The sequence below is a fragment of the Strongylocentrotus purpuratus genome, unplaced genomic scaffold (genome assembly GCF_000002235.5).
Source record: "Strongylocentrotus purpuratus isolate Spur 01 unplaced genomic scaffold, Spur_5.0 spur5_scaffold_12, whole genome shotgun sequence".
Taxonomy (NCBI): Eukaryota; Metazoa; Echinodermata; class Echinoidea; order Camarodonta; family Strongylocentrotidae; genus Strongylocentrotus; species Strongylocentrotus purpuratus.
In genome coordinates this window covers 14,598,080-14,670,168 of record NW_022145597.1, presented here as the reverse complement: position 1 = coordinate 14,670,168, position 72,089 = coordinate 14,598,080, and the positions used below count along the sequence as shown (strand labels likewise).

Genomic DNA, 72,089 nt, shown 5'->3' with positions numbered 1-72,089 from the left:
GATGCAGGGTGGAGAAAGGGGAGAGGGGGAAAAGAGACGTAGTACACAGAGAGAGGGACAGAGAGAAGAGAGAGAGAAGTGACAGGGGAGAGAGGAGAGAGAGAGGGAGTGAAAAGATGGGTGCAAAGAGACAGGGGGAGAGAGGAGACAGGGGACAGAGAGAGAGAGAGAGAGAAAGAGAGAGAGAGAGAGGAAGAGAACATGGGGAGAGGAGACAGTGAGGTAGAAAAAACAGAACAAGAAGGGAAGAGAGCAATTAGAATGATAGGGATAACAAAAGAGGGAGATGAAGAGAGGGAGAGAGAAAGGTATATTGAGAGTTAGAGAAAATTATACAGACAGACACACAAATAGAGCGGGAGAGAACAGAATATATACCGGTAATGAGAAGTCAAAAGATGCAGACAAAGACACAATTATAGGACAAAAAGAAAAGCCAGAGAGAATGAGAAGAGAAGATGAGACATAAAATCATGAGGAGTTTCATTTCAATATTACTGGAATACATTGTACGTACGTTGTTTAAACAAAATATTTAAAAAAAGTTTCAACCCCCTCCAATTTTCCATTTGAATAAACGATGAAACTAAGAGCAAGTTATCGACTTTAAAGCTATTTTTAATCCCCAGATGCAATAATGAACTATTTGTAGGAGGTGATTTTTAGATTGCAAAACATCCCCAATTTAACAATGAAGAAAAATGTATACTTCTTTCTACCACAAGTTAATTTGTTTTGACTAGCTGCAAACTTTGATATATTTCTTTTTCTTGTCTTACCGGCATTGTTCAGCAGAACATTGAGCTGTTTCTCCTCTCTTTTAATATCCTCTGCAAATTCGCGGATGGACTTCATGGACGCCAGGTCTAGTTTCTTGACCAGCACATTGGAGCTGCCAGACTCTCTAACAACGTCCAGTCGAGCTTCTTCGGCCTTCTCGATGTTCCTGCATGCCATGATCACTCTAGCTCCTGGGGAAAAAAAGAAAATTTATGTGTCAATGATTTGGGGCTTCTGTAACACAAGTGTACATGCACATTACGTTTAGAGTATTGACAAGTTTCTTTAAACGATCAGTACATTAAGATTGAAGGTCCATTTTATAAATAAGGCTCATGGACAGGTATATTTTTTGAAATACTGTTTAAAAAAAATATATTAATTGGCAGATTTAAAATAACACATATCCCTGTATTGTACTGCCTTATTTTGAGCTCCTGCTAATTAAAGACCACAACCCCCCCCCCCCCCCTCAATCTCAGTCGCAACATCTTGCACAGACCTAGAGTTTCTTGAAAAGAACACAACACCATCATTATTCTTTCTGTTAATCTTTTTTACAGCTTTTTTTTTGCACAGCTTATTATCACCTACACAAGAAAACCAGTGTGACGATCTTCCTTCCCACAGACATGACGAAAATTATGAGAGCCAGACCACGATCCGATTGCTCCGTGGGCACCACCTCCTGTTTGTAAATGTAGACTTTACACTGCCTCCAATAATTGCCATTTATAAGTCTGCTAAGGACCTGTCGTAGAGGTAAAAACCAGTTTTGGAAACACCCCCCTCTCAAAAAATGAAATGGAAGCTCTTTTTACCAATCATGTGAAAGAATATGTTTTGACTAATACGTGATGATACAAATTTTGCCGAGAAAGTCGGAGAAACCCTATACTATTTGATATATTTGGTAAATTATCTATTTGGACCTGATAGGCATCGCGCACGTGTCGCGTAGTCCCATATACATCTTTCTGTGTACAGTGCTTGTAACTTTACCAAGACTGGGCCAAATTTCTTATCATTTTGATGATTCCAGAACCTTGGAGTACACACCAATACTTATATGCTAGATGATCAACCTTTTCTGATCGATTCCACAACGTTTCTTTCACAATGCAATCGCATATAACTGGTCTTTATCTTTACACTAACTTAGGGTAAAAAAATACCAAGCCAATGGCTTCAAATAATTAAGGGTTCAACTTTTAAAACAAACAATTGCAACCATCATGCTGCACCACACCCAAAGTGAGAAGGGAAATCTGTTCAACTAGTTACCTCTTTTAGCTAGGTCCTTGGCAGATTCTTTGCCGATTCCTGTATTGCAGCCAGTGATGATGACCGTCTTTCCATCCATCCGAGCGTTGCTATGACAACGACCTCCACTGAGCCAGCGCTTCAAAAAGACCAAGCCAACACCAGCACCTGAGTGAAGCAGAAAAACGAAGAGGACATAATAATAATAATAAGAGGAAGAAAAATAACAATTTTGTTTACCCTGGGAAGTTTTCTCAGCATCAAAGTTTGGAAAAGGAAGACCGTCTGGCTATACTATTCAGTTAATCCTCTTTGTTACTCAGCATCCATGTGACTTACTTTTTACTTTAAGTTAAAGGGCGCGTCGGGGGCACGTGCAGCCTGATTGCTAGTTGAATTGAATAAATAGATACAAATCAAACAAACATAACAGAAACTTTCATAAAAATCAGACAAAAAAATAACAAAGTAATGGAATTCTAAAGTTTCGTATTATTTCATGAATGCGAATTAGGGAGTTGATGATGTCATCCCCTTATACTTTCTTCTATCAGTTTTGTACATACATTTTTACAAAATATCACTTTTCTGCTTTAGGAATGTGAAAGATGGCTTGAATCCTCATGCCAGTTATGGAATATAAGCAAAATCACCACTACTATCTACATGTATGTTGCTTACCCAGGCGCGGATCCAGGATTTTCCAATAGGGGGGGCCGGAAATTCGAAATTCGCGCAGACCGTTATACTTACCAATACTGACAAGGTCATATTAGAAGCACTGTACTTTAATAGTGTATTGGTACCTACAAACGGGCACAATTATTTTGGAAAGGGGACATGCTCACGTCACATCTCTTGTCCGATATCAACATTCCCCGTTTTCAAGTTATGCTCGCGCGCAATTTTTTTTGACATTTCCATCAGTGGGGGCTGAAGCCTCTTGCCCCACTATCTATTTCCTGGTTTAATAATTTGGTGAGTGAGCGAAGCGAGTGAGCGGAAATTTGAGCTTATGTATGTTGTGAAAAGTGTTAATTTTCACCAAAATATACGAGATAAGATATAACAAATGCATATTGGTAATTTTTAAATTTTCGGGGAAAGAGAGGCTGCAACACCATCACGCATTAACTGCAGGTGTTTTGAAATCAAATCAGACTCCCCAAAAAACTGTTAACCCAAACGCACGAATCCAGTTTCAAAAATCCAAAAAATGTCAGCTTCAGAGGGGGGCACATCACCCCTCAGACTCCCTCTTAAAGTATTAACCGAATCGCACGAATCTAGGTAAAAAAAAAAAAATCAGCTTCAGAGCTAGAGAGGAACCCCCCCCCCCACACACAAACACACACACACACACACACCCTGTGCGCGCAAGCGTGAAATTAACGCTGGCGCTAATGCGCAAGCAGGGGCGGAGGAGCTATTTCCAAAGTGGAAAGCACCAACAAAAAAGGGCACCTACAAAGCGAAATCTCAAAGCGAAAATATACATTTTTGTAGACATTGGTATACAGGGTGTATCATAATAAAGGATATTGAAGTTTAATGACGATTTATATGAAAACTACTGATTTCATAATCAAGCACTTATGTCTGTTGTAAAGGACAGAATGTCCTCTTTTTAATGACACCCCAATCATACTTCTACTGTCACAGTTGACTGAATAACAAAGCATTGCTGTCCACCATGTGAAAGGTGCACTGTGACAAGTTAGCATTCAAAGACTAGTGCTTGTGTCAGCCCAGACATATTGAAATGCTGAACAATGAGTGGATTATGTGTCTAAGAAGGAAATGTTATCAAACTTGGCACAGTGCACCTTTCACATGGTGGACAGCAATGCTTTGTTATTCAGTCAACTGTGACAGTAGTAGTATGATCGGGTGTCATTAAAAAGAGGACATTCTGTCCTTTACAACAGACATAAATGCTTGATTATGAAATCAGTAGTTTTCATATAAATCGTCATTAAACTTCAATATCCTTTATTATGATACGCCCTGTATACCCTTTCATTGTGATCCCATTATCAGGGACGATTTCAATATTTGTTTTTCTTTATATATCATACAAGTTATTGCTTAAGCATCACACTTTCGGCTAAGTGTGATTGTCTGAATATTCATTTGCGAGCGTGGAAAGCGAGCGAGAAAAAAAAAGTAAGATCTGTGAGGTCGTAGAGTGAAAAATTACATCTTATAAGAGAAAGGAAAAAAACCAAATCATGATGGGGTTATAAGCATCACGAAAGACTGAAAAAACATTTGTTTTAAAGTGACATATAATTGTATCATCTATAAATGCGAGCGAGCGAGCGAGCTTTAGGGGAAATTACTCTTAGTCGCTTTAAATTAGGTGCAATACTAATGATGAGCAGGTTAGGGGGCACGTGCCCCCCCCCCCCCCCCCCCCCCCCGATGATGAGAGGTTAAGGGGACACATATCGAAAGGGATAAAGACACTTATTAGAAAAGAAAAGGAGCATGTGTCAAGGTACAAAGAGTAATTATCAAAGGTTCAAACTGGGCACTTCTTACACCTGAAAGGAGGCACTCACCAGAAATGAGATAGGGCACTTATGAGTATGGGAAATGGGCATTTGTCGACGGAAAAGGGGCATCCATCAGAAATTGATTTAACTGAGGTGAAAAGGGGCATTTATGAAAAGGGGATAGGTCCCTATATAGAAAGGAAAAGGGGCACGATTCAAAATTAAAGGGCAGTTAGCAAAGGTGAAAATGGGCACCCATCATAGATGAAAAGAGTACTTATCAGGAGGGGAAGGGGTAAAATGAGCATCTCTCAGATTCGAATAGGGGCAATTATCGGAGGTGAAGAGCGCACTGAAGTGAAACGAATTAACTTCATATATATGAAAATGGTCATTTACCAGAGATGAAAAGAGACACTTTTTATTTATGAAGGGCCTCATTTTTCTAAATAGCCCTTATCAGATAGGAAAGGGGGCACATGTGTTGATGAAATGTGCGCTTATCCGAGTTAAAAAGGGGAAGGGGCACTTCTTTACAAAGTAAAAGTGGCCCTTGGGGGGGGGGGGTACTTGAAGAGTGGGGCGAACTTTGCCCCCTACCCCTGCCACCCGCCCCATCATCTGAAAATCCAAAATGATGTTGTAGGGGCCGGGCGCGGCTTTATCATGAGTGCTTTTATGTGAACCTCTTTTTTATAAATATATTATGCTGGATTCTGACCCAGATTGCACACTCTAAAATGATAGTATGATCATCCCCAATGCACCCCTTCCTCCTAATTCGTCGTTACCGTCACTGCCATTTACGTATGGCCGGTGTGACCGCGTAGAATGTAACCCGCACCGATCGTCCGACTATTAGAGATCGATCGAGAGCGGACGATCGGTGCGGATTTTATCCGCGCAGAATGTCCGTGTCGGACATTCCGTGCGCGCCTCAAATGTCTGACGGACAATCCGTGCGGAAGAGGTCTCGCACCAATAGTCCGCCTGCCGCACCGAATGTCCGTACTCTAGTCCACACATATACATAGTCAATATAGTGGAGGCTGTTAGGGCTAAATAGGGGTTGTTTGGTGCAGATTCTTCTAAAAGCACCAAATTTGGCCCAGAGGTAGATTATACCATACTTTTACGATTTCTTCCGGACGCCAAGAAGGGTACCCTCTGGGTATGCCATATTGGGCAAATCCAAAATGGCCGCCATCTGATAGTTACAGGTCAAGTGTAGTTACATGTACGAAAGAAAATGGGCTAGTATGATAAAAGTTTATATATTTATGGGGTTTTCGGGGTCAGAGAATCTGATTATGATATTCTTTCATCGATTTGAGATCTCCTCGGGTCATACTGGTAATATTGGTCAAATCCAAAATGGCCTCCATTTGATAGTTACAGATCAATAGTAGTTCCAAAAGGAAAAGAGCTAAAATGATAAAAAAAAATTATATAGTAAGGGGGGTTTCTGGGTCAGAGAATCTGATTATGATGTTGCTTGTATCAATATTGCAGGTCTCCTTGGGGCTGTCATGCTGGCCATATTGGCCAAATAAAAATGGCCGCCATCCGAGTTAAAGGTCAAGCGTAGTTTCAAAAGGAAAAGGACCAGTATGATAAAAGTTGATGAATTCATGGGGTTTCCGGGGTCGGATAATCTGATTATGATGTTCTTTTATCAATTTTATTTCACCATCCTGTCCTAAGGCTACAATGAAGTCCATTTCCTAGTTGAAGAAGATGAGTGAAGATGCGCCAAATTCACACTTGAGTGGGTTTAAATCTTGGCCTGCGCCCATAGTTTCATCAATATGCAAACTTTCCTCTGTGAAATGCATAATACATTCGTTTTCGAGGATTGGCAAGGAAAAAAGATAAACAGTAAAAACAGACCATGAATAAAGAAATAAACAGCTTGTTCGATTTGTTTTGAAGCATTATATTCAAAGACCCGGACAGCTTTATCTTTATTATCCATATAAATAACGTCTCTAATCACTGTCAGACGGGAGATAATACCAATACGAAATGCATTAAGCAACGTCTAGACATAACGGTCGAATCTCAACTTTAGTTTTCTCATTCTTCTTTACATTTCGAAGCGTTACATGGGATCTTAATCCTTTTTTTCTACATACATCAATCCCGGCCCCCCCCCCCCACTCAGGTTTCGAAATGACCGCAGGCGTGTTGCCAAAATGTCCGGTAAAGGGGTACTTTTCGTGCGACAAAGTCCAGCCCGAGAATTGTTAAAAAAGGGGTGTATTTGACTTTTCACCCGGAGATTTCTTTAAAAAGGGGGTGTTTTTTTTTTTTTTCTCTCATCTCTTTGGACTCCTGAGAAATTATTCCGAATTTAGGGGGGTACATCGAGCATTTTTCATGATTTAGGGGGGTCTCCAAGGCAGGAAAAGCCCGCGAAAAGCCCGCGAAAAGCCCGCGAAAGGGGGGTTCGGAAATGTTGGCAGTCCTCAGATAGGGGGTGCTTTCAAAAAGAGGGAACGAGCATATGCGTACCCTAAATAACACTGAGTGGGGGGGCCGGGACATCAATGCCCCCATTTAAGCATACTTTGAATCTGGTCACGCTTCGAAAAGTTCGTGGCCTAGCATTTTGCTTCTGTTGATGATCAAATAGAGAAAGCACTATTTATAGATCAGGGAGAGTGTGAACAAAGCACGAAATAGGAGCAGTGCAATTTAAATATCCAGGGATGGATTAGAGTTTATTTCTAAAATGAAATGAAAGGGCTATTTTATTTTCATGAGTCCTTTCACTTCATTGAAGAAATAACCTCTCTTTATATCTTAGAGACACTTTCTCTTGAAAGTCAAATAAACTCGAAAGCATCCTGGGGCTCCGCCCTGGAACCCCTGGTAGGGGCTCTTCCAGGCCCCTAAAGCTGTGCCATATTGTACGGATCCATTAGAAAGCAAAATAAGCCCAATGAATAATTTGTATATATATATATATATATATAGTTCTCCTATACAAACTTCCTCTGTGAAATGCATACTAAATTCCTTTTTCGAGGGTTGGCAATGAAAATAGATAAACAGTAGAAACAGACCATGAATAAAGAAATAAACAGCTTGTTCGATTTGTTTTGACGCATTATCTTTAAAAACCCGGACAGCTTTATCTTTATTATCCTTAAAAAATAACTTCTATAATCATTCTGAGATGGAATAAAATACCAAAACGAATTGCATTTTGCAACGTCTAGACATAAAGGTTAAATCTCAACTTTATTTTTCTTATTCTTCTTTTAAATTTCGAAGCGTTGCATGGGATCTTAATCCTGTTTTTTTTCTACATACATTAATGCCCCCATTTAAGCATACTTGGAATCTGGTCACGCTTCGAAAAGTTCGTGGCCTAGCCTTTCGCTTCTGTTGATGATCAAATAAAGAAAGCAGTCTTTATAGATCAGGGAGAGTGTGAAAAGGCACACAGTAGGAGTAGTGCAGTTTAAATATCAAAGGATGGATTAGAGTTTATTTCTAAAATGAAATGAAACTAAAAGGGCTATTTTATCTTCAAGAGTCCTTTCACTTCATTTAAGAAGTAATCACTCTGAGATGGAATTAAAATACCAAAACGAATTGCATTATGCAACGTCTAGACATAAAGGTGAAATCTCAACTTTATTTTTTTTATTCTTCTTTTAAATTTCGAAGCGTTGCATGGGATCTTAATCCTGTTTTTTCTACATACATCAATGCCCCCATTTAAGCATACTTATAATCTGGTCACGCTTCGAAAAGTTCGTGGCCTAGCATTTTGCTTCTGTTGATGATCAAATAGAGAAAACACCCTTTATAGAACAGGGAGAGTGTGAACAAAGCACGAAGTAGGAGCAGTGCAATTTAAATATCAAGGGATGGATAAGAGTTTATTTCTAAAATGAAATGAAAGGGCTATTTTATTTTCAAGAGTCCTTTAACTTCATTGAAGAAATAATCTCTCTTTATATCTTAGAAACACTTGCTCTTTAAAGTCAAATTAACTCGAGAGCATCCTGGGGCTCCGCCCCGGAACCCCCGGTGGGGGATCTCCCAGGCCCCTAAAGCTGTGCCATATTGTACGGATCTAAACTCATAGCGATTCATCCAAATAAGAAATCCAAGTAGGCATTTTGAAAGTTGTAAGAAAATTCTTTCAAATTCCAGGATATTGGGTGTTCTTTTTCAGGAAACTCTATTTAAACGAGTGGAAGCACTGGCGGTTCTGATTTTTTAAATTGTAACAATTCTCCTTGGATCAGATATAGACCAAAAACAAGCCTCATTATCTTCAGTATACAAGTGTCATTTCGGACCTTACAGCTTTCATAGAAATCGCTTCTGGACCGTCAAAGAAAAAGTTTGAGAACCCCTGGTCTACGCATTATACACATCAGGACCAACTTGACAACTTGACAAAAATTTGAGGGGGGGTTCGAGCCCCCTCCCCCTCCCCCCCTCCCCCTCCCCCTCCCCCCCCCCTCCCCCTCCCCCTCCCCCCTCCCCCTCCCCCCTCCCCCCTCCCCCCCCCCCCCTGCGTACGCGCCTGCATGTGCATCCCTTCCTCCTTATTCCCTTATCCATCGTTACGGTCACTACCATTTGAGTAGGGCCGGCCCCCTCCTTAATAACGACTCAAAAGCCATCAAGAATGACCCCATAATTTATAGATTACCATTCTGCCGTTCTTTGGAGGGGCCGGGTGCGGCCTTTTCAGAAGTGTTTCAACACTAACCTTTTCATGCACTCCGGCTTAACATAAACAAGCATGCTAAGATTGTTTTGAAAAGAAGCATAATTTTGACTCAGTTTCGCATAATCTAAAATAAGAATACGGCCAGTCACCCCTCCCCCCCCTCCCCTCAATGCATCCGCCTTCACGCACCCCCCCCCCCCTTCCCCTTGTCTTTCCCTTATTCGTCGTTACTGTCACTAATTGTTAGTGCCATTTCGTTGTCTTTCTTTCTCCCCGGCTCCTCTCTTCTTTTTCTTTCCTCTTTTTTGAACTCTCTCTCTTTTCTTTACTTTTTTGTTCTCTTTTCTTTTATCTTCTCCTTTTTCCCCCTTTTTTTTCCTTCTTTTTTTCTTTCTCTTTTTTCCTTCTCAATTTTTTTTGCTTCGCCAATAGGGGGGGCCGCGGCCGTTTCGGCCCACCCCTGGATCCGCCACTGCTTACCTTACCGTAATGTAAAATAATGGAACATTGTAGGCCTATACAGGCCCAGGTACAGTAAAAGAAAAACTTGAAATTCATAAACAAAATTATGAGGAACAGTCGAGGGATAAAGCATACATTATGTGATATTTTCTACAGTTTAATGAAATTATGAAAAACTATACAGTTCCATACCATAACATTCTTATTTTTTTCAATATTTAGACTTTACTGTTTGTAAACTTCTTGAAATTGGTGTTTTAAACTGTCAACGGTGGAATTGCGACTATTAAAGGCTAAGCCAGCTAGTCTAATTAACTAGACTCATCAATATCATGTCTTGCAAAGTTCTAATCTTGGCTCCTCTTGAACACCTCCCTGATACTTGTATCGATTTTACGAGATGTCTAGCTAGTAAGCTGTTCGTGAAACAGTTTAAGAAGATCAGAGACAAATGGACATCTCAGCTCCATAGTTGGCAGATAAAACTTTTGTCCTGACTGTCTTGTCGTTGGTGTCGACTCTTTCGAGAACGGGCCCCGGTCACACCGGCCCAGCTATATGTCTGGTGCATGGTGGTGTCAGAGTCTACGCCTACGGTATGATTACGGTACCAAATATCTACGCGGCTAGGCCAGGCGTAGGCATGACGTGAAGATAGCTACAGAACTACGCAGGCGGCAGGCGAGTACAGCCTACAGGTTATCTGATCTCTGGAAATGAAAAGTAAGTAATTTTCGATTCCTTACCAACAGCACCAGCGGCGATCGTTACTCCCGTTGCCATGGTGAATAACTTTTTAGAATCAGACTAGCTAAATTACTCGAAAAGATTTCTGGATGTAGAGCCTAGAGGATCTACAGGTACTTCCCCGCACGATCGGCATACGTATGCAATGCAGCTTGTGTGTCGCGCGCAGCGAGATGTGTCTCCGTGAAATAACGTCTATAAGAAAACACATAAATTCGCCGCATTCTATTGGCGAGATGTGTCTCCTATCGGCGCCAGATGAGTGTGCGATTGGCGAAAAGTGTCACTTTTAATCAGGGACGTGATAGAGAAGGACTGGAATTAAGCCGCTCTCCTTTGACCCCATGCTCCAAGCCGCCGAAAAGTTATGCGCTAATCTGCAACTGTTGACCAGGTGGTGAGATAAAAGAGAGCATGAAATTGGATTTAGAATTCCTACATCAGAAAATGGTATCACTGCAACTGTTTGCTGTCCCTTTCAATGATTTCTCATCCATTGTTGAATGTGTAAAGAGTAGAACAAGCGAACACAACCTTGTGTACTTTCATCCTTTTTTAAACTTGAAAAATACAAAAAACACGCGAAAACACGCATTAGCAAACTTAATGTTATTGAAGATTGTAAACCATGGATCAAATAACGGGACATTAAAGCATGCACAAATTAGCGCATCATCCTAAAATATTGAGTTTTTGACAGGATGTAATTTTTCTTTTACCAACTCTGGCACGCAAATTAAAGGAAGGACGGAGTTTTAAATTTGAAAATTTGTTTGATGCACTATTCCCAATAAAATCCCCATAAAAAGTTTTTGATTTGGCACTGAAATTTTGCCGGTAATTTAATATTTTGTAATAAATGTAAAACTGGAGCCTGGCTTCCGAAAGACCCCGCAGTGGAAGCGCGGTTCGGAGCATGGAAATTCAAAGCCAAGTGGAATGTTACACATCCCATTGTTACGCTTTAGAACTCAAGAATGCGTTTGAATAAATTACAAGAGTTTCGCCTCCTTTTCTTTCACCTCCCTGTTTTAATTAACGTTCTTTTTTTCTTCAGAAAAAGGATGGTGATGACGTAGCAACATGCACAGTGCTACAGTAAATGTACAGGAAAAGGGGTAAATCGTAGCTTAGGCTCAATCAATATAAAAATTAACATAATTATGGATCTAGGCCTAAGTTGCAAAATATGGAGGTAGAGGGGGGGGGGGGGGCTGGGCGGATGGTTGGATGGCGTTAAACTTGTAAACCCATCTGGAAAAGTGTTCCAACGAAAAAGCATGTCAATTTTTTTATTGCATCTGGGATTTGCGCTTATTTAGCAAGAACATGGACGATTGTCCTGAAGAAAATAGTAACCCAAGATCTAAACAAAATTGCAATTGTAGGGATTTTTTTGACAAAGTCAAAACCCAAGTGGATTGATGCAAAAAGCGACCCATTGGAGCCCGGCATTGGAGCGGCACATCCCCGTTATATAATGCTGCGAGTATCCTCTTGGTAGCCGTGTGGTGGGTTGGGTGTGGAATATTTAAGTTCTTCTTCTTTCTTCTTCAAGATAATCTGCCTCCTTCATTATTAAGATTCTTGCAGATGCCATATTTACTCGGCCTGGTTGGGGTATGCAGGTGGACCATTACACCGGAGTTTCCCCCCTACTCTTATACGAATAGTGCAATGGGTTCTTAACGTGCAAGGGTTGTGACTCTCCTGTACACGGGGCCTCCATTTAACGTCCTATCCGAGGAACGATGTGTTTTTTTACTTGACATAACCTGCATCTATGAACAAGGGAAGGGGCACGCGTTAACAAACAACGCAGGCTTCAGTCATCCGCCTGGGTGGGAGTCGAACCCGTTGAATAGGATAGTTTGTTTTTTCTATCCCCACACTACATGAAAAAACAACCCTACTGTTAAATCTTGCCTCCCATGCATACACCTGGTGAAAAGAAAACAGCAAAATAAATGAGACAAAAACGTTCAATTAAGTCAGTATTATGTATTATTGTTTTAGTATAATGTGATGATGTGGTTATTTCCCCCATACTTTACACCAGCGTTTTACAACCGGGCTGCTGCAAGACATTCACTATGGATGCCTTGAGAGAAATATAGATATATTAACATTTATTTTGGAATTAGGTAAAATTTCGTATAAATAACTTTTTTAGAAACCGCTATTGTATTTCGATGAGGAAATACAATTTAAGGATAACAAAGTGTCTTTCTAGATCGCTCGCTCGCACCATTTAAAAAAAGGATGGTCCCGGGCAGCGAAATGCCCGAATATCCTATTTGACAGCGAATTAGTGCCCGAACATTGCCTTACACGTGCAGCAAGGTGGCCGAATATCTTTTATATCGAAATTACATCTTTAATACGCTCCTTCGCTTCACTTTCTCGAAACATTGAGAAACAGGTAATTGTGGGCAACGAGGTACCCGAATATGCTCATTTTCATTTCTCGAGGTGACCGAATATATTACATTTGTATAATTGTATTCATATATTATTCGAGGTGCCCGCATACATAATTTGATATCTTTTATGTAGGGCGTATCAATAAAAAGGGTACTCAAATTTGGTAGCTCCTAATTGAAAAGTCATAACCAATATGACTTTGGAATTGCTTTCATGATGAAGAGTAACTTATTTCCCGTCCAAGTATACCCTATTTTTAATATTTCTGCCACGGGTGAATGAGCACCCGGGTCTTGAAAAAGTGTTGTCAAAATCGCCTTGTTCTAAGTTTGGGCTTAAAGGGGAAATCCACCGTAATAATAAATTGGTTTTAATCAATATAGAAGCAGAAAAATTAGAGAAACAATTCGGTAAAAGTATGAGACAAATCGGACAACAAATAAGTAAGTTATAGGACCAACGTGGGTCAGGCCGTATCCGGAAACCTATCCCCCTGGACATCCACCCCGGATACCCCCGCCCTAGTCAACTACCCCCTAGGGCAACCAGCCTCTAGGACGACTACCCCCATGACAATTACCCCCCGGATATCTACCCCCAGACATCTACCCCTAGGACAGTTGTCCGGGGGTAGTTGTCCTAGAGTATGGTTGTCGTAGGGGGTAGTTGCCTGGAGAGGTAGTTGTCTGGGGGTAGTTGTCTGGTGGTAGTTGTCCTAGGGGTAGTTATCTGGGGGTAGTTGTCCCTCGAGGGTGGTTGCCCGAGGGGGTAGTTTTTCTATTGGGGGTGGTTGTCCTAGGGGGTAGTTGACTTGGGATGGTTATCCGGGGGGTGGATGTCCAGGGGGTAGGCCAGGTGTTCTTGAACCGGGCCATTATGATTATGCATGTACTTCTTTGGTCTTAAATCCTTTTTCCTCGTGTTCAGTGTTTCATTGTTTAAAATGATGGAACGTAACTATAGCCTTTCACAGAACCTTATCTCAATCGACAGGACTACCTTTAATTATTTTCAACATCCTATACTACCTTCTTGTCTCATCATTATCTAAGTTCTCTCTGTTTACTTGTCCACTGCGCCATTTCACATTTTGAGTTGACGTTATTTTCTTCTGCTGCCTAACAGTCAATGCAAATATAGGAGCATTTGATTTTTGAATGAGATAACGCACACATAATGGCTTTTGACCCACATTCACTGCTTCAGCCCAAACTTGGTACAAAATGATTTTTAAAATACGTTTTGAAAAGCCTGCTGTTTAGTCATCCTTGCCAGCTCAATTAAAAGAAATAATATCGTTAGACAGGGTATTACTTATTCTCTACAATAAATTATGATTCATGGTCAAACAGGTTATAACTTTTCAATTAAAGGCTTCCAAAGTTGGGTACACTTTTTTGTTATTGATACGCACTGATGGTGTAATACGATTATAAAAAATAACAGTTGTACCATAATTAAACATGCAATTCGTTTACTGATCGCTCGGGAAAGTGGCCGTATGTGTTTGCATGGCACTTGACGATTGACAGAGTGGCTGAAATTAATATGCTGTGATAACTTTGGGAGCCTATACGCGAAACCCATTTCTTAAGCCCCACTGCACTACTTATAGCTACTTGCGCCCCCTTTATAGCAAACAATGCCTAATCGGTGACCATTGGTCCCACATGGTCTCCTTTTCCTTATGTTAATTGAGAGTTTATTTGATGAGATAACCACCTTTCAGTGATGCAGAGAGGTCTAATCCCTCTTGGCCAAACTAGTGCAGACGGGCTTTAAAAGGGTGACGTGACCAAAAAGAAAAGGTTGGAAAACACTGCATTACACAAAGCATATAATGATGGTTCTGCTTGTATTTCTATTTATTTTTATTTCAACAAAATAATATGACTAAAGTTTTTGTTGAAACCCTTTGGCCTCTTTATCAAATTTCTCTTGGGAAAATTTAATTTCATTGAACCACATTTTGTGGGGTTTTGCTAATTCAAGACAATAATGGTTCTCTCTCTCTCTCTCTTTCTCTTTCTCTTTCTCTATGTGCGTGTGTGTGCGTCTCTCTCTCTCTCTCTCTCTCACTCTCACTCTCTATGGCCAAGAATCTTAATTTTACTCTTTCCTTTTGTCAAATCCTAAACGCTAAAGAAATACATACTTGGGCACTTAAATTAAATTTAACACACTTCATGGCAATTATCATTTTAACAGATGTGATTCAAAACTACTTTCATCCATTTTGATGGAAGATTAAACTCATGGCAAGGTATATAACGAAATAAATAATCACAATTTCGGCTTTTTCTTCGTTCTAATGCTTGTCACAGAATCCCCCTCTCTGCAATTAAAGCAAAAAAAAAATACTAACAGGCCTACATCACTTTTGGCAATTCACAGCCTTTTTAATACATCTGCTTAGTATTACTGTTTAACAAGACTCCATTGAATTGAATTGAAAAGTGCGTCAATAAGACATAGTACTATAATTTACAATAAGCAGGTAATTAGTGCAATATACATTTCCAACCATTCAATATTCTCTTGAAATTGTACCCCGACACAGTCATGCAGCTGGTTTTTAATTATATATATATATTACCTTAGCTCCAGAGTATCAATTTGGAATAATTATTCAGTACATGCAGTTTTTCAGTTTATACCCATACGTTGACTTTCTTTATAATTATATTATCTATTGTGATATTTGGATGATTCATCCAAATATCACAATAGTTCAGAAGAGTTTACTTGATTGATCATTGCAGCTTTTTCACTTCTTTAATTTCTTTTCTTTTCCCCTCTCCTGCTCCCTGTTCTTGTCTGTTCAAGCTTATGTTGTTTCCCCTTTTTTTCTTTTAATTATTCATTTAATATGATATACCTGAATGATTTGTAATGTTCTTTGTAATGATCTACATGTATTTATATTCATAATTTATCAATTTAATTGTACTCAATTTAATAATGTTCATAATCATAGTGAAAATGTATGTATCAATCCAACCCTTTGGTTGCTATGAATGAATGAATAAATAAATAAATGCTTCATGCATTCTTTCAAACATACCTGTCGCGTACCCATATGTTTGAATACTGCTGGACGTACCATGTAATATCCTCCCGGACGTTTGGAAAGAGGCAACATATTATCTGGGTGCCACGTATATCCGCCATCATCGCACCGAACTTGTTCTCATTACGTTCTGGAAGATGCTGCCAAAGGGCACTAGCGCATTGCCTTGGTTTCGAACCCGGGTCGCCGGATTACGAGACCACTGCTTTACCAACTGAGCTATCGCGCCTCCTCCGTTCGCCAAAAAAAAAAATCATCATTGTATCCTACACAACTATTGTATTTACAATAAAATATATACGGGTACATCTCCACACAAAGAATTATACAGGGTGGCCAAAAAAGACATTATGACCGAAACGTGATTCAAGTGCCCCGGACGCCTATTGGTTGATCCACGTTATTACACTGTTTTCTTGAGGCCTAAGCGACGTTTTTTTTTAAATCTTACAGAGATAGTTTCATTTCACACTTCTCGATCTGATTTATGGCATTACATGACTTTAGTCGTAGTCGTGGTTTCTGTTAACGAATTTCGCATAGTAGTAAGGGCTTATACCAATCCTAATGCCAATACAGATTCAAAAGGAGTCTCGTGGCCGGCCAAAGTCTTGGTCATTATAAACACCGGTGTAAGGATGAGACCGCGCGAGACCCGATATGTCCCGTTTCGTGGACTCACGGTTGGTCTCGTAGGCATTGGTCACATGAAATAGCAGCCTCAGATGACTTTACTAACAGTACTCTAACATTATGTGAAAATTCTTTGCAAAGTAAGTTTGTGATGTTCAGGTTCAACATCTTAGAATCATCAACAGCGACATTTAAAAAATCGTTTAAATTTAACCCTGAACCGCTTATTCATTGCAGCGTAAAGGAATGGGTTAATGCAGGAATTGAACCATTGAAGAGATGCCAGGATTTGAAAAACTGTTGTACTGACGCAGTCATCACAGTGAAGGGAGTAAAGGAGACCTATTTCGTATGGTATCCAACACATGGCAAATACAACAATCAACACTGCTAGCTTGACGGCGGCACGTAAGTTCTGTCTAAATCGGAGCTCAAGTTCGCGCATCTTATCTTGAGGGCGCTGTTGACTGTCCTTCCTTCCAGATATCATGAAGACTACTCTCTCGTTAGACGGGGCCATGCAGACATCGCGCACACCTCCTCCCGATGGCTGATTACAGGGTACTTTGATCTTTTGGAATAACTTTGAGTGATTCCAGAGGTGCACAAAGATGAGAATGTTCAATGTGGCAATGGTGACCAGAGGTATATACCCAGTTAGAGCGCCCAAGATTAAAGAAGCTAGCACGGATTGCTGAAAGGCAGGGTCGCAGGATTCATAGTTATCAACCTCATATCCGGGAATTGAATCCCAACTTAATATCATGACACTGTAAGTCACAAAAATTGAGATCCAGGATGCCGCTAGCATTTTTCTGATTCTACCTCGTGTCTGAAATGATTTATACTTAATATTCTTCTTGACTATCCAGTAACGATCGAAACTAATGCAGAGTATCATGGCCATGGACAATACAACAGCAACGTGATCTGCAATCAAAAAATTAATAAAACTTGCATCCATACTCTCCTAAGTCCAGATAGTCGTTATTGATATGGAAAGCTAGTGGATACATCAGTGAACATGTTCCCACCAAAAGGTCCGCGATAGATAGATGAAGGATGATGAGGTTCGAAGCCTGGTCTCGGATCTTCTTGTCCTTGGCGTAAGCAATCATAACCAAAAGGTTTCCAATAACAGTTACAGTCATGAAAGTCGCCCATCCTCCTATTCTCAAATACTTTATGTAGACATCGCCAACTGTTGGTAGGTCAGATATCGAAGCATTGCTAGAGAGGATTGATGATGGAACCATTTTGGCAATTTCAAAGAAGCGCTAGAAAGTTCAAATGGTCTGTTTCTTTAGCACAGAGTGGTATTGGTTTCGTGCGATATCACTTGAAAAAAGATGGAGTGATTGAAAAAAAAAAATCTTAATCCACTCTCAGAATAGAGCGCGATCTCTGGTTGTACAGTAATTATCCGACGCATCATGTGGTAATTCCCAACGATTCGTTGCATTACGCATGCCCAGAAATGACCAACGGCGTTCACCTACCGGGCCCTGTTTCATAAAACATGTTATCTATTGATAATTATTATAAGCTACTGAAATCCTTGTATTTGATTGGCTGTGCATGAGCAGATTTGTCTCTTCAAATACGAATTTCCATTTAAGCAAAAAAAGAAAAGAAATTCATATATTGTGCGTAAAGTGATCCCATAAGTTGAAGTCCATTTTCCCAAATATATACTTGCAGCTTTTCTCTGTCAATATGCGTAACAGGATCATGAAGAAATATTTCTTCGTGAAAATGGCCCCCCCCCCCCCCCCCCTCATTGGCCATTTAAAGATGTCTTGCTTTTTTTTGGGCCATTTTCATAATCAGGTCAGATTTGCATTATATATTTATATATGGTTATATAATATAATCCTACACGTTGTATTAAAGGTACTATGTCCCATTTGCAGGCCCCCAAAATGAAAAGGTAAATTCTCACGGCATTTGAAAGACAATACAAAATCCCTAAAAACGAAAGGGCTTGCAAATGATTTTTAGTGGGAAAATAACGACCGTTAGTTGTCGAATTGACTTAAGTGCGGATGGCAGTCACCTCAGTAATAGTCTGATTTTCAGACCATTTTACCGACTGGTCGTATGTTTTGTGTTGCACAAAGATTCGATCAGTTTTATTTGGGCCATTACAATTAGTGGGTTATTGATGTAGGCATATGCTAATTTACCTGTTACAGCTCATTTTATGTGTGTTATTACTAAAGAGAACAAAAATGTCAGTCACTAACTAATAGTGTCTGACAGTGAAGTCTAGAAGGTAAACGGGTTTCCTTGCCTAATTTGAATATTAGGACACTGCTAATGTTAAAATTTCACATATAGCACATACATAACATATTCATAATTCCTGCAAAGTTCTACACAATCTTATGTTGGCTGCGAAAGGGACATAATATCTTTAACAGGACATCTATGCATAACCCTTCATGGTACATTAACCGGACATCATAAAAACTGGTATATTACCCTAAATTCAAAACAAGATAACTATATAACCAAGCGCGTACGCAGGGGGGGGGGGGGGGGGGAGGGGGTTTGGGCAGTTAACCCCCCCTCCTTGAGTTCTTTTATGTGTATGTTTTTCGGGAAACCCCCCCCCCCCCTTTTGAGTGTTGATTTTTTTGATTTTTTTTTAAAAAAAAAAAAAAAAAATCCTAATGGACGACCTAAAAAAGATGACCTTACCCCTACCCCCCCCCCCCCCCTCCCCAACGGAACAGAATGATGATCGGTCAATTTTTCAAAACTTCGGGACCAAAACAAAAATATATATATATATTTATATGTCCTCTAAACCCCCCCCCCCCCCCCCCCCCCCCCCCCCAAAAAAAAAAAAAAAAAAAAAAAAAAAAATTTTAAAGCGGTTGGCCGAGTGGTTGCGAAATTTTTGGAACAAAAAAAATGAAAATAAAAAATATGTCCTCTTACCCCTCCCCCCCCCCTTATTCAGCGGCTGGTTGAGCCGTTGCGAAATTTTTGGCCTGATTTCAAAATGTTAACCCCCCCCCCCCTTGAAAATATCCTGCGTACGCCACTGTATATAACTATTTAACTAATAACTAATGATTAAAACGTTTGTTTCTTGTGAGGACTTTACTTTTCCTCTGCCTGCGAACGTACGTAGAGGGCAGTAATTCTATTGTTCAATCGTTAACAGGACACGAAAATGTCCTGATAATGATCTTGTTTACTTAATGACTAATTTTTTAAAATGCGTGTTATGTCTGTCTAATGATGCTGTAAGAAATACTTCTTTATATATATATATATATATATATATACACCCCTACAACTTGTTATTCTTGTCAAAATCTATTTTCGGTAAGCCGGTTAAAGAGAAGGGGAGCGAAGGAGCGATTAAGAGAGAGAGAGAGAAAAAAAAAATAGAGAGAGAAAGAGAGAGAGAGAGAGAGAGAGAGAGAACAACGGAAAAAGAGAAAGAGGGGGAGGGGCATACTTCACAGTGCCTCTTACATTTAAATGGCTGAAGGTTTGTACTTTTCTTTATCTCCATATCTTTTATTTCAATTTAAAAAAAACCTTCCTTTTCACTTCCAGTTGGTTATGGTACATGTCCACTCCTACCACCTATCATAATTTTTTAATTCACCCCCCCCCCCCCCTTCCGATCGGCAAAATTTAGATATGTGAATTTTATTAACTGTTTTTTGCATACGGAGTTACTCAAAAATTATTGTTAAACTTCTTTTTCTTTTTCTCTTTGATTCTTAGCGCTCCTCACATACGTCATGAGTACCTCGGCCGTTTATCTTGATTTTGAGTAGTCCTTATAATAGGGAGTGTAAATCGTTAAATATGATCAGGAGGTAGCATTAAGTGATTAATGATTGTGCTAGTCGAGATATTGATCGAGATATTCTCCTTCGCTTCTATTTTTTGTTAAAATTTATACTTCGAATTCCTTCATGACAAATTGAAAAGCCACTAAGTGCTTCTTTGAAGCATTATTAGTCATTTTGCGCAATCATCTATATAATGTCCTTCTACAGTATTATGGAATGTGAATTAGTCAACATCATCGGGGTGACATTCATTGACTAAATTGCTGTGCTATATAGTCGAGATTTCAATCTTAATCCTCCATGGTTTGTGGGGGATTCTCTTTTTTTCCTATTCCCTTCATGACAAACTCAGAAGCCTCTAAGTGGTTCTTTGTAACATTGGTATTCATATTGCACGATCATCTAGATAATTGAGGTCAAGATATTGTTGAAAATAATAAAATTATATTTTCTCGTATTTGTGTCTTCTTGCCTGAATTTTTCTTTACTTCACATGAAATGCTACGACTGCTTCAAAAGTTCGTGAAAGAAAATAACAAAAAGTACAAAAAAAACTTCTAATTGCTACATGGTGAAACTCTTAGTTTAACGATATAAGGAACAAACACACACACACACACACACGCACGCACACACGCACGCGCACACACATACACACATTAAGTTTCATGGATATAAGTAAGGCCATTGATATTGACAATCCTCCATTTGCTATTAAAACGAAAAATAAAATAGCAAAAACTAAGCATATTTTTAAAAATTCAAAAAAATAAAATGAGAACCAGTTAAAAAAATAGTCTCCGTATCTCATTATTACGTTAACATTTTCCAAAGCTTCAAAGATGCTACCGCCTTAAATTCGAAAATGCTCTAAACTTAATAAAGCTGAATATTTTACACCTTGTGGGTAATAATTAAGAACGGACTTAGCATACAAATTGGTAAAAGAACTTGCATTGTTTTATTTGCTTGCATAACACTAAACAGACTGGTTATAATTATACAGAATTGCTTTATGATTATGTGCCATCTTTCGAAGAATAACGGAAAGAAACTGATCATATTCATTTTAATTAATTTGTGATGGGGTCGTGGTATAGTGGTTCATCCATTCGGTTCTGGGTTCGAATACCAGCTGAGCACTAAAGTCTATATGTAACACTCTCGACTCTGGTGAAGATGGTATCTGTCAATTACCGGGGTAGTAATAAATGTATGGCCCGAAGGAAGAGTATAGTACTACACTGATGTGGCTACCCTTGGTAATGTATGACCCACTTATTATTTTATGTATTATTATTATTACTATTACTATTATTATTATCATTATCATTATAACTGCAAATAAGCTGAACCTTACCGATGGTGTCACGCGATTCTTTAATTCAAAAATACTCCGGGAGAGGTTTTCTTTTCTTTGATATTTCGTGGAAATGGCAAGGCTTTTCTTCTCACGAAACACTATCGTTTTTCCTAACTCACATACAATTATTAGAAAAAGCGTTCTCTCCTATGCTGATCCCCATATCATTGCCTGCTATCGCTATGTAACGGTGTATTTGTCGATAAAAGAAGTTATTTGATATTTGAAATCAAGTGTATTGACACATCGCGTCCTGTTTTATTAAAGATTTTCATTTCTACTCATCAATTATTAAAACCTCGAGTCCTAACATATACACATTAAGTGCCATTAACAGTCTCTCACACGAATAATAGAGCACATCCTTTTTAATTGAAAAAGGAGCATAGGAACAAATAACTTTTTTTTTTAAACGTGCAAGATACGTCAAGAGCTGCCTTTGCATCGGTTCTTTCAATTGGAACACGGAGTTTGGATTTCAAACATCTACAATTCTACCTCAGATTAAACAGAACCGTCGGCGACAATAGTTTTGAAAGATAGCTTTTATTATATCCCTTGCATTATAGAATCGAAAAGTTGATTGAATTGCTAAAGCAAACATCAGATTACATTTCAGGATATACGACTGCACGCAAACAAAATAGTCGGGCAAAACTTTCTTTACTCAGCGTTTATCAAAAGGCTTGCCTTAATTTTTCCAGGGGGACAATAATTAAGAAATCAATACAAGTTGCACTCGTATCATTAAATACAATAGAGTTGTAAGACGAGAACACAAGATCAAGTATCTGACTATAGACTTATCTGGAAGAATTGCCATGTGTAAACAGTTCTGTTGGGTATGAATTTGGACAGAAAACTAATGAAATACCAATCAGTGCCAATTGAAACGGTGAACTTTATTCCATCACTGACTTTAGATGGTTTATCAGAAAGAAAAGAAAAATAACATGCAGCGCATCATGCTACAAATCTCACATTAAAAACATTGTTAATCTACATAAATGTATAGATGAGAACTATAATGAGCGAATCAAAATGGTGATTGTCTCTTGCAGAATATCTAATATGCAAAATTATACAATACTTGGGGGAAGGCGGCACAGAATTAGAATCACTAGACTTGATCTCGTTATTCAAGCCCTAAATTTAAAAGTGTTAACACTAAAAACGTCATCCATATCGATGGGGCTTACTTCGTTTCATCGGGTCTTAGTGTCGGGTCGAGACGCGATCTTCTAGAGATTTGCTGATTTTTTCCGAAAATGTCGGGTAAAGTGGCCCCGAAACTGTGGCCATATTAAGGAAGGGTGTATTGAATAAACTTTACCCTCTACCCTTGTGAATTCGGGCTTAATCATTCCAAAAAGCTCGTGTAACCATGCAAAAGACGCAAATACCCCGTGGAACGATGTGAGCCTATCGATGAAACAGGGAAGACACGTTTTATATACAAACTTAAAGAGCAACTCAAGCGCTAAGAATACATGGTGTACTTAGTATACATGGAAAGTGAAACCAATACTCAGATAAAAGGGTTTGTGGCAAAATCGGACTTAGGATCATATGTAAATTCTTAAAGGCTCACTGCACTACTTGTAGCTACTTGCGCCCTCTATATAACAAACAATGCCTAATCGGTGACCATTGGTCCCCCATGATCCTCTTTTTCTTATGTTAACTGAGAGCTGAGTTGATGAGATAACCAACTGTTCAGTGACCTTGTAGGGCGGTCTAATCCCTCCTGTAAACTATGGCAGATAAGCTTTAAGAGTTAAGACCAAAGCTGATAAGCGGACTTCAATATAATATTGTCAATGAACTGCTATAGAAAAACTATTATTCATATGGTTTCTTAGCCCCTATGACTAATTGTCAAATAGTTGCTGGATTCTCCTCACTCTTGTAATATAGAAATATGAAGTAGACATTACAACTTTGAGTTGTAAAAATATGTCAGTTCTTTTCTCTAATCATAGAAGCATACACTGCAGCAGTCGGAAGAGAAAGAGTTGTATCATTAATCTTTATTTGGGCTATAAATCTAATTGACTGCGCTCAGATCATGCATAGGAGTTATCTTGTTTGAGATAGTCGTAACAATAGTAGAAGTTATTATACAAGTCATATAGGTTATAATACGAGTATAACCACGTAGGAGTGTGTTCTTATATGAGTAACTGTACCGGTTCATTACTCGATAACGAAAATAGCTCATTCTATGACGGAGAGTTGGAAATTATTATAAACTTTTACGATTGTGAATTAAGTATTGGAAATTGGAACAAAACGGCAAAATTGAAATCTCAATGTACAGTAAGCAAATAATTACCGTTGGTGAAGGTGATGGGACAAACTATCACTTCCGAGGCGATCTAGATGTAGCTATATCTTTCCGAAGCGAAGCTGAGGAAAGATAGCGTATACATTCTGATCGACGAGGAAGTGATAGTTTGCCATCGCCTGAAACGAAAAGGTGATTATTTGCTTTATATTCCACATCTAAACAATTTAACTACAAAAAGAAAAGGACGTGTATGAATTTACATAAAAGACACCTAGGCCCAAATTCACACCAAAAACAGTTTAAGTTTAACCCAACCCCTTGAGGGTATACGGTGCGCGAATGTGTTTTCTTTAATTGCGCTCAATGGTAATGCGCGCTTAATTACGCCTGTTTTAGTGCGCTTTTGGATAATCTTCAGTGAAAGTGCGTTGCCCTGTGTAGATAGTACCTCTATTTTTAGTTAAAGGAAACCAAAACCTTCATCCTAAGTTACTTTTATTGTAAAGTTTAAAAGATTTGAATAAAATCAGTGAAAATTTGAACAAAATCGGGCAAGGAATAAGGAAGTAAATTAAGAGCTTTTTTTAATGACTAGTCAATAGAGGGATGTATTCAATTTGATGACATCATCTGTGAACAACTCTCCATGCCTTTTGTACATAAAATTTCACATTTTTTTTTTTTCTTCGTATTTATTTGTGTTCTTGATCCGACTTCACAATGTGTGAAGTGGAATATCATTTTGCATTCTGCTTTCGGGGGAGTACATTATCTCAATCACAAGAAAAAAAGGAAAAACATGACATTTGATGTACAAAAAGGCATAGAGAGTTGTCCACAGATGATGTCATCAAATTGAATACTGCCCTCTAGTGACTAGTCATTTCAAAAAGCTCTTACTTCCTTATTCCTTGCCCGATTTTGTTCAAATTTTTCACTGATATTTTTCAAATATCTTAAGCTTTAGAATAAAAATAACTTAGTATGAAGGATTTGGTTTCCTTTAAAGTGCGTTGCACTAGTGTAGATAGTAGTACTATCTACACAGTGTAACGAACTTTTTGATTCTCCGATCAATATTGGGCGAACTATCTTTCATCATGTGATTTACTTTTGACCAATCGTAGAGCAAGATTCTTAGTATGCGGAATATAATAACAATTATATAGAAAAATTGTTTCTGTTGTTTCATAAAAGAAAAAAATATTATGCAACAAATATATTTAGAAAATCTTAGCCTAACAATATTCATATTGATGAATAATTTGAATAATCGACACCAAATAGTTGTATATAACAATGTTTTATCTGACCCAATGCAAGTCACGTGTGGAGTACCTCAGGGCTCAATTTTAGGTCCTCTTTTATTTTTATTGTACATAAATGATTTAAATTATTGTTCAAACATTTTGAAATTTGTCCTTTTTGCTGATGACACCAATATCCTCTATTCTCATAAAGATATTAATATTTTATGTCAAACTTTAAATAATGAGCTGCAGCATGTATCGCAATGGTTCAATAGTAATAAATTGTCTTTGAATACATCTAAATCAAATTTTATATATTTTCATTATAAGCAAAAAATTATTTCAGCTGATTCATTGAATGTATTAAATATAAAGATGAATGATGTTCCGATAAAACGAGTGCAATCAACTAGCTTTTTAGGTGTAATTATTGACCAAAATTTAACTTGGAATGCTCATATACTTACCATTTCAAACAAAATTTCAAGAAATATTGGTGTCATCAGCAAATTACGTCATATCTTGCCACAAAATATTTTGATTTTATTGTATAATACAATGGTTTTACCGTATTTAATGTATTGTAATGTTGTATGGAGCAACACATACCCAACGAGATTACAACGACTGCATATATTACAAAAGCGTATAGTAAGAATATGTCTTATGTCTGATTTCAATGCCCATTCAATACCATTATTTCAACAACTACAGTTTTTAAATATTTTTCAATTGAATCAATATTGTATATCACTCATGGTTTTTAAACATAAAACTGATAAACTGCCGATTAATCTTACCACTATGATGAAATGTAAAAAATATGTTCATAATTATAATACTAGAAATCCTGATAACTATTTTATTGAAAAATGTCCATCAACAAATTCCTTATTTACTTTTAGACACACTGGCCCGAAAATATGGAATTCCCTCCCCAAAGATATACGTGATACTGCTTTCTTAAACTCTTTTAAATCTAAATTAAAAAAATACTTCATCTGTTTTTAAATCTATAATAATATTTGCATGTTAATACGTCTCCTATGTTTTGTACACTGTTTTGTTATTGTTATACTTTTTATAGCCAATTGTTGGAAGTTGTATATGTATCTTTTAATAACAGGGAGCTGCCTCGACAGAACCTTATGGTTTTATTTGCAGTTTCCCCAATTCATTTCTATTGCTGTTTAATTTTTTATAATTCCGATATATTTGTAGACATGTTTCCATTTTGTGTGTATTTTGTGTTTTCTATATTGTATATAATCTGTATCTTATATGTTTTTTATGGACTTGAATTGAAATAAAACTTGAACTTGAACTTGAACTTGAACTTGAACTTGAACATAATGAAAAGAAAAACAAAAGTTGTTTCAATATTACGAGGATGATACTGATAACACAGTCCTGTATAAATGATACTAAGCGATCTTTTAACTAGTATAGCCGAGTAAAAGTATAATTTATATTCATATTAATTTTTAATTATGATTATAACTACCCTTGGATATAATTTTGTTACTACTGCTAAAGTAAGTAATTAGTATATTGTAACTTAAAACGTATGAAAGACAAATATTTGAGGTCTCCAAACTCTTATTCTGAAAGGGTAATAGTGAAAACATCCCAGTTGGGCATTTGAAATTAACTTGACACAATCTTTCGAACAAACATCTTTGTCGTTTATCAGTGTTTTTATAATTATTATATTTATATTATTATCAATACATTATTATTACTAATATTATGATGATTATGATTACTATCATCATTATTTGTATCATTATAAAGTCATTTAATATCATCAATTAATGAGACAATCAAGACCCGTTCAGTTTGACGCGGCAAAACCTTGGCGGCTTTCTTTGTGGCGGTTTACTGACCGCGCCATATCTGTACAAGCCTTTACTCGTCAGAATCGCGGCCATGGCATGATCTTTGTAAGACGCACTGCCGTGAGCAATCAGATGAATTGGCCACTTCCAACATGCTGTTGATTGATGAGCTTAGCACAGCTTGGTCACTGGAGTTGGAAGTAACATGAAGACCTGTGTAATAATGAAATGAAATCATTGGAATATTTATTAAAAAAGGACAAGTATTACGGCGATTTGTAATCATCTATAGAAAACACATTAAAGGGTCAAATCACCTAAAGAAAAATAATGTGTTAATGGCTCGAAATATATTTAATCAACTTTAATCATCTATTTAATTACCTAGCATTCTATAAGTTAATACCTTAGTCACACCAGCAAGACCAACACCAGACCGACAACAGACCAAACGAAAATCAGTCTGTTTTGAGACAGTCTGCACAGTCGTTAGACTTTTTATGACTGAGGCATTACGGTTATAAAGGAAATGACGCAAATAAAGGACTTGGGTTCCGTACGAGCCCTATTTTAATGCGTGCGCGTGCGTCGGCTAGTAGAGTTTACTCAACAAGTCGTTCTTAAATAATACAGGGCAAGCCAGTGTGTTTTCAAACTACAATCTCTTTGTAGATATATAATGTTTGAAGCTCATATTTTAAAAAGGTATAGCGACATGGAACCCCTTAGGCCCTATATCAAGAGCAAAACATGTTTTAGTTATTGTAACATTTTAAAGATTTGGTATCGTCCTATCTATAAAGTGAAGATGGAAGTAGGCAGAGGCGGATCCAGCCGGCGGGAATAGGGGGGGCCCAATCCGTGAGAAAATATTAGTTTCGACTCAACCAACGGTGAATAAGCGGGGGGAGGGGGGGGGGGGGGGTAGGGGTTCCATGACACATGCTCCGCCACGATTGCTCCGCCGACATTTACTCCGCAAAACGCGACAATTGCTCCGCGACATTTGCTCCGCGACAGTTGCTCCGCCGACAGTTGCTCCGCCGACATTTGCTCCGTCGACATTTGCTCCGCCGACAATTGCTCCGCCGACATTTGCTCCGCCGACAATTGCTCCGCCGACAATTGCTCCGCCGACATTTGCTCCGCCGACAATTTCTCCGCCGACAATTGCTCCGCAAAACGCGACAATTGCTCCGGTGACAAATGATCCTCGAACGACAGTTGCTCCGCCGACAATTGCTCCGCCGACAATTGCTCCGCAAAACGCGACAATTGCTCCAGTGACATTTGCTCCGCCGACATTTGCTCCGCCGACAATTGCTCCGCCGACAATTGCTCCGCAAAACGCGACAATTGCTCCGGTGACAAATGCTCCTCGAACGACAGTTGCTCCGCCGACAATTGCTCCGCCGACATTTGCTCCGCTAAAAAAGTGCCCCGTAAAATACAAAGGCTACTACGACAATATTATTGTTGCTCCTCCCCAGAAGTACCCCGCAAAAAACAATGCTCCGCCGACAATTAAATTGCTCTCTGATCCAAAAGTGTGGCCTCGTGGAAGACATGAATGCTCCTTTGGCAATTAGTGCAATAAATGCTCAACAGTTTTGTGCTAGTCCCCATAATGTTTGATTTAAAAAAACATCAAGTTTTAGCTCCTTATGCAAGTTCTCCGGAGAAAGATAATTACTCCGCTCAAAATCTGTTTCATTTATTACTCATTAGCCGATCCAAAGCTCAAGGTTATCTCTCTCTCTCTCTCTCTCTTGCTCTTCCTTTTCCTTTTTATACCCTTTTCTTGTCTTCTTAGCTCTTTTCTTTCCTCTCGTGCTATTAGTCTTCTTTCATTTTCATCACTTCTTCTTTTTTTCCCCTCTCGAGTTCTATTTCTCTCGTGAAATTCTAACGTAATGTAGTACATGTAGTACATTCTTGTTTAGAATAGTATTTTCAATAATATCCAGTCCGTTTTCTATAGTATATGTTTCTTTCCTTCAGTTAAGTGTATGTAGCTTTATATTAGTGTGTAAAACACCCCGCCTCATTCGAGTATTTTGTTTTCACTGACTTTAAGGGGCTCACGGAACCACCGGAAGAAGAGCAATTGGCTTATCGTGAAGAACTGACATCAAACTGCAACAAAATGATTTGTATAAATAGGAATAAGCAGAAAGGCTGCCATCTAATTTTCCCGTCTGAAAGGGTTCTCTTCTTTACGTATAAGTGCCCTTCGAAGCTTATTTTGATCCCTCCCCTGTTGCTTTCTAGAACTTCCACGATGACCTAATACATTGTATCAGGGGCGTCGCTAGACCTTTTTCAGTGGGGGGGGGGGGGGTGTAGAGGCCAACGATTACCGACAAAACTAGCCACCAATTACCGACAAAATTAAGTGTCTCAATATCTACAAATAACCATATAAACCCGGGGCCGAAGGCTAAATTGTTTTTCTTATGGACTATCTATAGTACTTGCGTATGCGCAAATGATCAATTTCCTCGACGACACAAATATTATTATTAATTATTTTGTCAACTTAGTCAACATCATAGCTATATATTTTAATGCAGGCGCGGAGCTAGGATCTTATTTTAGGGAGGGGCGGTAGTGAGCAAGCGAAGCGCGCTCGTTAGGGGGTGTCGGTGTTAGGCCTTCCGCGCGAAGCGCGGAAGCTTAGACGTTTCCCTAAATTATTAGGAAAAGAAGACAATTTATTGTACCGTTCTCGACCTGTCTAAATGAAGTTTTCCCCTCCCGCGCGAAGCACGGAAATTTTGGCGTTTCATCAAAATATAGAGAAAGGAAGACGATTCGTCGTATCGTTGTTGACTCTTAAATCCTTGTTTGAATTTAGTTTCCCTGAAAATGTTAAATCTCTGATTTCTTTAGCTGATAATTATAGGAAAGTGAAACTTCGAGAAAATACAAGTATTGTAGTTGTAGTCACTCTCGAAGTCGTCACAGCGGATACAAAGTCACAGTTCGTAGGGGAAAAAAATTGTCGGCCGACCGACAATATACATTTCACCGACTTCAAACTTCTGCATTGATATAGTACACGAGGATCGAGCAAAAATACCGACACAGCTGACCCGACACAGCAACATATTTACCCGTGTCTTTTTTGATTCCTTGACGAGACGACTCCACCCAACGACCCCCCTTTCTTTTACCCCCACTCCTGCTTTCTCAGGCTCTTACCTTCCCCCTCCTCTCTTTCACACCCCCCACGTTTCTTTTGTTTCCCTTTTCTCTGTTTTCCTTTTTTTTCCTTTTCTTTCTTTTCCTTTCTTTCCTCTCCTCCCTCTTTTTTTTCCTTCCCTTTCTTTCTTCTCTTTTCTTTCCTTTCTTTTCCTTTCTTTCCTTTCTTTTCCTTACTTTCTTTTCTTTTTCTTTTCTTTTTTCTTTTCTTTCCCTTGCCCTCTCTTTTTTCCCTCCCCCTTTTCTCTTTTTTCCGACGGCAGCACAATTTTACCGATAATATCCTGAGAGGTGGGGGGGGGGGGGGGGGTGTCGCACCCCCCCCCCCCCCCCACCCCCCCCCCCCTTTGGCGACGCCCCTGTAATGCTTTACTTGCAGATGGTTTACCTAGTAAGATGCATGTGCTTGATTGCATTGAGGTCATTTCAGGTCTTACATATTGATGAGCTAACTAGGAGGTATGCGCGTATTGGGGAATGTGGCTTGCTGCTCTACTTTAAAAAAAAAACTTCCCACGACATGGAATGAGTGTTCAGTGTGGGACGTACAGTGATAAATGGAAAGTTATTTCAGTATATTCGAAATGACTTCTAGGTAACTCCTTTTTCCTCCCACATCCTTATCCTTTTTTCTTTCTCTTGCGTTTAGAAACATTGTATGAAGCGCATTATAAATGAAATGTATTATCAGGTGGGCTGTATATAATACAGATCACCTTGTTTTTTCGTTAGAATATTTTTCTTATTTCTAACCACTCTTTTGTTAGCACGATAACTTGAAAATGGCTCAATCAAATGCCTTGAAATTTGTATAGGCATGAGGAAAGAGCACAGGTTTTCAACCTTGACCTTGATTGATAACGTCATCCAGGCGCAATTTTGTGAAAATCAAAATATGATCATATCTTCATAACGAAAAGACATTTCTCATTCATATTTACCAAGATCAAGGTCAATATCAGTCCGGTCAATTTCACGTCAAAAAACGCGAGCGTACGCCATTATTAGCAAAAGCATTTCATAAAGAATCGCGCGCGCGTTTTCGTTTGTCACGGCCGAACGCAAAATAATTCATCCTGGCTTTTTTTTGGACACAGTATTCCTCATGTTTTCCCGAACAATTTGATACCATGTTTATCTCTCTATGACCATTAATAAGGGAATGAGCGTCCGTTCAAGATAAACGTCCGTGCGCGCGTGCTCATGTAATACATAGCATATATGGGCAACAACATGCCTACACAAAACCCTTATGACTCTTTGGGATTGACGGGAACCCTCAATTCATTTTCATATTCGGTTAGAGTATGAGTCGGAGATGTGATTCCATGTCTCATTTTGCCATTAAGTATATCTTGTCATCATCATATTGATCTTGGAACTCAAAATACGAATTTGCATATTATGACGTCAGCATATTTATGGAAAATTGATTGTATCTCTTTAAATATTGATTGATTCTCTTCTTAATGTTAATATCTTGAAGTTGAGGCAATTGTCTACAAGTTAACTGCATATTATTTTTCATTTTGATGACATCATAGTGAAAATTGCGATTAAAGGTAACTTGACAGATTTTCTTAATTTGCGTGTTAAGCCTGTGGAAGGTACCAATTTAGTTCAAATCATGGATCTACATGACATTAATCTTTGAGCACTATCTAGCTTATTTTGTGCTCTATGTAGCTGAGACTATGGGCTATAAAAGTTGTGTCTTTTGTTCTTTGATCAGATGGTGGGATCATGTTGAAATTTTCAACTGAAAGTTAAATTCGCAAATGTTGTAGAACATTGTAGGAATTATGCATATGTCACGTTTGTCCTATTTGTGAAATATAAACGTTAGCAGTTTTCTAGTATTCAAATTAAACAAGGAAACCCCTTTACTTTATATACTTTACTGTCAGACACTATTGAGTGACTGACCAATTTTTTTCCTCTGGTAATAAAATACATTATATGAGCTTAAAGGGTACATGAGCATTTGTCCACATCAATAACCCACTTCTTGTAATGGCCAAAAATAATCCGATTGAATCTATGCGCAGCACAATCTAGGTAAACATGACGGGTAGAGCATTTCATGGAAGAAGATGAAATTGTGAAAATGCATTCTTCGTTATGTCAATTAGGGTCAAAGGTGTAACTGCTTATTGTATGGGGTCAATTGTCATATATCGTCTCAATCTATCTTACATAGATCCATAATGTTCAATATACTACACAGTTGAAACTTTTCATATGGATAGACCTTAAAGGTAAAGACCAGTTATGGTCATGCGATTGCATTGTGACAGAAACGTTGTGGAATCGATCAGAAAAGGTTGATCATCTAGCATATAAGTATCGGTGTATACTGCGAGGTTTTGGAATCATCAAAATGATAAGAAATTTGGCCCAGTCTTCGTAAAGTTACAAGCACTGTACACAGAAAGATGTATATGGGAATATACGCACACGTGCGCGACATGTGCGTTTATCTCTCACAGACCATGTAGATAAACTAATTTACCAAACATATCAATTAGTAGGCGGTTTCCCCGCAAAATTGTTATCATCATGTATTAGTCAAAACATATTCTTTCACATGATTGGTAATAAGAGCTTCCTTTTCATTTTTTGAAATTGGGGCGTTTTTCAATACTGGTTTTTACCTTTAATAGGAAGAGCATTTTAGAAGATAATATAAAATCGTGAAAATACATTCTTCATTATTTAAAACATTAGCATACGTATAACCTAAATTGTCAAAGTGACACATTCAAGTTATTGTTATTCCCATTCATTATTCTGCCATTAATTTGTTCGCAGGATATCTCATGAATGAATAAAACCATTATTATGAAACTTGCCATGATGATTAATATTAGCATAACTTAGAATTGTGACACTTTTCAGTAACTCAAAATCATCGTGACGTCATCCAGGCGCTATTTTGTGGAAATCGACTTTTAATCATATCTTCATAACGAGTCATCAAAACTGAACCATATTTAAAACACACGAACTTCAGGTCAAGGTTCGACATAACGTCTCATCAAAATCCGCGCGCGTCTGAATTTTAAAATGCTCAAATTCACTTTTTAATCAAAACAGAGTATGTTCTAGGCCATTTAAAGAATTTCGAAAATTATGCTCGCGCGTTTTTGCGTGTAACGCCATTACACAACAATGAAACGCAATTTTTTGTTCTTTCATGATATTTCATAACGGAATGCGCGTCCGTTTAAATTTGAAATTCAAAGAAAATCCCAAATATGTCAACTAATGTATGACTAGAAACTGGTAATCTAACAGATGGCCATCGTACAAGTTATAGGTCAACTACAGATCGGGTGATTTATAAAAAAAAATACAAATACAACCCCCTCCATAGCAGCTGGGATATACCAGAGATTCGCCGGAAAAATAACGATGTTTTAATGACGTCACTATATGGACCAACATTGCCCAAGCAGACGACATCCCATAGAGAATGAACATAATTGCAAAGCTATTATTTGTCAAATTATAATGAGTTAAGTGTATATAAATGTAATGGCATGTCAAACCATTTAAAAGGGGATATGACCCGATTCTGATAACTAAAATATTTTGCTTGTAAATACACAGGGTTGGGGTTAATTAACAATCAAAGAAACCAGACTTTCAAATTGAAAACCCCCTGGAATGATATTAAGGACGGAATTGTTCCCTCTTGAAACGCCGAACATACCCCGATGTGTACAGCTGAATATACAATGGCGTCTTATTTTGTTTACAAGCGACAGATTCCTTTATTTTTGTATCGCTGCATTTGTCATCAAAATAAAACCATGCGCGGGGTTAAGAGTGAGGCAATAGATTATACATTTAGCCTGACGGTAGTGAAGTAAGAGAAAGGACACAAGAAAAGATGAAAACACAGGCACTGAAAATGTGTGAGATGTCATGGGGCATCGTCTGCTTGTGCAAGTCATGTCCATACTGTGATCTCACACATCTCAGTAGCGTTCGGAGAGCTCTTCCGGTGCTATGCCCATGCTGTATTTAAGCGTTTTGTAATTTATAATAATCGTTACTTCGAATATTTCCAAGCATTGAATTTTGATAACCCTGTCGAATCAAAGTTTCAACTTTGCAATAATTGAAATAAATTTAGTTTTTAAAATCAATGAATATCAACTTTAAGATAAATTGCCGTGTGCACGAGGACATGTAATACAGAGCATATAATTATAGGCAAAAACATGATTACACAAAATTCATCACAGCTCTTTGGGATGCACCTAGACCCCAAATTGTTCTTTTATTTTGATTATATGAGTCGGAGATATGATTTCATTTCTCATTTGGCCATTAAGTACATTTTAACGTCATCATAATGGCCTTGGAAGTCAAAATACGAATTTGCATATTATGACGTCGACATATTTACAGAAAATGATTGTATCTCTGCAAATATTGATCTTCTTCTAAATTTTGATACGCTGTAGCTGAGACAATTCTTTACAAGATTATTACCAATATCTATTCATTTTGATGACGTCATTAGATTTATTGCTTAATATGCGTCTTATGCCTATGGGAGGTGAATGATACTACATTCCAGTCTAGACTTGTTCATTATGTTGCGTATGTAGTGCGTCGAAATATCAGTTCAATGATTGGTAGGCTCTGCAATCAGGCGAAAATTTGAGCTTGTTTAGTAAATTAATCATATAACAATTGTCTATCGAATTCATGAAGGGGGCGCTATACCACTTTTAATCATTTTCATCGTCATTTAAAACAAATAAATCATCATCATCAATATCTTTATTATCGTATTTATGAATATTATCATTAGATCATCATCGGCACACTTTCATGATACAAAAATAGCATACGGTATCACCTAATTCGTCAAAGTGACGAATTAAAGTCTAGTTATAATTGTTAATCATATCATTATGATCATCTGTATTATCAGCATATTCTACAATGGCAGTAGTATAGTATAGTCATGTAGAAGTAGGCCTAGTAGTAGAGGTATCATTCTGATCCTTATTATCCTGATTATCTTTTGCAATACGTCTATATAGACGATAAACTCACGACAATTTACAATTGTCATGAATCATTGTCTTTAAGCTTACCATTAAATGCATCTGGTTCGAATTTTGCTCAGGTATGTGGTACGTGATGATTTAAATGGTAGAAATGAACTTGTGTCCTATTCATTCTAGTCTTATTCATTTGCATTATGTTTTATTCATTCAAGTTCTAATGTTTCTGACTGTTTTAAGACAATATTTTTTTTGTCGATCATAGTTCTATGTAGCTTGATATCTCACGGTAATTTTGAGAGAAAAGCAATGCAAGCAATGATTTCTGAATTGCAGCGACAATCGCGTTCGCCTTTGCTGTCCTTCAATAATATTTGACAAGCAGTATTAATTAATTTTTCAAGGACTCAAGATACATTCGTTTAACAGTTGATTACCCTCGGTTGATTCTTTTGTTCGGATTATTTGGCGGGGAAAATGTATTATTGAAAATGTATTAGTGAATGTATTATTATTCTTATTTGTTCATCGTCTCTACGATGCCCTTTGAATCAAAAACAGATTTTAGTGTTAGGCTTCCTGAAAGAAATTTCAATTGTTGTTAAGAATTTTTTGGTTGCACTCTGTAGATTATGATGATGTGTTTGATTTTTTTTTCAATACAAGATCAAACACATGAAGAAAATCTACTGGCTGCATGCCAATAAGTTCTTGACAACAATAACAAAATGTGAGCTAGTGCTATTCGGTGTGGCGTACACTTGGCAATCACATGGTAGATAAAATTATGATCATCAGTACTGGGTCAAATAAATTAAAGAGAACTGAATTTGAACCCGGGCCATAGGCTACCCCCTCTCGTTCTCTCTCCCTCTCTCTCCCTCTTCGTCGCCTTACTTTTCCCTCTCTTACCTCCCTGTGCATTTGTATGCCTCGATAATACAAAAAATAAACAATAAGATTCTTCCTCTTCCCCTCCTTCTTCCTAGTACATGTAGTAGGAGTAGTACTAGAAGCAGTATCACAATAATAATGACAACAATGGTTATTATGGTTGGTGGTGTTACTAATGTTATTTTTGTAATTATTATGTTTGTTATTGTGATTATTATCCTTATCATGATTATTATCGTTAATATAAGTTATTATTGTAATTATTATAATCATTACTATTGTTATCTTTATGATGAATACGAACGTGATGATTTTGATGACGATTAGTATAAGTATATAGTATTATTATAATTGTATGGGACATGACTTTTTTCAAAACTGGATTCTACATTCCCGTCTTTCGCGAGCAATATCTCCGTCGTTTTAGCTTCGTTTACGCTGAAATTCGAGTATGTTGTAGCTGAGACAATAAGCTATCTTAAATTTGCCCTTTATTTTGTCTCAAATTTTAGTTAGACCAGCCCACCCATTCTTGTTCAAAACAAGTATTACAAATCTAGTTATTATTATTGTCATCAACATTCATTCATTTCATTTCATCTACATTATTTCATGAAATGCATTCAGAAAATGAAGAAAAAAAACACGAAAATAACCCGTGAAAAAAAAATATTGTCGGCGAAGCATTTGTCGTAGTACTAGTAGCATTTGTATTTTATGGGACACTTTTTTGGCGGAACAATTGTCGGCGGAGCAAATGTCACCGGAGCAAGTGTCGCTTCAGGCGGAGCAAATGTCGGCGGAGCAACTGTTGGCGGAGCAATTGTCGGCGGAGCAAATGTCACCGGAGCAATTGTCGCGTTTTGCGGAGCAATTGTCGGCGGAGCAATTGTCAGCGGAGCAAATGTCGGCGGAGCAAATGTCGGCGGAGCAATTGTCGGCGGAGCAATTGTCAGCGGAGCAAATGTCGGCGGAGCAAATGTTGGCGGAGCATATGTCGGCGGAGCAAATGTCGGCGGAGCAATTGTCGGCGGAGCATATGTCGCGGAGCAAATGTCGCAGAGCAATTGTCGCGTTTTGCGGAGTAAATGTCGGCGGAGCAATCGTCGGCGGAGCATGTGTCGGGTTACCGGGGTAGGAAGCACTTTTTTGTCCATTTTTTCAGGAAATATTTTACCCCTACTCAGCCAGCCGGTAAATAAGTGGGGGGGGGGGGGGAGGGAAGGGGGGGGGGATGGGTAAGACCACTTTTTTGGTGTTTTGGCCTTCTTCGTGAGAATTTTTCTTTTTTTAAATAATTATTTTTTTTGCTGTTGTTGACCCGTCAGCCCCCACCCCATGGATCCGCGCCTGCAAAGGATCCAGCAAATTTGTCAGCCGCTGCTTTTTATGTTAATAGTTAATATGAGTTCATAGGTGATCTTTGACAAAGGCCTTTTTTTAAACTTCATTTTTCCTGGGTTACCATCTAACGTTTAAAGTAATCAGAACTGTATTAATTTCCTTTACTTTTCGATGCATCAATTCCTTTACTCATACGATTTATAAACTTAATGTTCATATCATTTTTTATAATTTCCTCTCAAAAGACTAAACAAAATATCGTATTGAATTCTCCGTTGAAAAAGAAAAGGGAAGAGAGAGAGAGAGAGAGAGAGAGAGACCTACAACAAAAAATAAGAAGAAAAGAAAAAAAACTGACCCCGAATTGACACCGGTGTTATGTCCACAGTGGTGTTTTCAATATTCAGCAAAAAGAAGAACCTGTTTGCTAAGATTCGACGTCCTTGGGTCTTCATCAGGCGTGGAAAGGCCTGTTTTGCGTCAAGAATAAACATATAAACAATACATGATTACGATTATTGATTACACTCAAATTTAAATAGTTATTACATTGAAATGAATTTCAAAAGAAATGGACAGTAGAAATAGTATGCAGGTTGTTTGTTATTGAATTCCTACTGAAACGCTTTAATCTTTATTCTTTAATCTCATCCTAATTTCTTCCCCCGCCTATTTCGGGTCTTTTCTATTTACTTGTCTCGCGTCTTTTAAATTAATTTTACGTTTAGCACGACTGATATCTTTGATCATACTTAAATTCACAATTACACTATGTTTCAATTTAACCATCAGGAGAAGTGTCATAATTACAATACTACAATACTTGATGTTTCTTGTCAAATGTATAGTTTTATAATTTGTAATAAATGTTTTATATGTTTATGGTTTGTATATTAAAGTCATGAGGATCTGTACATGCTAGAGCTAATTAACAGAAGGCTCATTACACATGATGAATAAGGAACATGCTACCTCATATTCCTTATTCATCCCTTCTTCCTTTCCATACTCATTGAATTTTGATATAGAGTTTTAATATGATATTTTTTTATATATATATATATATATATATATGATGTCATAGTTCTAAGACTAATGTACTTTTAACTTGTAAATAAATGTACTTTTCAATTGTATTTCAATGGCAATTCAGTTGTAAGACTGCGACGATGAAATTTGTTTAATAAAACCCTTCTATATATATATACGAATCATAATCATAATAAAGCAATTCTCAGGTTTTGTGGTTCGGCGGATAAAGTCACCGGATTGTGGACAACAGGGTACGGAGTTCGAATCAATGCTACATCACTAACGTCCTTTGTCAAGACATAAATCTGCATTTGCCACACTTTATCCAGGTTAGCTAAATAGGTATACCTTCCCAGAACTTCCTTTAATTATCTTTAAAATGGTAGAGCGCAACTAGTACAACACTCTTTTCCCTTCTTTTCCAGTAGCCATACTTTTCGATGTTCCTTTTCTTGACTTATGGTCAGTGAGGGTTTGAGTTAAAGCCGATTAAAATCAAAAGTTATGAATTTTTGAAGGTACAATCAATAACACATAAATTAGCAACTCTGTGACGTACCTTGCGAGTGTCTCCTTCCATTTGCCCTGTACTACAAACCTTCAAAAATCGTAATTTGTTTTGATGAATAATATATACATGCTTTGTGACGATTTACATTCACCTAAAATGTGATTAAATTTTAAAAATATAGTTGAGAGAAAATGGTGATAAAGTAGTGACTTCAATGCTAAATGTATTATTATAGGTAAACTGAAAATTTGAGTTAAAACGGAACATTATTAATAATACAAATTGGAAAAAACTGAATCTAAACGATTCCTTATTTCTCCCAACTACCTGTATATTATTAAAATTTAATTACATTTTAGGTGAAAGTAAATCGTTACGAAGCAATGAATTGGCTCTATATATTATTCCAGACATTTCAGTGTTGAAAGATTTTTAAAAGTCTGTCTTATGTCTTATTTTCATGGAAAAACGGTTGGGAAAATTCAAACATGGTTGGGAGAATTTACTAGTTAATCAGTGTTAGAGGCAGAGAAAACCATGAATATCTTTGTGGTTTGAGAATCTTTTTAGGATTTTTTTGCCTGTTATAGGTTTAGTACAGTAGAAGGAATATAATATGTAACATTTCACACACAAATTACACATTCTTCATCAATCTTCAACAATGTTACTGAGTCACTTTAATATATTGTTTTGTAGTTCCTTTTGTAGTTATGGACTTGTTGATTTAATTACTCATTATTCTTAAGTATCATTTGAGATGTCCACACTTGTACGAGCACTCCTTTTTATTGGACCCCTCTGTTTCCAATATGTATTCCTACGTTTGTTGTGAATGTTTATAATTGATTTGTAATGTTTTGTTGGAAACATAAATAAATTGAAATTGAAATCGCAAATTAAACTAACCCTCACTTGAAGGGGTCCAGCACCAATCCCACTGAATCTAACTCCGTACTGTCGTTGGGTTGGGACTGAAGCATAAGCCGTGATGGTCCCAGCTGGGGTGGGCGAGCTCACTTGTATGTATTCATACATACACACCGTTGCTAAAAAGAAAACAAGACAATGGTATGTAGATGAATAGTATAATTAAGTTGGTTTCTATTGAGACAAGCATAAGCCGTCAAAATGAAACCTAGATCACTACATATTGTGAATTGATTTGCAAAGTTTCACCATTCGACTGACAACATGAATAAAATTATTTTGGACACGTCTTAATCAGTAATTCGACTAATAAAATCAATTATTCGTAACAGGTGAATGAAATTATTAGTATCTAAATAGCTTTAGTAAAATGGTAGTAGTAGTCATGGTAATGGAAGTAGTAGGAGTCATGATAGTAGTTGTAGTGAGTAGAAGTAGTAGTAACAGCAGCAATAGCAGTAATAGTAGTATTAGTAACAGTATCAGTAGTAGTAGCAATAGTAGTAGTGGTGGTGGTGGTAGTAGTTGCAATACAGTAGATATAAATAGTGGTCGTGGTAGTAGTAGTAGTAGTAGTAGTAGTAGTAGTAGTAGTATTAGTAGTAGTTAGTATATTAGTAGTAGTAGTTTTATAAGTAGTTGTAATGATTATCAAATAATAATAATCATCACTATAATAATCATCATAATAATAACAACAAAAATATCAATTAAATTAATAATGATCATAACTATGGAAGTAAGAATTAAAATGATATATTAGTTTGATGATTACCAGCATTTGACGTGAATTGAGCACTAGATGCCGAAATATCTAGATGATTGACATTTCTCCGCTGTGTGATCTGCAGGTTTATTTGTTTTGCTGTGTCAAGAACATATACGACAAGTGGCACGAAAGCCTCTTCCAGTGGCAGTACAAAGTACTCGATGATAACACCCAAGCAAGGAGTCGGTACATCTATAACGTTGTGCTGCTTGTAAACAATGCGAGCTTCACCACATCCTAAGTTTGACCAATGAAAATAAAAAGATGAGAACATTTAGATCACAAATTGATATCGACTACTAAAAACTCGATTTTTTGTGTATTTAAAGCTTCTCTTCAGAATCGGCTTCAAATCGTCTAAAATCGCTTCCTCCTCCAAGGGGGCCTGAAACACAATGAAACTTTAATTCTATTTATCATATGACTATTCAAATCATCGACCACTAAGATTTTAGAAAGTTTGAATATTTATATCCTTAAATGCTTTTCTTAATTATTCAAAAATCGGGTCGTAGTCAGGTTTGCAGTGGGGGTTTTCAATTTCAATTCAACTTTGTTTAATTTGAATAAAAGCAGACATAACTAAAGGTCAAAAATAGAGAGCAGATGCAAAAAAAAAAACTATCATGGAACCATGGGTACCATAAAAAACCGAGGGGTCTTCTCAAGATAGTCCCCTTTAAATAAAATAAAAAAGTAGAAAGTGCTCGAATGCAAGAGGAATGGATATTCAAACAGTTAGCTATTTGACTATTATGCAAAACATTAACAGATTTGAAGATGCTATATAACATTGAACGATATATGACAAAAAAGAAAGGCATAATAACTTTTAGATTTTAAAAAAAGGTGTAATTTCTTAAATTTCCTCTGAAAAATGTTATAAAAAAACAAATGATCTGATGTCGGTTGGACGAGAATGACATATAATTGGTGATTTGTGTCTGAAAGTGAAGAGAAAAAAGTTTATTATGAAACCATGAATGATATGTTTTGCTCTAGTATGGTAGTATAATGATGTAACGAACTATTCAACGCAAGCGTATTGTATAGACTTTAAGGTAAAAGGCCATTTTTTATGTTTAAAAAGAAAGCAATGTTGCACATAAATGATAATTCAGTTGATATATCTCGAGAAAGACTGTTCTTGAAATGTGTTAATAAGTCTAATAGAGCATAATCAAATACAATATATTGAGTATTATATCCCTTATCGTAAGATTGTTGCATTAGGTGTGTACACAACAAGAAAAAGAATAGTTTTACTGTAAAAGACGTTTCCTGCCGACTAGATCGAAATAGTTCATATTTATTGATGACGTCACGCATAGTACCTTTTTTCCCTAGGGAAAAAAAAAGGTACTATGCGTGATGTCACAATAAAAAAACGCATATTCCTGAACTATGCGTTTTCCAAGCGAGCGCGTACATGATTTCAAATGCCTCCGCGCGGTCAACTCCCCTGGTGTCACACGGCGCTCAAGCCATTATGCAATTTACGCTGTGCGATAACTGCACTACACTAGCGCCAGCTAAACATAATACATCCTTCAATGTTATATTTTAGCCGTGCAATTTTCTTTTTATTTCTTTTCGATCTGAACGTAGATGTGAATGTGAGTATAAGGTTCATGTTATTATAGAAGTGTACAAGGAATAATACAGATGGAAGGGATATAAAACAAATATAAAATGACTCATTCTCGGAACAAGCTAAATCTATTCGCACTCAGGAACATCATTAGTACTTTTCTCCCTCGGGCCGATGGCCCTCGGGAGAATAGTACTAGTTGATGTTCCTTCGATGCGAATAGTTTCAGCTAGATCCTCGTGTGTCATTGTATATTTGTATACAATGACATAACAAATCTTTGAACCATGTAAAAGGCACCTCTCGTAAAAATATACCAACGGTGTAGTTTTCGTCTTAAGGATTTGATTGAATAAATTGTGTAAATCTATAAAAGCCATTTCAGTAAAATACATATCAAACCAAGCTGATTCTCTTTCACAAGGAATTGTGGTACAAGAGGTCATATTAAGGATATATTGACTGCTTTGAGAGGCATAGTGGTTTCTATAGGGTCAAGGGAAACTCACAACCTGCTATGACCCCAAGGCGCTTGCGCCGCGGGGTCATAGCAGGTTGTGAGTTTCCCGAGACCCTATAGAAACAACTATGCCTCGAATATTAAAAGCAGTCAATATATATTTTATATACCGAAAAAAAGGAAAAAGGAATGGAAAGGAAAAAACCCCAGTATTTTGCGATCGAGACTAGTACACAAAATGGCGATCGGTCGTCTGCGCTGCGTGGATTGGTAGATTCGTCGCCTGAATGCAGCGACCAAAATCGAATTGCACTCAAACACCGTTAACGGTATTGCGCATCGGTCATCGCACAAAAGAAACTTATACGGTAACACGTAAACCAAAATGGGGATCGCAGCAAAATGACGTCACGTTTCACAGCCATGGAAAAAGTGCTATGAAAAATGGATATAAACCGGTAGAGCCGGGGAAAATGACTATGAATTTCAATTAGCGGGCATGGTTAAGAACATGACTGCATTTTCAACCAATCAGAAGACAGGATTAGTAGAGAATCTTAATATGAGGTATATAAAAACTATTATAAACGATTTTTTCAAGATTTTTTTGAAAACAGGAGTGACTTTAGCAATTTCCAATTTAAAGGGAATGACGATGCCGGTTTACAATGAATTATTGTAAATATAACGTAAAGATTTTAGGATAATGTATATCCCTTTTTTCTTTTCTTTTTTTTACAGTAGAAGGATTTAAGTCACCATTCATCATTTGAGTTTCTTTAAAATTGTTAACTATGTTGCATTTACAGGGTTGAAATTACAGATGTTTACATGGTTGAGGCAGAAATTTAAGAATCATTAATTTCAAAATCACAATTATTTACAGGAAATATATTGCACACTTAGTGCAGTGATTGGCAACTTAATTTTTATCATATTCATTTCCATTTAATAATATAATGTGGAACCCCTTTCTTTGATTTGCATGTAATCCCGTTCATAACTTCCCATGTGTTTATTGTTTCCAATATAGATGCATAATAGATATTCTCTCCTGGCATCTTTTAAAAGTTAATCGACATAATCATGTACATCTGGTATCCTTCCAAAAAACAAACCTTCATTTCAGCAAGTACTAGATTACCTAAAAACTATTTTAACGCATAGGAACAAAATCGGAATGATTCACGCTCATGCTGCTTTTCAAGTTTCAAGTAATCAACAATCATGCGAACTTCTAATACACCCACGTGAATACAGATAACAGGCCTACCATCAACAAAATACAGAAAGTGTCTTTGCAGTTTGCAGGGACAAACCCCTGTCAGTCGTACACTGTTAAAACAAGTATTAAAAAACTGCGGGTTAAAAAATTGTTGATTAAAAAACGCTCAACCATGGTTAAAAATGTAGTGTTGATTAAAATTTACTTTTAATCTTGCGTTGGTTAAAAACAGTGTAGATCAAAATTATTCCTTTTAACCTATGTTGGTTAAGTCTAAGTCGTTGGCAAAAATTGTAACCCAGCATGGATTAAAAACAAAATTCCGACAGTAATGATAGCCCCCTTCCGGTTAAAGTTTAATCAATGTTGATTAAAGTACTGGTCACGTGACCCAACGGAGCGATATCGAAGCCCGTAGCTAGCGATCGCTCGACATACAAATAAAGTACATGCAAAGTACATGCAGTTTACGCGTGCGACAAAATTAACAATGGAGGTTGTCGCGAGGACCTGAGAAATGGGGGTTTGGACGGTCTTATCTCCGTGTTTTCAGGTAAGAAATTATTTTAATATGATCATCATCAATTCTAAGATTGTAAGGAAGAAGTGAAATAAGGTTCTTGCTCAAATCAAAAACGATTTGTGTTCCCTAGGCTGTACGTAGCTCAACCAATAAGTAACATTTTACTTGCACCGTGCATCTGGCTCTCGTAAGCACACACACACACTCATCAGTCTGCAAGAATCTTCAACCGTGAAGGAGGCAGACCCAATTAAAGAAGAAGTGTAGGCTTATTACGGATCACCTGCCCAAATTGCATGCATGAATAATAATCTTATTTTTTAAATCTAATTGTTTAAAACAATTAAATATAAAATTTGAGCAAGAACCTTATTTCACTTCTTCCTTACAATCTAAAGCTACAGTCCCATATACGTCCCGGACCGTCCCGGACCATCCCGGACCCCATCCGGGGTGATCCGGGATTCGGTCCGTGTTGACACCGTGTTGGCACCGGGGTGGTCCTGGATGGTCCTGGATGGTCCTGGATGGTCCTGGATGGTCCTGGGCGGTCCGGGAGTCGACCCCGGATGTTTTTGACGGTCAAAAACTGCCGGGGTGGTCCGGGACGGTCCGGGACAATAGTTTGATCCGGGGTGATCCGTGTAGCCACCGTGCTGGGTCCGGGGTCATCCGTAGTGGCGCCGGGGCGGTCCGTGTTGATCCGTGGCAGTCCGGGAGTGAGTTATTGACCGCCCAGGACCATCCAGGACCATCCAGGACCATCCAGGACCATCCAGGACCACCCCGGTGCCAACACGGTGTCAACACGGACCGAATCCCGGATCACCCCGGATGGGGTCCGGGATGGTCCGGGACGGTCCGGGACATATATGGGACCGTAGCTTAAAAGCATCACACTTTTTTTGAACAAAACATCCCGGACCATCCCGGATCACCCCAGACCATGGTCCGGGATGGTCCGGAGTGGTCCGTGCTCGTCCGTGCTGGTCCGGCTTTATATGGGACTGGGGCTTTAGCATTGATGATAATCATATTAAAGAATTTCTTACCTGCAAACACGAGGATAAGACCACCAAACCCCCGTAAGTTTAACCAACATCGTGTGAATCAAAAAAGAATTAACCTACAATGGTTACAATGTTAACCAACGACCCATGTAAGTTTAACCAACATCATGTGAATCAGCCCCGAACAAAGCATAAATAACCAACAAAAGATTAAAGTTTTAATCAACAAATGGTTAAAGTTTAATCAACACCATTTTAACCAACATTGAGCAAAATTTTTTAACCAATAATTGATTAAAATTTTTAATCAACCACAGGTAAAATTTTAATCAACAGGCTGTTGGTTTAAGTTTAACCAACGATTGTGTGATTTACCTGGTAATCCGTGGTTGATTAAAATTTTAACCAACTTGATTAAAAATTGTAATACTTGTTTTAACAGTGTAATGCATAACAGGGGGTCTGAGATTGGAGACCTTACAGAGCCCCCAGTCAATAGACCGAAGACGTACAGACCAGGGGCGGATCGAGGATTTTTTTTTTTTTTTTTTTTTTTTTTTTTTTTTTGGGGGGGGGGGGGGCCCAAATTTATCAATTTGAAATTTAGTATGCTAAAATTTGAAAATTGTGCTGGACAATATTCGGGGGGGGGGGATAGTGAGCACTAATCTACGCCAGGGGGGGGGGTCCATCTCCAAAAAAGGTAAAATTAATGTGTTTTTTAACGTTTTTTTCCCCGGGGGGGGGGGGGGGAGGAGGGGGGCCGGCCCCCTGGATCCGCCACTGGTACAGAGCTATAGGCTCTCCCGAGGGCTTTAGGGACCGTGGTAAAGTGTCAAATTAGAGTCTTTGCCTGGAGACTTGAGAGATTCAGTGGCCCATCGAGATTTAAGATGTAAGTACAATTGGGGTGATATAACAGTTGTAATTCCTCTTGTAAAACTTACCCACATCTCCCTCGGCTGGTCCAAGACGAAAGTGAACCCGGCCCTGTTGAGGCGTTCCTTCATTTTGTCTGTTGACAACCTGCAAAATATTAACATTGACAATGACGGATTAAAAAGTATTTCAGAGAAAGAGAGGAGTTCTTGAAAAGGTGCAACACTAATTTTTGAACTTTTTCATCCTTTTTATGTTTGTGTGGAAGAGTATCATATAGAAGATGTCCCCTAAAATCTTGCTGATCAAGATAATTATTTATGATTGGAAATCGAAATTTCATTTTTTGTTTTCCTAAACGATCTTTATAACACTACAGTCTATTGGGGAAAATGAGTATGGTAAAACCAGTCACTCGAAGATTTTTGAGGCACTTCATGATCATTTTTAGGGCTTTAATATTACACCATATCACAGACACTGGGAACACGTAGGGCGGTGCATCTCAGATTTAACAATGTTAAACGATGCCTTTAACTCCTCTGACAATCGCAATCATGTTTTTGAGGGGGAGGGGGTAGAACTTACAAATTGAACTTGAGTGCCAAGATCTTGAAGGCTCAGAAGCAATGACTCGTAGCATACGTCAGTCACATCAGCACTATTCAGTTCAATTATTACGTCATCATTCCTACATAAATAGTAACAGACATTAAAACTAACAGAATGTGCCGAAATATGAGGCAATCGTTTGGTTTTATTAAAATGATGGTAAATAGATGGAATAATCTTTTGAACTTTTGAACTTTGAACTTTGAAGTTGAGAATTCGGTTAATGACATTGACCGTAGAGCAGCGCCATATTAAAAAAACCTTTCAGTAACACGATCACAAAGGCTTTCGAGAAAAAAAAACTTTCCATCACCTTTTGAAATGTGCACATGTTACATTTTCAAAATATTTTTTGTATTGTTTCACAGTCCACAAAATAACAGTTTAGATATCCTTAAGATCAGCAAGAAACAACGATGACAGTAAATAATCGTTAACGCGAAATATGAGGAACCTTTTAAAAAGCAATGCTTGTAAAATATAGGTTCCCATATACCATTGAAGTATACAAATTCCAATGCAAAAAAAAAAAGACGAATCCGGAAAATACAATTGATACACCATGAATACAGGTATGTGGTTACTATAGTCATAATAGTCACTCGAGCATTAGGTAGCCCGAATATGATATGGAATAAGCAAAATGGGGAATTGAAATTGCGCTCGAGCTGATTTCTTGAAAGTCTTTAAGACCTTGGTTAGGGTTCAGATCTTACTTCAGATGGAGTTGTTTGGCCAGTCCATCTTCTTCGACCTCGACCAATCGATGTTCCCCCTCGGAATTGGTGCTCAGCTTTGCCCCAAAAGAAGTGAGTTTATCAGCATCTGCCTCGTCGTACTGCAGCATGATACGGTTCGTTTTCTATCCAGTCAAGAGATGGATAAAGATTTGGGATAAGGATTAATATATATATTCATACCTAATTATATATAACCCTAATTGTTGTATTATCAGGATATATATATATATATATATATATATATATATAACCCTACATGGTACTTAAACTGGACATCATTAAAACTGGTATATTTCCCTAAATCTAACCCTAACCCTAAATTGAAAACAATATAACTAATTAAACTAATGATTAATGATTAAACCTATTGTTTATTCGGAGGCCTTTTAAGTTTCCTCTACCTGCAAGCGTACGTATAGGTTAATAATTCTATTTTTCAATCGTTAACAGGACACGAAAATGTCCTGCCAATGACCATGTCTACTAAATGACTCATTTTTGCACTACATATGTCCGTCTAATGACGTTGTAAGATGTTTATACATTACACACACATATACATTTTACACATAATATAGGATTTCCCCGCCAAATTCGCGAGTTTGTCATTCAAATTCATTTGTCTTGCGTTCAAATTCGACGGTTTTAGTGCTGTCGGGTATATCTTGGGTTTATATTCCTTTTCTAGATTTCAAATCTATGAAGTTTTCGTTAGAATCTATGTATGTTTCATTCAAATTAATAAACAAAGTGCTTCTTTCGCTATTTGGTCATTCGATTTAGCGCAACACGATGTTCTGACATCGCGACGGTGTACTTCTAGCATTCTAATTCATTTGTAGCATTCAAATTAGCACTTTGTGCACTCAAATTAATGGTCAATATACATTTCTCGTTTATTAAACACTTTTTATAGCTCATTCGTTTTCGTTCAAGGCCATTTTTTCATGTGTTTTTCATCCTTCTTTATTTTCTTGCATTTGTACTCTTTATATACTTTTAGATTTATCAGATATTCATCAGCCTTTAAGTTTAATTGTTAAAAAAAAAGGACTTACATCTACGGACTTGATAGTCTCAATATTTGTGTAAATCTTCATGTAAGGAAGTTGTTTGTCTTGTGTTTCGTCATAAATTATCACAATTTCATTATGGAGGAAGGGTACAATATCGTGACTGGGTAGGTGTTTTTGTATCCCCACTTTTCCGGGGTATATGAACATGTCCGTTCAGAGATGCCATATCCCTTGAATAGGCCCCTTCTTTACCTAATGTCTGACTACAAACATATGCTTTGTCCTCAAAATTAATAAATTGAATAACAGAAAAGACCCCAATGGCAAATCATGTATTTAATTGCATTTTTTTAAAGCTGTAAACGTGTGTTGCATTTCTTCCCCCCAACATTCGTAACTTGAATAAACCTAATTCGAATACGAATGACAGGTGTTAATTTGAATGATAAAAATAACGATCTATAAATAAATATCTATGAAATCCTTCGACCAAAATCCTAAATTAAATACAAAGTCGGGAAAATTGAATGATAATTGGCATGGCAAAGCTGATCTGCGCTAGCTTAAATGCAAAGTAAATGAATTCGAATGACAAACTCACGAATTTGGCCGGGAAATCATATATATTTCTTTTTGGGTGTGTGCGTGCATGAGTGTGCGTGTGCGCGCGTGCGTGCGTGTGTGTGTGTTTATGTGTACATGTGTACATAATTACATGTTTATATGTAATGTAAAAGGAAATGAGAAAATAATGTTTGCTTTATTAATAGCAAAGTTCTCCATTTTTGCTGTCCTCCCTTTTGGAAATGTGTGCGTACAAGATACAAGTTTATGCTCAATGGAAATTATTCCCTTTTACTTGTATTAGTATAATGTCTTTAGATTATATGATACATCACTTTCTTAGTATTCTGATCTAGATCTTGTTTATAGTAAACAGGAAAATGTATACTAAATTACGAGGATTTGCTTTCTTTTTGTCATAGGTGGGAAAACAATGTTACCGTGATTCCTAAGGAAATGCCGATATATTCCAAATAGGAATAGAAATATTCAAATTTGAGACCAAATCTTGATGCAGATGATTGTGTTGTCTCAGATTTAAACTTGAAGGCAATCCTTTTCACTTGTTGTGATTTCAGCAGGCCTCAATAAATTTCTTTTTGATGATTCCAAACATCATAAGAATTTTTAATATGTTACCATTCTCAATAATTTCTACATTGTGTTATTTTCACAACAAAATCGCATGACCAGGGTTATAAACCTCCGTTTTAATACCCCCATGACATTGATTTCAATGCCACCCCTCCCCCATTCTGCCTAAGAGAAGACCAGCGGTCGGTGAAAAGCACAAAATCTCCGTTTTACCAGTTTTGTATAAATCATTTTGGTTGTTGCTATTAAATACAGGACTGAATTGAGACAAAATCCCCTGAAAAGAATTCCTCCTCACAAAAAGAAACTATGAAAATAATCGTTTCATAGGAGCAATAACCTCGAATATGACAGTTTCGCCGAAAACAATCTTCACATAATACAATGAACTATGCCAGTTCTGATTTATTTGAGTTTTTTGTGGTTTTACTTTGTAAGGGATCCGGGTTCTGAAAAGATTCCCGATTCTAAAAGCTGAGTAATAACAAGTCCATTGTACAGACAATGCCGTCGGGTACGATAACGCACTTTCAGATGACTTTAAGAAGAGAATATTTTCAGAATGGCTTCTGAAGCATGACAAGTCTTTCAAAATGCCGATAACCATTATAATTATTGCTGACTTTGATGTGAACTCATTCGGTAATCGGTACATGTTGTGAAATGTGTGGCCTGTCTTGAGGATATAGAGGGGAAAAGTCTGCATAGCTTCCGGTGATTAGTGGCAATGGAATGGAGATACAGAACCGCAAAGCTCACATTCATACTTGGAAGTCTTTTCAATTGGCCATTTTCGTAATGTAATCAAATTGAATGAACAAATTTAAATAGTCAGAATGCGAATTGCTTATGTTACTTGTTGTTAGGTAGGACAAGCTATGACGTTTGCCCTACCTAGCAACAATCAATGTATGATAACATTACGCATATGTTCGTTTGAAGAAATTTTGTTTTATTCGCAACAGGTGAATGAAATGATTAGTAACGAGGCACTGAACAAAGATTTGTGCATTAAATTTGTTTACATTACCAAAATGGCCTATATAGCAAGTTTCCCCAGATTGTTGAGTTGATTTTTTTGGAGAAAAAAAAGTTGCAACCATGCTTTAATTATATACATATATATATATATAAACATAGAACACATAATTTAATGTTGATAATCCTCCGTCACGGGAATATACAAACTATAAATAAAAGGATCGAAATACTAGTCGTTGCTTGGCGACGGAATTATCATATTATGTATTGTTACATCATAGTTAAAATCATTTCATGTCAATCTCTATCTCCATTTGCGTGTAGAGAAAATAGAAATAATTTTGTAAATCTACAATATTTTAACACGACTGACCTCATCCGTTTCATCTTCTCCTGTTTCTGGAGCACAGCTACAGTCAGGTACCTGTTCCTCTTCTTCAACTGGCTCCGCTCCTTTACAGCACGTGTTCCCATCCATACTCAATATTAATTCACAAACAGGCGGTTAAGCGACTTTGTTTCTTGTTCAAAAACACTTGCAATGCGACGAACATTCGATATCGAACTGTGCGAAACGCTGACCGAAGTGAACTGGCAAGCCTCGAATATCCTTGGTACTATTGCATCTCGAGCATTGTAGTGAATACAAATTCGGGAGGGGCGCTACTCTGATCATACTCGTACTTCACATGGAATGTGCCACTGATCTTTAGGGGTTAGTTCACATCAGTGCTATGTTCTACTGGGTCGCTCAAATCCCGACCCATTAAAAAGGGAAGATTTCTTCACTTTAAATTGACCTAGGTTTATTTCTTGAAAATCGTTGCGATCGTGTTTCTTGAATATCGGGATTACCTTATAATTAAAACAATTTTGTTTGTGTTTTGTAGGGGATTCAAACAAATATTGCCGAACAGACTTTGATTATTAAGGCCTTTGTCCAGAATACGTGTTCACTTTGAAACCGTTTCGATTTCAGTCAAAGCCCCCTCGCCGCGCTAGTGAACATAATGACGACGTGTTTTCATCGTGTGCCCCACTTTGAATTGAATGACCCCCCCCCCCTTCTCCCTCTATCACGTAACGGTTCAGCCAGAGGGTAACCTGTCTTTGATAGGTACGCACTACCGCTATAGAAAATGGCGTTTTAGATTGATGTGACTGTTAAAGATAAACTTTACTACTGGTAATGCGATTGCATTGTGAAAGAAAAGGTGTGGAAAGGATCAGAAACAGTTGATCAACTTGATCATGTAGCATGAAAGTATTGGTGTGCACTGCAAGGTTCTGGAGTCATCATAATCATAATAAATTTGACCGAGTCTTGGTAAAGTAACAAGCACTCACATAGAAAGCTATATATGGGACAACACACATGGTGTCGGGGCTAGTACTACCTTGATTTCCTTGTCTTTCTATGCTCATTACTCAGCCAGTATACATTTTCTTCCAAAATTGTTTGGCACATGTCATTTATTTGTAATCTTGAACATTCAGTGTGAGTTTCGTTTGATTCTGTGAGAATTATTATTTTTTTTTTACCAATGAGTACTGGAGTTTATCTTTAAAACCGACTCGATTCTGGCAGTGGACCGTCACTCATGAACAAATTTGACCCACATTCGGCCAAAAGATCAATGAGGCATTTTGTGTACCTCCCACACAGACGACGAACAATCGAGTGCACTAGAGCGTAACACCAAGGTGCCGGACTCGTCGATTTTTATGAAATAGGGGTTTATCGTAGAAAACTGGTGAGAGTGTGAATGTCAACACCGCTGTGCGAGCGTGAATTGTCAACTCTCTCTCTCTGTCCATGTCCATGCTCTGTCTCTCTCTTCCCTCTTCTTCTCCCGAAAAAAAGAAAAAAAATCAGGAAATTATATATGTTAGTCTAGTAGATGCAGATGCACATCACAATGCATAAGTCCATTGTAATCCCTCCGTCTAAGATGGGCGGGATCACCCTGCAATATAAATACGCGATTCCTTCACTAGCAAATCGCCATGAATATTTAGATCTGCTCATAAAGCGAGTTCAGAGTGCCATTAATTTGCTAAATTTCAGGAAAACTAAAGAATTCAGTGTCTCGTGAAAGATATAATCTAATCCCTCAGAGGTAGTTTTCACATGAAGATTCTTGTTTTCTGGGGAAGGGGGCTTCGGGTTCAAATTTTATTCAGGTTCTACAGAGAGGGGGATTAAGTTCCAACCCCCTCGTAATCCTGGTGTGTTTCTCGACTCGAATATGACAAGACTACACAAATTCAATATGTCTTAAAAACAATACGTTATTAGTAACGCAAGCTAGGTTTTATTCATAAATATCTAATCCGTAGTGCCACTAAGAAATATACCCATACTTTTAATAATCTTACCCCACTTGGATTTTTGTAATGGCCTTTTGTTTGGTTCGCCTTACAACCTACTCGCAAAATTAAAAACATCACATAATGCTGCTGCTCGTGTCGTAACCCACTGCAACAAGTACAGTGACATCACACTAGTCCTCAAATCACTCCTTTGGTTGCTCGTAGAAGAACGTTTTGTTTTCAAACTTATTTTGTTATTATTTCACTGTATAAATGGCTTTGCTCCGCAGTACAACATTGTCTTGACTAAGCATTACATTCCCTCTAGCCAGCTACGTTCCCAAAATTCTGGCTTACTTGTTACTCCTAGGGTTGACACAAAGTGGGGGAGCAAATCTTCGCTCATGCTAGGCCGTCATTACGGCCGGAATACTCTCCCTCAATTGATTACAAATAGCAGTTCTGGTGAAGTGTTTAGAAATTGTGGTAAATTTATGATGAAAGATAAGACAAACAACTTCATTACATGAAAATTTACAAAAATATTGAGACTATCAAGTTGTTTTTGTCTTCTTTTTAACAATCAAACTTGATGAATATCAGATAAATCTAAAAGTATATAAAGTGTATAAATGCAAGAAATAAATATGGTGAAAAATACATGGGAAAAACAATCTTGAAAGAAAAAGAATGAACTATAAAAAGTGTGTAATAAACGAGAAATGTATATTGGCCATCAATTTAAGTGCACAAAGTGCTAATTTGAATGCTACAAATGAATTCGAATGCTAAAAGTACACCTTCGCGATGTCAGAAATCGTGTTTTTTGAAATCGAATGACCAAATAGCGAAAGAAGCACATTATTCATTAATTTGAATAAAACATACATAGATTCTAACGAAAACTCCATAGATCTGAAAAATAGAAAAAGGAATATAAACCCAAGATATATCTGACAGCACTAAAATCGTCGAATTTGAACGCAAGACAAATTAATTTAAATGACAAACTTGCGAATTTGGCCGGAAAATCCTATATTATTATTAATATTACTAGACTACACTTCATTTTTATTACCATAGGTTCTCAAAATTCGAAGGCGGTGTCCGGGGCAATAATTTATCTCCTGTCCACGCAGTACAAACAACGATCCATCCGCTTTTTAAACATGGACCTATATATATTTTTTTTATTCCCTTCATTTCGGGTTTGTATTTATTATCTCGATTAACTTACCTACTAATGCACATTCTTTGCCAATCTATAATCATTGCACACCACACAACTACTCTATCTGTATCAAAGTTTAAAAGTCTATTCCTCCACAAACAATTATACTTGATTCAAATACGCCCCAGCTGCCAACTGGTGGACCTACGTTCCCGGTAGGGTCACTCAATGTGACTTCCGGACCGCATGATCGTTACCAAAATCGCGGAAAAAGGGGTCAATTTCAAGCAATGTCCGCGGACAAAATATTCCTCGAAATTAAGAAAATAGGGGTGCACAGGTGTCCCCGAATTTGATAAATAGGGGTCAGGAAAAGTGAAAAGAGAAAACCGGGAAGGGAAAAGAGAAAACCGGGAAGAAATTCTCGGAGCCGAGTCTTGTCCTTGAAATATGGTAAAATAGGGGTAAATTTGCGAAAGTGTCCTTACAATCTTATAAATAGGGGTATTCCAAAGTACGATTTTGTCCTTGTTTTGACGTAAAAAAGGGGGTAAAATTTCACAAAATGTCCTTGAAATTGACCGCAAAAGGGGGTTATATGCATTGGTGGTAACGGTCATACGTGTCACTCTTTGCAGGGGAGTGACCCCACCGGGCCTACGTTATGACTCTGCTATATGTATAGGCTAAAGCGACGTTTTTGAATATCACAGAAATATTCTTCATTTGTATTATTTTTTTTCATTTCACACTGTTCTCTCTATCTAATTTATGGCATGACATAAATCTGGTTATATTTAGTTCTGGTTTCTGTTAATAAATTTCGCATAATAGTGTAGGCTTATTGTAATCAAAATCCTAATGCCAATATAGAACAAAAGGGTTCTCATGACTGGCCAAATTCTTGGTCATATTTCACACCTATGTCAGCCTGAGACCGCGAGACCCTATTTGTCCGTTTCGTGGACTTTCGATCTCATTAAATCTAAGCCTCAGATGACTTTAACAAATCTAAAAATATCTACAAATTCTTCACATAGTAAGTCTATTAAATATTCATGTTAAACATCTTAATCCGATCAACAGCGAATTCTAAGGAATCGTTTAAAGTTATCCCTGAACCGCTTATTCGTGGCAGCGTAAAGGAATGGGTTGATGCAGGAATTAAACCATTGAAGAGATTCAAGGATTCGAAAAACTGTTTCACTCACGCAGTCATTACAGTAAAGGGAGTAAAGGAGACTTATTTCGTACGGCATCCAACACATGGTAAAGACAACAATCAACATTGCTAGCCTGACGGCGGCACGTAAGTTCTGTCTAAATCGGATCTGAAGGTCGCGCATCTTATCTTGAGGGCGCTGTTGACTGTCCTTCTTTCCTGATATCATGAAGACCACTCTCTCGTTTGGTGGGGCCATGCAGACATCGCGCACACGTTTTGAGTGAACCAATTCAGAATCTCCCGATGGCCGATTGCAGGGCACTTTGATCTTTTGGAATAACTTTGAGTGATTCCAGAGGTGCACAAAGATAAGAATGTTCAATGTGGCAATGGTGACCAGAGGTATATACCCGGTTAGAGCGCCCAAGATTAAAGTAGCTAGCACGGATTGCTGAAAGGCAGGGTCGCATAATTCATAGTTATCAACCTCATATCCTGGAATTGAATCCCAACTTATTATCATGACGCTGTACGTCACGAAAATTGTGATCCAGGATGCCGCTAGCATTTTCCTAATTCTACCTCGTGTCTGGAATGATTTATATTTAATATTCTTCTTGACTATCCAGTAACGATCGAAACTAATGCAGAGTATCATGGACATGGACAATACAACAGCAATGTAATCTGCAATCAAATAAAACTTGCATCCATACTCTCCTAAGTCCAGATAGTCGTTATTGATATGGAAAGCTAGTGGATGCATCAGTGAACAGGTTCCCACCAAAAAGTCCGCGATAGATAGATGAAGGATGATGAGGTTTGAAGCTTGCTCTCTGATCTTCTTGTCCTTGGCATAAGCAATCATAACCAAAAGATTTCCAACAACAGTTACAGTCATGAAAGTCGCCCATCCTCCTATTATCAAATACTTTCTGTAGACATCGCTAACTGTTGGGTCAGATATCGAGGAGTTGCTACAGCTGATGGATGATTGAATCATTATGTCAATTTTAAAGCAGTGCTTTTTTCTTTAAAATAGAGTGGTATTGGTTTCGTGCGATACCACTTGAAATAAGATGAAGAAAGTGATTTTAACAAATTAATATTAAAGCACTCGCAGAATAGAGCGCGATCCCTGGCTGTACAGTCATCCGATGCATTATGGTTATGATTGAAGTATTGTATAACTCCCGACGATTCGGTTCATTACGCATGCACAGAAATGAACATTGGCGTTTATCTACTGGGCCCTGTTACATAAAACATATTATCAATACCAACTTACGATAATTGTTATAAGCTACCGGATTTCTTGCATTTTGATTGGCTGTGAGCAGTATCGTCTTCAATCTGTAGCAGTTCTTATTAATAACAAGTTTTATGAAACTGGGCCCTGGTATGGATTGACAACAGATCTTGTCGGGAGGTTGTGCGTAGAGTGATCCATTAAGTGGCAGTCCATTTCCCCTATATATTCTTGCCGCTTCTCTCTGTCAATAGGCATAATAGATCCTTATGCTAATCCCGATTTCACTGCGTGTTGTCGCTATGTAACGGTGTATTTGTCGATAAAAGAAGTTATTTGATATTTGAAATCAAGTGTATTGACATCTCGCATCCTGTTTATTGAATATTTTCATTTCCACTCATCAATCATTCAAACCTCGAGTCCTAACATATACACATTAAGTGCCATTAGCGTTCTCTCACAGGAATAATGATGCACATCCTTTTTAATTGAAAAAAAAAAGAAGCATATGAACAAATTACTTTTTTTCAAACGTGCAAGATACATGTACGTCAAGAGCTGCCTTTGCATCGGTTCTCTCAATAGGAACACGGAGTTTGAATTTCACACATCTACAATGCTACCTCAGATTAAACAGACCCGTCGGCGACAATAGTTTGAAAGATAGCTTTTATTATACCCCTTGCATTATAAAATCAAAAAGTTGATTGAATTGCTAAAGCAAACATCAGATTACAATTCAGGATATACGACTGCACGCAAACAAATAGTCAAGCAATAATTTTTCACTCAGCGTCAAAAGGCTTGCCTTGAGTTTTTCCAGGGGGACAATAATACAGAAATCAATACAAGTTGCTTTCGTATCATTAAATACAATAGAGTTGTAAGACGAGAGCACAATATCAAGTTTCTGACTATCGACTTCTTTAGAAGATTTGCCATGTGTAATCAGATCTGTTGGGTATGAATTTGGACAGAAAACTAATGAAATACCAATCAGTGCCAATCGGAACGGTAAATGTTATCATATGAATGACTTTAAATGGTCTATCAAAATAGAGAAAAAAGGGCAAAATCAAAAACATACAGCGAACCAAGCTACAGATGTAACATAAACTAAGTTATAAAACATAATTATATAGATAAGAACCATAATTAGCAAATGAAAATGGTGATTGTCCCTTTCAGAATATCTAATATGCAAAATAAAATATTACACTTCGATAGGCGAAACAGAGTTAGAATCACGAGTACACTTGATCTGATTCTTCAAGCACACAATTTAAAAATGTTAACACTAAATATTTTATTTTTTACTTCGTTTCATCGGGTCTTCGAATAGTGAAAACTTGCTCACAACAATCACACAATGACGATGTGTCGATCGCTGGCCTTTTAAATATCATCTCGTATCACAAGGTGTCGGGTCGAGATGCGATATTTTGGAAATTTTTCAGAAAGCTCAGGTAAAGTGGTCCTGATACTGTGGCAATGAGACGGGAGTATTTCATGAACTTAAAACTGGATCCTTCGTGAATTCGGGCTTAATAATTCCCCCAAATTCGTGTAACCATGCAGAAGACGCGAATACCCTTTAGAACGAAGTAAGTCGATCGAAATATGGAAAGACACGTTTTATTTACAAACTTGAAGAGCAGCTAAAACACTTAGAGTACTTGTAATGCTAATAAGTCATGGAAACAAATAATTAGAGAAAAGGGGTTTGGGCAAAATCGGACTAAGGATAATTTGTGAATTCTTGAGAGTTAAGACCAAAGCTGAAAAACAGACTTCAATACTTGTCAATAAACGGCTGTAAAAAATTATTTATCACATGGGGTCTGAGCCCGTTTGACTAATTATGGGTTTATTCTCTCCTAACTCTTGTAATCATATTAAGTAGATATTCCGTGCAAAATGATACGAACTTGTGTTTAATTTACCGCTGTATATACGAAAGGAAGTAAGTTGATCTAATACAAAGTTCTAACATATACATTTTGTACATGCAAAGTTGGCGACAAATCAATATTCGCCCAGTTGCGATTCATCATAACAATTTTATCTTGTTTTTCTAATCTTTTTGTGCTTACTCTGAGTTGTAAAATCTAAATTCACGAGACATATTTATATTATTTTCTATAAACTGCAGCAGTCAGAAGAGAAAGAGTTGTATCATTAATCTTCAGTTGGGCTATAAATCTAATCGATTGCTCTCAGATCATGCATTGGAGTTATCTTACTTAAGATGTTGTTAGTCGTAACAACAGTAAAAGTAATAGACATATAGGCTACAGGGGCGGATCTAGCTTTTTCAAAAAATCGCGCCGTCTTACTGTTTTACTTTTCCCCCTTTTTTCTTCTTCCCCCCCCCTTTCTTGTTCTTTTTTGTTTTCACTTCGCCGCCCAAGCAGGGGCGTCGCTAGACCTTTTTCAGTGGGAGGGGGGGGGGGGGGGAGGGGGTGTAGAGGCCAACGATTACCGACAAAACTAGCCACCAATTACCGACAAAATTAAATGTCCCAATATCTACAAATTTAGCGCTATAAACCCGGGGCCGAAGGCTAAATTGTTTTTCCTATGGATTATCTATAGTACTTGCGTATGCGCAAATGGTCATTTTCCTCGACGACATAAATATACGAATTATTTCGTCAACTTAGTCAGCATCATAGCTATATATTTTAATGCAGGCGCAGAGCTAGGATCTTATTTTAGGGAGGGGCGCTGGTGAGTAAGCGAATCACTTTTGGGCGCTCTTTACGGGGTGTGGGTGATAGGCCTCCCGCGCAAAGCGCGGAAGGTTAGGCGTTCCCTTAAATTATTAGGAAAAGAAGACGATTTTTTGTACCGTTCTCGACTGTTAATCCTTGTCTGAATTCAGTTTCTCCCCCACCCGCGCAAAGCGCGAAAGCTTTGACGTTTCATTAAATTATGAGAAAAAGCAGACGATTCGGTGTACTGTTCTCAACTCTTAATCCTTATCTGAATTCAGTTCTCCCACGCGAAGCGCAGAAGTTTTGACGTTTCATTAAATTATTAGAGAAAGTAGACGATTCGTTGAACCGTTTTCGACCTTTAATAAGCCCTATTTATCTGAATTCAGTTTCTCCCTCTCGCGCGAAGCGCGGAAGCTTTGACGTTTCCATAAATTAATACAGGAAGCAGACGATTCGTTTTACCGTTTTCGACTCTTAATAAGCCCTAAATGTCTGAATTCAGTTTGCCCCTTTAGCGCGAAGGGCGGAAGCTTTGACATTTCCTTAAATTATTAGAGAAAGAAGACGATTCGTTGCACCGTTTTCAACTGTTAATCCTTGTCTGAATGATGTTTCTCCCCCTCGCGCGAAGCACGGAAGCTTTGGCGTTTCCATAAATTATTAGAGGAAGCAGACGATTCGTTGTACCGTTTTCGACTCTTAATAAGCCCTAATTGTTTGAATTCAGTTTCCCCCTCCCGCGCAAAGCGCGAAAGCTTTGACGTTTTATTAAATTATTATGAAAAGAAGACGATTCGTTGAACTGTACCCAACTCTTAATCCTGTCTGAATTCAGTTTCTCCCCCTCCCGCGCGAAGCGCGGAAGCTATCACGTTTCATTAAATTATGAGAAAAAGCAGACCATTCAGTATACTGTTCTCGACCTTTAATAAGCCCTATTTATCTGAATTCAGTTCTCCCGCGCGAAGCGCGGAAAATTTGACGTTTCATTAAATTATTAGAGAAAGTAAACGATTCGTTGAACCGTGCTCGTCTCTTAATTATCCCTATTTATCTGAATTCAGTTCCCCCTCTCGCGCGAAGCGCGGAAGCTTTGAGGTTTCCTTAAATTATTAGAGAAAGCAGATGATTCGTTGTACCGTTTTCGACTCTTATCAAGCCCTATTTATCTGAATTCAGTTTCCCCCTCTCGCGCGAAGCGTGGAAAATTTGACGTTTCATTAAATTATTAGAGAAAGTAAACGATTCGTTGAACCGTGCTCGTCTCTTAATTATCCCTATTTATCTGAATTCAGTTCCCCCTCTCGCGCGAAGCGCGGAAGCTTTGAGGTTTCCTTAAATTATTAGAGAAAGCAGATGATTCGTTGTACCGTTTTCGACTCTTATCAAGCCCTATTTATCTGAATTCAGTTTCCCCCTCTCGCGCGAAGCGTGGAAGCTTTGACGTTTCCTTAAATTATTAGAGGAAGCAGACGATTCGTTGTACCGTTTTTCGGCTCTTATTTATCCCTATATATCTGAATTCAGTTCCCCCTCTCGCGCGAAGCGCGGAACCTTTGAGGTTTCCTTAAATTATTAGAGAAAGCAGATGAATCGTTGTACCGTTTTCGACTCTTAATAAGCCCTATTTCTCTGAATTCAGTTCCCCCTTTACCGCGAAGCGCGGAAGCTTTGACGTTTCATTAAATTATTAGAGAAAGAAGACGATTCGTTGCACCGTTTTCGACTCTTAATGAGTCCTACTTATCTGAATTCAGTTTTTCCCACTCGCGCGAAGCGCGGAAGCTTTGACGTTTCCTTAAATTATTAGAGAGAGCAGACGATTCGTTATACTGTTTTTGACTCGTCTTAATGAAGTTTTTCTCTCCCGCGCAAAGCGCGAAATTCTTGGCGTTTCATCAAAATATAGAGAAAGGAAGACGATTCGTCGTATCGTTTTTGACCCTTAATCCTTGTTTGAATTTAGTTTCCCCGAAAATTTTAAACCTCTGTTTTCTTTAGCTGATATTATAGGAAAGTGAAACTTCGAGAAAATACAAGTATCGTAGTTGTAGTCACTCTCGAAGTCGTCACAGCGGATATAGTCACAGTTCGAACCGACCGACAATATACATCTCACCGACTTCAAACTTCTGCATTGATAGAGTAGGCCTACACGAGGATTGAGCAAGAATACCGACACAGCTGACCCGACACAGCTGACCCGACACAGCAACATATTTACCCGTGTCTTTCTTGCTCCCTCGACGAGACGACTCAACCCAACAACCCCCTCTCTCTTTTACACCCACTCCTCCTCTCTCAGGCTCTTACCTCCCCTCTCTCTCTCCTCTCTTTCATCCCCCGTTTCTTCTGTTTCCCTTTTCTCTCTTTTTTCTTCTTTTTTTCCTTTTCTTTCTTTTCTTTCTCTTCCTTTCTTTCCTCTCCTCCCTCTTTTTCTTTTTTCTCTTTCTTTCTTCTCTTTTCTTTTCTTTCTTTTCTTTTTTCTTTTCCTCCCCTTTCCCTCTCTTTTTTTCCCTCCCCCTTTTCTCTTTTTTCCCGACGGCAGCGCAATTTTACCGACAATATCCTGACAGGTGGGGGGGGGGGGGTGTCGCACCCCCACCCCCCCTCTTTGGCGACGCCCTTGCGCCCAAGGGGGTGGTTCAAACCGCCGAACCCCCCCTAAATCCGCCCCTGGGCTAGAGTAAGAGTAAAGCCACATAGGAGTGTGTTCTTATAAGAGCAACTGTACCGATTCAATAATCGATAACGAAAATAGGTCCTTTTATGACAGAGAGTTGGAAATTATTATCAACTTTTTCGATTGTTAATTAATTATTGGAAATTGGAACAAATCAGAAAAATGATATGTGAATGCACGGTGTAGGACTTTATAAAAAAAAAGCTTTTCAGTTGTTTCAGAGAAGAAAAAATGCAAGGTAATATATCATTTATGCAACAAATACATTTAGCAAATCCTAGCCTTACAATATTCACGTATTAAGTATAATGAAAAGACAAAAAAGGAACTTATTTAAATATTTTGAGGATGATATTGACAATACAGGTTCTATGAATAATACTGAGCGACCTATTAACTTTATTAACCTTTATACATGAATCATACTATACTGTTAATTGGAGTAATGAACACGGCAGAACAACGTATTGCCGTTTACGTTGTTTTGTCGACAAAATTAGAACAACAAAAAAAAAAAAATTGGGGAGGGGTGCCATATTTTGGGTACGGGGTGCGTACGTTAGGGTTTTAATATTTCAAAAGGACTTGTACAAAAGTCAAATACGTGAAAATGTTAATTTTCTAAAATTCTACAGTCGCTGTTTTCCCATCTCACGGCCGTGTTGTTATTATTATCATCATTATTATCATTACTATTACTACTACTACTACAATACTATATTTTTCCTGAGGTTCTTAAAAAAAAATCAGCGTTATAGGGTTGGGGGCAACGATATACCCTGCCCACTCAGTGCAAACAACGATCCATCTGCTTTTTAAACATGGACCTATATTTCGTATTCCCTTCATTCCGCGTTTTGTATTTATCTCGATTAACGTACCTACTAATGCACATCCTTTGCCAATCTATGATCCTTGCACACTACACAACTTCTGTACTTGCAACAAAGTGTATACGTGTTCATCTCCACAACCAATTATACATTGTCAGTGTGGCCAAAAAAAGAACATCATGCCCGGTACTTGATTCAAATGCCCCGGCCGCCAACTGGTGGACCTAAGATATGACTCTGCGTTAATTACGCCAAAGCGACGTTTTCTTAATCTTCATGAGGTATTTCATTTCACACTGTCTTCTCAATCTGATTAATGGCATCACATGACTCTGATTATATTCAGTTGTGGTTTCTGTTTACGAATTTCGTATAATAGTGTAGGCTTGTTGTAATCAAAATCCTAATGCCAAGACAGAACGAAAGGGTTCTCGAATCTGCAGGCCTGCGTATTTCGCTAAAGTCCTGGTCATATTAAACATCAATGTAAGCTAGCCTGGGACCGCGGGATCCGATTTGTTTGTTCCGTGGACTGTTGGTCTCGTGGACCTTCCGTCTCATTACATCTAAGCCCCAGATGACTTAAACAAATCTACAAATATCTACAAATTCTTTACATAGTAATTCTATAATGTTGATGTTAAACATCTTGAAGTAATCAACAGCGAATTTTAAGAAATCGTTTAAAGCTATCCCTGAACCGCTTATTCATGGCAGCGTAAAGAAATGGGTTGATGCAAGAATTAAACCATTGAAGAGATGCCAGGATTCGAAGAACTGTTGTACTCACGCAGTCAGCACAATGAAGGGAGTAAAGGAGACTTATTTGATATGGTATCCAACACATGGCAAAGACAACGATCAACACTGCTAACTTGACGGCGGCACGTAAGTTCTGTCTAAATCGGATCTGAAGGTCCCGCATCTTATCTTGAGGGCGCTGTTGACTGTCCTTCTTTCCAGATATCATGAAGACCACTCTCTCGTTCGGTGGGGCCATGCAGGCATCGCGCACGCGTTTTGTGTTAACCGAATCAGAATCTCCCGATGGCCGATTGAAGGGTACTTCGATCTTTTGGAATAACTTTGAGTGATTCCAGAGGTGCACGAAGATAAGAATGTTTAATGTGACAATGGTGACCACAGGTACATACCCAATTAGAGCGCCCAACATTAAAGTAGCTAGCACGGATTGCTGAAAGGCAGGGTCGCAGGATTCATAGTTATCAACCTCATATCCGGGAATTGAATCCCAACTTAATATCATGACACTGTAAGTCACGAAAATTGAGATCCAGGATGCCGCTAGCATTTTTCTGATTCTACCTCGTGTCTGAAATGATTTATACTTAATATTCTTCTTGACTATCCAGTAACGATCGAAACAAATGCAGAGTATCATGGCCATGGACAATATAACAGCAACGTGATCTGCAATCAAATAAAACTTGCATCCATACTCTCCTAAGTCCAGATAGTCGTTATTGATATGGAAAGCTAGTGGATACATCAGTGAACAAGTTCCCACCAAAAAGTCCGCGATAGATAAATGAAGGATGATGAGGTTCGAAGCGTGGTCTCGGATCTTCTTGTCTTTGGCATAAGCAATCATAACCAAAAGATTTCCAACAACAGTTACAGTCATGAAAGTCGCCCATCCTCCTATTATCAAATACTTTCTGTAGACATCGACAACTGTTGGTAGGTCAGATATCGAGGCATTGCTAGAGAGGATGGATGATAGGCCTAGAACCATTATGGCAAATTCAAAGCAGTGCTAGAAAGCTCACTCAAGAAACAGAAATGGTCTGTAGCCTTAAAATATGTTCTGGTATCGGTTTCGTGCGATATCACTTGAAATAATTTGAAATGACGCATCATGTGGTAATGATTGAAACATGTATAACTCTCGACGATTCGTAGCATTACGCATGCCCAGAAATGGCCAATGGCGTTCGTCTACTGGGCACTGTTTCATAAAATATGTGAAATCCTTGCATGTTGATTGCCTGTGAGCAGTATTGTCATAGATCTGTAGCATTTTTAATTGATTTTTTTTTATGGAACAGGGCCCTGGTTATGGATCTTGTTGACACGCTTTTGCTCTCGGCTCTTCAAATAAGAATTTCCATTTCATAAGCAAAAACGAAAAGAAAAAGGAAGTATAAGTTGTGAGATCGTGCGTAGAGTGATCCATTAGTGACTCGATAACATTGTTGAAGGTTGATGAAAAAACTGCGTAATTTTTGTAAGAAATGTTACTTACTAAGATCCTGCTACCGTATACTCCAGTGGCAGATCCAGGGGGGCCGCCCCGGGGTGCGAATATTTTTTTTACACGCTAGCCTGGCCAGTTTTACCGTAATACTCGTAAAAGTGCGCTGGTGGGAAAGCCTACATAATAGGCATGCACGCGGTTAGTGAACTTGGTTGCTCGCTAGCTGATCGTTCGTTCGTTCGTGCCTCCTAGTCCTTAGATCAAGATTAAAGTAAGGTTCCGAAATTAAATTAAATTAAATTAAGCTTTTGAATTCCATCGCCCGGTGGCTGCGATGGCCGTCTCATTTACAAGGGCCAGCTAGGTCTTCATCTGATGATTGTCATGCATGATCATACATGACTTGTGTATTATAATGCATCTCGCATGTAGGCTGCTAGACTCCAATATTAGTCGTTTCCATGGTATTTATCATAGAAATGGCCAGGCTAGCGTGTAAAAAAAAATTCCCCTCCCTTGGGAAAAGACGGGTAAATCACGTTAAATTTACCTTTATTTGAAGACGGGACCACTCCCTTGGTGCTCAATGGGGGGGGGGGGGGGGGGGGGGGGGTGCGATTTTCAAAATTTTGGGGCAAACAAATAATTAGTGCTCACCAACCCCCCCCCCCCCCCCCCCGAGAGAACAGTAGAGAAAGAGAGAGAGATAGAGGGAGAACAGTGGAGAAATAGAGATAGGGGGAGGGGGGTCATGCTTCCCAGTGTCTATAATTTTGATTTTACCGCATTTTGAGAAGGGAGTGTTAATCGGTGATAATGATCAGGGAGCAGCATTCAGTATTTAATTGTCATGCTGGTCGACAATTAATCTTTTCTCCTTCGCTTTTTTTAATTTTTTTAATTTTTTGAATTCTTTCATGACAAATGCAAAAGCCACTCAGCGGTTCCAGCAAGCATTCGCTTCATTTTGCCCAATATGTCGTTATATTAGGGAATGTGAATTATTGAACACCACCAGGGGTAGCATTCAATTAATAAATTGCTGTTGTAGTCGAGATTTCAATCTCAGATCCTCCGTATTTTTGTTTTTGTTTCTTTGTTTTGTTTGTTTGTTTTGTATTTTGTATTTTGTATTTTGTATTTTGTATTTTTTTTTTTTGGGGGGGGGGGAGGGTACTTTTTACTTTCCTTTTTTTTCCTATTCCTCTTATGACAAATTAATAAGAAGCCTTTTAGTGGGTTTTTTTGTAACATTGGTATTGATTTGGCACACATTCTTTGAAATGCTAAGACTGCTTTGAAAGTTCGTGAAAGAAATAACGAAAGGTACGATGAAACTTCAAATTGCTACATGGTGGAATTCTTAGTTTAACGTTAAAAGGAACACACACACACACACACACACACATACACATCAAGTATCATGGATATAATTAAGGCCAGTGATATTGACACTCCTCCATTTGCTATTGAAACGAAAACAAATCCAAAATAGTCTTATCTTTACGTGAACATTTTCGAAAGCTTCAAAGATGCTACCGTCTTAAATTGGGAAATGCTTTACACTTAAAACAGCTGAATATTTTCACCTTGCGGGTAGAATATAAGAACGGAGTTAGCATACAACATTTTAAAAGGACGTGCATTCCTTTGCTTGCATAACACTTAATAGACTTAATAGATTATACTTGTTATAGAGTCGCTTTATGATTTGTGTGTCTTCTTTCGAAGAAAAACGGAAAGAAACTAAACATATTCCATTTAATTAATTTGTGATGGCGTCGTGGTATAGTGGTTCATTCACTCGGCTCTAAATCCAAGGGTTGTGGGTTCGAATCCCTGCCCAGCACTAAAGTCTATTTTTAACACTCTCGACTCTGGTGAAAATGGGTATCTGTCAATTACCGGGGTAGTTAATAAATGCATGGCCCGAAGGAAGAGTATAGTTAATATACTGATACTGATTCCCTTGGTAATGTAGGACCCACTTATTATTTTATTCAGTATTATTACTACTATCATTATTAACATTAACATTACCATGATTACTGCAATCAAGATGAACCTTTACCGATACTTGCCTCGATGGTGTCACGCGATTCTTTAATTCACAAAGACTCTGGGAAATGGCACTTGCAAAAGGTAAGTGTCTTCTTTTCTTTGACATTTCTTGGAAATGGCGAGGCTTTTCTACTCACAAAACACTATCGTTTTTCCTAACGCACATACAATTATTAGAGAAAGCGTTCTCTCCTATGCAGATTCCAATACCAGTGCGTGGTGTCGCTATGTAACGGTGTATTTGGCGACAAAATGAATTATTTCATATTTGAAATCAATTGTATTGACATCTCACGTCCTGTTTATTAAAGATTTTCATTTCCACTCATCAATCATTCAAACCTTGAGTCCGGACGGTATACACATTAATTGCCATTAACGCTCTCCCACAGAAGTTCAAACATTTACATCAAATCAAACGGACTCGAAAGATAGCATTTATTATATCTATTGCATTATAGAATCGAAAAGTTGATGAAATGCTAAAGTGCTAAACATCAAAATGATAGTCCAGCAACACTTTTTTAAAGGTAATACAAAGTTTTGGTATGGGGTCGTGAATTTGGTTCAAATGAACATATTAGAAGCATATGTGACCCTACAATATTCAGTGATCGTTGTCGCGGTTGAAATCGATTCTAAAGTTAAGAAATTATAAATAATAAACTCTTTATGTTGTATAGCTCCCTCTCAAGGTCAATTTATTAATTAAGCTATAACTAGGCGTTGTGGCGTGCGCCTGTAATCCAGCTAAAAAGTGGAAGTTACAAACTGATTCAGCCGAGGACGCAGGTTCGAAACTGAGTCACGTCTTTCGGATGGTGACGTTTAAAGGTCGGTCCCAGACGTAAATAATCATATCTGATTGATACACGTCTGTAAAAACCCAATACACACACACACACACAATATAAAACAATGTTTCTTGACTAATATCGACCGATTAACTATTCCCGTTTGGAAATTATATATCACAACTACATATTCTGAAATGTTCATGGTCGCAGCTACCATTGTACGGCCGTACGGCACTATTTAAAAATTTATCAGAATTTTTTATATTCAATTTTTCTCGAAAGCAGAAGTGTTTGAGGGGTTAAATTTTCTAGTGCTTATATTACATCCACAGAGGTATCCAAATATATAAAAATTGAAAAGAATCACCACCACCCAATTTTCGAAAATTCCCAAAACTTTGTATTACCTTTAACTCAGCGTCTACCAAACAAAGCTTGCCCGGAGTTTTTCCAGGGGAACAACAATTTAGACATCAATTCAAGTTGCATTCGTACTATTAAATACAATAGAGTTGTAAGACGAGAGCACAAGATCAAGTTTATGAATATAGACTTCTCCGGAAGAATTGCCATGTGTAAACAGATCTGTTCGGTATGAACTTGGACAGAAAACTAATAAAGTACCAATCAGTGCCAATTGAAACGGTGAACTTTATCACATGAATGACTTATAAGATGGTTTATCAGAAGAAGGAAAAATACAGCACATCAAGCTACTGATCTAACACAAACTACATGTAATATCGTTATATAACATATTACGACGACGATATTGATAATATAGTCTGTATGAATAATTTTGAGCAACCTCTTAACTAGCCGAGTAAAAGTATAATTGTATAATCAATAGAGGGAGAAAAAGGAAAAACCAAAAACATACAGCGCACCAAGCTACAGATGTAACATAAACTAATACCGTTATAAAACATAATTATATAGATAAGAACCATAATTAGCATATGAAAATGTGATTTTCTCTTTCAGAATATCTAAAATGCAAAATAAAACATTACATTGGGAAGGCGGCACAGAATTACAATCATATGACACTTGATCTGGTTCTTCAAGCACGACTTTTGAAAGTGTTAACACTAAATATTTTATCCGATATCGATGAGTCTAAATTTGTTCCATCGAGTCTTCGAATAGTGAAAACATGCTCGTAAAAAATCAGACAACGACGAAGTGTCGATCGCTGGCCTTTTTAAGAACACTTGTTAATGTTTATCTCGTAATAAAAAGTGTCGGGCCGAGACGCGATGTGCTGAATTGTCAGAAATTGTCGGATAAAGTGGTCCCGATAATGTGGCAATAAAAAGGTGTGTTTTTCATAAGCTTTACACCTGACCCTTTGTCAATTCGGGCTCAATCATTCCAAAGCGTTCGAGTGGCCAGAAGACTCGAATCCCCATACACACAGAGAGAAAGAGGTTAAATTGACTCCCTATAGGGAGTAACTGCTTGTCGCATAAGTGACACCCCTCAGAGAGTAAATTTACTCCCCAATGTAGGGAGTAATTTTTTTGTTTAATAAGAAGGTGTAAATTTGCACCCCAATGTTATGATTGTATTCCCTTTAAAGAGTGAAATTTGCACCCAATGGTCTTTAATTAACACCTTTTGTTTCCATTTTCATGAAAAATGGGTTCAAATTTACACCCGTGGGGTTGAATTTTATACCCTTTATGATCGATTCCACTGCCTGTGGGGAGTAAATCTACACCCTTCTTATGCACAGCATCAACCAATTGATATTCCTCGAGCAATCAATCATCCATGCTTCGTAATCACCCTTTTGTCTACGTTTCACTGCTCTAAAGAAATCAGACCAGGATGTCGAGTTATATGTCGAAAGGCTTTAATGTTTACCTAAACAACAGTTAGTGTGAACTCAATCCAAGTGCAGACTGCAAGAACTAACTTATGGCAGGACGTATCGGTTCAAATGTAATGGAATTACCTAAATACACAATCCTGCCTTATCGAATATCTTCCCTTTACCTCCACGTATAAAAAGACAATTATGTACTAGTTAGTAAAACAACACTTCTGCTAATTTCATTAAAATATAAAATATAACCTTCGGTACAACCCCTTATTCTTGATCGGATAACTTTCATACAAATAATATGCCCAAATGAAACACGATAATTCCCCTAACGTGACTAAAATATGTAAATTATGTTAATTTTCCTTCATTTGGCAGTACCTTTATCGACACTATGCGCCATTGCTGTAGGGCGTAAAATAGGGTGTAAAATTACATCCCTCAAATATACCCTTGCGTATTTCCGTGTTTTACTCCCTAAAAGGTGTAATAGGGGGCGCCCTATTTTCCAATTTCGTTTTACTCCCCAAGAACACCTTTTATTTCTCTGTGTGTAGAACGAAGTAAGTCTGTCGATGAAATAAGCAAAGGCACGTTTTATATAAAAACTTGGAGAGCAACCCAAACGCTACACATACATGAAATCAGGGGCGGCGATTTGTTTTCATGACTGGGGGACGAAATGCGAGGAACGAGGGAGGAGTGATGTAATGAGCAAACTTTTTTTTTTTTTTTTGGGGGGGGGGGAGAAAAAAAAATCCGCATCATCACCGCTTTAACATGTTACATGCAGGCCCCGCGGAACGTTTTTCAAAGTGGGAGTTGGGGGGGGGGGGCTAAAGTATTTGCGATCAGATAGAGCAAAACAAGTGGGGCTTAAATTGGCGTGGGGTCCAGTGGCGAAGAAGCTCAGAGTTTTTAGGCATTTAATAAGGGTAAGATGAGCATATTTTGATACCTTATTTGTGACACTTGCATGCAGGTCATTAATCAGAGTGGGGTTCAAGGGGCGAAGCCCCCAGAAGCTCAGCGGTTTAAGGCATTAAATACGATCAGATGAGCATCCAGGGGCCGCCTTAGGGCCCTTGATGGGGTCAAGGGGCGGAGCCCCCGGAAGCTCAGGGTTTTAGGCTTTTTAATATGGTCAGATGAGCATCCAATGGCCCGCTTAGGGCCCTGGTGGGGTCCAGGGAGCGGAGCCCCCGGAAGCTCAGGTGTTTTAGGCATCTAATTATGGTCAGCTGAGCAACCAGGGGCCCGCATTAGGGCCCTTGGTGGGGTACAGGGAGCAGAGCCCCCGGAAACTCAGGGAAAATCATGCCATTTCAGCAACATTTGTAAATTAGTCACTGGTATCAAGTTAGAAATAAACCACGTTTGAATTTTATCGGGGGGGGGGGGGGGGGACTGCTCCAAGCCCGAGTGAGTGAGCATAGTGAATTAGAGGGGTGAAGGTGAGGAAAGTGACTACCCCCTCACAGGTTTTGAAGTTTTGTTGTTTTACAAAATTACATTCCTTAGCAAAACTATAGTATGAAAACAAACAATGTACTTTTTTCACACTTCACTTTTCTACAATATTTACTTGTACATTTTGAAGGATATTATGCGAGGGAGCATAGCTTCCGAGCCGGAAGATTTTTGCATTTTTATTTGTCTAAGCCCTGCACTCTTGGGCCCTCCAAAGCCTAATAGTGTGATGCAATCTTTAGTCAGTCTTTGCTGTACATTATTTTTTTGCACTTTTTCATTTTTTTTCGAGGGGGGACATGTCCCCCGTCCCCCCCCCCCTGGATCGCCGTCCCTGCATGGAATACTAACGATACATGGAAACAACTAATCAGAGAAAAGGGGTTTTGGCGAAATCGGATTAAGGATATGTATGTGAATACTCGAGAGTTAAGACAGAAGCTGATAAACGGACTTTAATGTCTGCCAATAAACTGCTGTAGAAAAAACTATTTCTTACATGGGGTCTTAGCCCCTTTGACTAATTATGGATTC

At 38.0% G+C, this 72,089-nt stretch overlaps 2 protein-coding genes across 2 annotated transcripts in view; both read right to left on the bottom strand.

The window, feature by feature from the left end:
* LOC583677 (retinol dehydrogenase 13) overlaps nt 1–10,624 on the bottom strand; it is a 14,932-nt gene extending 4,308 nt beyond the window's left edge. Inside the window, exons 1-3 of the mRNA XM_783578.4 lie at nt 10,449–10,624; nt 2,065–2,211; nt 780–971 (exon numbers count right to left, since the gene is read on the bottom strand). Of these exons, the coding sequence (XP_788671.3) occupies nt 780–971; nt 2,065–2,211; nt 10,449–10,485 (376 nt within the window). The 5' untranslated portion in view covers nt 10,486–10,624. The remainder of the gene's footprint in view (nt 1–779; nt 972–2,064; nt 2,212–10,448) is intronic.
* A 16,031-nt stretch (nt 10,625–26,655) lies between these two features.
* LOC105440483 lies at nt 26,656–52,108 on the bottom strand. The gene is made up of 8 exons (XM_011670693.2): nt 51,418–52,108; nt 47,866–48,011; nt 47,126–47,228; nt 46,606–46,684; nt 40,856–41,086; nt 40,060–40,199; nt 37,966–38,077; nt 26,656–27,351 (listed from the first exon to the last, which is right to left on the bottom strand). Exons 1-8 carry the CDS (start codon nt 51,520–51,522, stop codon nt 27,209–27,211), a joined length of 1,059 nt encoding a protein of 352 aa, XP_011668995.2. The 5' UTR covers nt 51,523–52,108; the 3' UTR covers nt 26,656–27,208.
* Nucleotides 52,109–72,089: the final 19,981 nt, after the last annotated feature.

Coding starts and splice junctions, on each gene's coding strand:
- LOC105440483 (XM_011670693.2), bottom strand. CDS start 51,522: ATGGATGGGAACACGTGCTGTAAAGGAGCGGAGCCAGTTGAAGAAGAG. Junction 47,229..47,865: donor GCCAAACAACTCCATCTGAA/GTAAGATCTGAA, acceptor CTATTTATGTAG/GAATGATGACGTAATAATTG. Junction 38,078..40,059: donor CTGGACCCCTTCAAGTGAGG/GTTAGTTTAATT, acceptor GACGCAAAACAG/GCCTTTCCACGCCTGATGAA.